The 58,304-nt window shown below is 47.6% G+C and overlaps 3 protein-coding genes across 4 annotated transcripts; 2 read left to right on the top strand and 1 right to left on the bottom strand.

Moving 5' to 3' along the window:
- Window positions 1–1,214: 1,214 nt before the first annotated feature.
- nop58 (NOP58 ribonucleoprotein homolog (yeast)) lies at window positions 1,215–13,751 on the bottom strand. The gene is made up of 15 exons (XM_080539208.1): window positions 13,620–13,751; window positions 12,939–13,015; window positions 12,704–12,756; window positions 11,803–11,927; window positions 10,838–10,974; window positions 7,685–7,749; window positions 7,117–7,251; window positions 6,230–6,375; window positions 5,594–5,720; window positions 5,004–5,167; window positions 4,111–4,245; window positions 3,434–3,495; window positions 3,142–3,302; window positions 2,693–2,814; window positions 1,215–1,761 (listed from the first exon to the last, which is right to left on the bottom strand). Exons 1-15 carry the CDS (start codon window positions 13,662–13,664, stop codon window positions 1,708–1,710), a joined length of 1,608 nt encoding a protein of 535 aa, XP_080395334.1. The 5' UTR covers window positions 13,665–13,751; the 3' UTR covers window positions 1,215–1,707.
- Window positions 13,752–14,695: 944 nt separating this feature from the next.
- nufip1 (nuclear FMR1 interacting protein 1) lies at window positions 14,696–21,781 on the top strand. Its single transcript, XM_080539766.1, has 10 exons — window positions 14,696–14,883; window positions 14,918–15,002; window positions 17,135–17,236; window positions 17,357–17,419; window positions 17,900–17,976; window positions 18,289–18,381; window positions 19,141–19,334; window positions 20,011–20,142; window positions 20,871–21,163; window positions 21,366–21,781. The coding sequence occupies exons 1-10, from the start codon at window positions 14,705–14,707 to the stop codon at window positions 21,714–21,716; spliced, it is 1,569 nt and encodes a 522-aa protein (XP_080395892.1). The 5' UTR covers window positions 14,696–14,704; the 3' UTR covers window positions 21,717–21,781.
- Window positions 21,782–26,614: 4,833 nt separating this feature from the next.
- Window positions 26,615–49,775, top strand: LOC308165111 (TSC22 domain family protein 1-like; the record flags this gene model as incomplete). Of its 2 annotated transcripts, none has more annotated exons than XM_080539218.1 (3): window positions 26,615–26,675; window positions 47,717–47,768; window positions 49,401–49,775. In XM_080539218.1, the coding sequence occupies 2 exons, from the start codon at window positions 47,766–47,768 to the stop codon at window positions 49,674–49,676; spliced, it is 279 nt and encodes a 92-aa protein (XP_080395344.1). In that variant the 3' UTR covers window positions 49,677–49,775. The 2 variants fall into 2 exon arrangements, with proteins under 2 accessions (XP_080395344.1, XP_080395343.1); XM_080539217.1 differs by lacking the exon at window positions 26,615–26,675 and adding an exon at window positions 46,993–47,114.
- Between the last annotated feature and the right edge of the window lie 8,529 nt (window positions 49,776–58,304).

Here is a 58,304-nt window from a genome sequence, read left to right as displayed (position 1 = left end):
GAGAGAGAGAGAGAGAGAGAGAGAGAGAGAGAGAGAGAGAGAGAGAGAGGGGGGGGGGGGGGGGGAGAGAGAGAGGGGGGGGGAGGGAGAGAGAGAGGCAGAGAGAGAGGGAGAGAGAGAGAGGCAGAGAGAGAGAGAGAGGGGGGGGGGGAGAGAGGGAGAGAGAGAGAGAGGGCGAGAGAGAGAGAGGCAGAGAGAGAGAGAGGGGGGGGGGGGGGGGGAGAGAGGGAGAGAGAGAGAGAGGGCGAGAGAGAGAGGCAGAGAGAGAGAGAGGGGGGGGGTACGACTTCGGCATCTGCCAACACGGTGTTATATTGAGTTGTGCGTATGCGGAGAGGGTTGTAATTGTTCTGGGGATATTAATTTGGTTAATTAATTAATTATCATAATTATTAATATATATATATTATGTATTACATGACCAATTTCAGTTAAACAAATAGAACAGACCGAAATAGCCCACATCACACCCATTGATCACTCACGAGACGGTGAAATACACTGTCATTTTTGACAGTAGCTCGTTTTCTTGACCAGGTGTGTTGAAGGCTATTGGATTACATTTCCCTACTAAATGTCCGCAATTTGATTGATGAGCTCATTTCAGTCTAACATCCCGGAGGAAGCCAGACTCATCCAAGAATGAATTTGAGCTGAAACAGCTTTCTGCCCCCATAACGACACCACCCGGACTCGGAGTAAGCAATAACACCACCATATCTGTCACTTCCTCAACCATAGTCAACCCCAATAAAAAAGAAAAAGAAAACGTAGCCTATTCTATATGAAAGCCATAGAACATCAGTCTCATAGGCCTAACGAAACACCTGAGTGTGTCCATTCGCTCTACTCTCCACGTGCGTAGGGGGACCTCTAGCGGTACAAACTGGTATAGCAGAATGTGACGTAAAGTCGATCGCTGATTCAAAGTAAGGTCCTCATTCTGGAACCACCCAAGAGGTTAAAACTAGTATGACAATGCCATTATCAGCCTACTAGAAGTCCTGGATTGTACTGTAAGGATGGGATCAGTGTATGACCCTGTGCCCTACTCCAATCACGATATCAACTGAAGCATTTGAATGAAATGCTTTACTCCAACTTCAGTTCAGACACGTACAATCTTAATAGGCTTGTATGTGCCTAAACTAGGGTGATGTAGACATCATGTGAGATGTATGAAAGGATCGTATAAAAAGGCAACAAGACAGATGTAGAAACAAACATATTTAATCCCCCAGGGCAGAGTTCACAGATCAGGACACCGACAGACTAGGTCAAAGGTCACATCATAGCAAACAGGAAAAACAAACAAACTCAGGCAACCTGTACGTCAGCTCCTCAAAAGGATGTCACTGATACGCACATACGAATCATATATCGTATACAATGAGTTGCCGTTACATGGTTAATTAAAACCCACCAAAAACAACAACTGTCCTTGATATCTAGGTTACATTATACTACTACAAGGTTGTCAGTCTTTCATTTCATTTCCAAACATCCATACAGTAAGTTAACACAATCACACAAAAGGCATCCATTTGCAATTGTCCATCTTTCGAGAATGAAACATGTCCCTTGAGGTTTGTTGTCCAGAAACTGGCACTCTTGATAGTCTGGCCCTGGAGAATACAATGTGCAGGAACCATAGAAACTAAAACTAATAATATACAGCTCTCCCCGCCCCCCCCCCACCCCAACAGCTTATTCATCCTCCTCTTCCTTGACCTTCTTCTTCTTCTTTTTCTTCTTGGGTGGCTGTAGAAACAGAGAGACGAGTCAGGGTGTTGCAGAGATAATGCAGAGACAAACAGAAAGAAGCTGAGAGTCAGGATCATGTTGAAGCATATTAAAAAAACACCATCTAGGGCTGGGTGATATGGCCTATAAATAAAATCAGATTTTTTTTCACACCACACCACTGATTTAATTTATTTTAATCTCCTCCTCCCCTTCTCCCCGCTGTCTTGTGTAACTCGCAGTGCCACACACTTCCACCGCTCAGGCTGCGAGCCCTCTGCTTGAGATGCTGGAATAAATTAGCCGTGCTGCCGCTGCCGCTGCTACTTAAGTTGCCACAGACTGGAGACAAACTTCACAGCGGACAGCGGTTTGTTGGAGGTCGGACGCTGCAAAACCGGACCACTTCCAGACGATTTGAGGAGCCAGAGCCTTTTTTTAGGAACAACTCCCTTTAACTAGCGCATCCTGCCATCTTGATGTATATTTACCTGAGGCGTTACTATGACCTACAGGAGGCTCAGGGAAAAAGTTCCGCTTCCGTACCGTAATCACCCAAGTAAAAGCGAAAAATCGGTTTTCATAAAAAAAAAATCTAAACCCTACATTCGAATTAATGTGTGTGTGTAGGTCTCAGATATTGTGGTAGGGTTATACATCAGGCTCTCAGCGTGGTGCATGATTTCTCTTCACAGACCCACTTCATATTGCTAAATACATATCTTTGTGGTGTGAGCTGCTGTAACGCCCTCAGGGGGGAGCATCAAAAACACACCAATCTAAACCCTACATTCAGATTAATGGATCAAATCTATTTATCGCCCAGTTCTAGAAGATGTTTTGGAAGCAACGCATCCGCGCCGACTTTAACACGTTATATTTCACACGTCTCCAGCTAGAGAAATAGGGCATGTCCCCGACGTGGCCGCCTCCCCTCGGTGCTTCCTACCTCCTCTGTGGGTGAGATGGCCTCCTCCTCTTCCTCGTCCTTCGGCTCCTCTGCCGCTTTCTTGTCCTTCTTTTTCTTCTTCTTCTTGGGAGTTTCTTCTGCTTCTGCTTCAGGTTCTGGTTCTGGATGACAGGAACACACAGCGTTCAGTGACTGGACATCATGTAACAGAGTATGAGTACACAGTACGAGTGTGTGAGTGTGTGTTTGTATCTCCCGACAGGATCCACAGTGAGGAAGTGAGCCTTCACTGCAGGTTTATGAGAGTGGTGCTCTACCCCCCGTGTTGGTCACACAGGACACTGCAGTCCTACATGAGCGTAAAAGGGGTTCAGGAAAAACTGTTGTTGTGTCTAAACAGTCTGAAGAGGCGCGTCTAAACAGCACAGTAAACAAAATCATATATTTTTTTCGAAAACACTAAAAAATATGTAGATTTAGTAGCTCACCTTCCACCACCACTCCCTTTTCTTTTTTGGCCTTTTTGACCTTGATCACTGGGGTCACCGGCACCTCTTCCTCCTCCTCCTTTTCTACCTCCTCAAACTTCCTCTTCTTGGACGTGGAGGGCAGGGTGGAGTCCCCGGACGGGTCGTACACTTTAATGTCGCTATGGAGACGGCGGCACGAGAGAATGTTAGTCACCAAACAAAACCACCGCTTTAATCAACAAGAAGTTTGAGCCGCGTCCTAGATATGTGTGGACGACCTTCCTGAGGTAAAACCTCCAACGCCACTCACCTCTTGTGTTGGTATTTGTCGGCCTTGGCCATCTGTTTGCCTGTTCCACTGATCCTCCTGATCTGAAAGGACAACAGGGGGAGGTCAGTAAAAACACTCCAATAAAAAAATCAAAAAAACTTTTTCGAAATGTTTTGTTTAAAATATTTTTTTTATTTTAGCCTATTATTCAACTTCCCAAGAGAGGGAAGGGAGGAGGAGAGAAGGGAGAGAGGGAAGGGAAGATGGAGAAGGGAGAGAGGGAGAAGGAAGAGAGGTGGAGAGTGGAGAGAAGAGGGGAAGGGAGAGGGGAGAGAGAGAGGGGAAGGGAGAGAGGCAAGAGAGGAGGGAAGGGAGAGGAGGGGAAGGGAGAGAGGAGAGCGAGAAGGGGAAAGGGAGACCTTTTACTTAGATACATACAAGACGCATCCAGTCAATGAAAATGTTAATAGTTGTCTAGTTGTATTTGTTGTATGTAAAATGTGTGTGTGTGTAGGTCTCAGATATTGTGGTAGGGTTATACATCAGGCTCTCAGCGTGGTGCATGATTTCTCTTCACAGACCCACTTTATATTGTTAAATACATATTTTTTGTGGTCTGAGGTGCTGTAACGTCCTCAGGGGAGCGTCTATAAACCACCTGACTACAAAATCAAAAACTAAGCAACGTTTTCGTTCCGAGCGACAGCTGCACTTACTCCCTTGTCCTCTATGTGGCGCAGGCGAGCCTCCAGCTTGGCGCGGTTCTCTGCTCCCATCTCGGAGTTGGTGTCCTCCCCCAGGGCGTCGTAGCGGATGGCCAGCGCCGCCTTGGCCGCAAGCATCCTGGAGATCTGGAGGGTGGCAGACACAACAGCGGACAAGCGTTACCATAACAACACTGGCACACATCCACAGACCTCCAACCACTGTTCCAGCCACGATGAAGACGAGGTTGAGACGACGTCGGTAGAATGAGAAGCACAAGTGTGGGTGTTGGTGTGTGTGTCTGTGTGCGTTGGCGTGTGTGTGTGTGTTGTGGCGGTCTGTTGGCTGTGGCTCTGCCTTGTTTTGCAGGAGAAGCAGATCCATGCTCCTGGCTAGCTGGCCTAACTACAGACACCTGGTGGTGTCGGGTCTTTACTGGTTACTGACACACACCTCGTTCTCGTTTTGGAAGTCTTATTTTCGCCTGACTTAATACATTTTATGTTGTTTCTGTTGATTATGTTGATTCTGACGTGTGGTCTCCGCGTCTTGCGGATCGAGCTTTCACTGCAAGTTCATGAGGGGGTTTGTGTTTGTTTGTGTGTGTGTGTATCTCCCGACAGGATCCACAGTTAGGAAGTGAGCCTTCACTGCAGGTTTATGAGAGTGGTGCTCTACCCCCCGTGTTGGTCACACAGGACACTGCAGTCCTACATGAGCGTAAAAGGGGCTCAGGAAACACCTCAATAAACGGCACACTACACCATCTATATACCATATACTACACCATCTATATAGCATATACTACACCATCTATATCATCTCTCTACACAACTAGTAAATGACTGGTCCTCCAACCACGGACCAATCACAGAGGGCGTTACTGCTACGCCCGGGTCCTCACCTTGCCCTTGTTCTTGGCGGAGGTCTGGCCCACCAGGGAGGCGTGGTAGATAAGACCGTATTTGGGCGTGTCTCTGCGTGTCTTCAGGGCTCTGAACAGGGCCTTCTCAGCCCCCAGGATCTGCACGGTGGAGGCGGGGTGCTTGGCCAGGTTCAACAGGGACCCTGCAAATGAGAACATACCAGAAGGGTTAGGGGTTAGCGTTTAGGCTCAGCTTGGTGGAAATAACAGTCCTTATATGGGCAGGAGGAAAGACTGCCCTTTTATGGGCAGGAGGAAAGACTTTCAGTTAAACACTACTGTTTCGCTAAACTGTCATGATATGTTGGCCCCGACTGCCTTCACCAGAAGACCCGTCACCTCAGCAGTAGGTATCCTGTTCTTTAACACTTAGATAGTTTGTTTATCTACCAGGACAAGCTCAGATGAGGTAGTGACTGAAAAGCATCAGGTTTCAGTAGAATGACTTCATGTCGTCATCATCACCGCTTGTCGATAGCTAGCGAACGAGCTAGTAGCTCGAACGACCAGCAAGTGCTCGCCGCCGTCTGATCGGTCGATAGTGACGCGCCGTCGTCGCGGCTACTGACCTGCGTGCGAGATGAGGCGGGCTCCCACCAGCTCTCCCACCAGCACCGTCAGGTTGGGAGCGATGGCCGTCATACGGTTCTTCAGGTAGTCGTACAGCTGGGAGCGGTACTCTGTGATATCGATCACCTGGAGGGGGGCGGGGCCAAACAGCAGAGGGACAGGTGGGTCAGTGAGGGAAGGAAGTCGGGATTCATTGAAGGAATTGTTCAACCTAACGTCTAACTAACTAGGTGATGATTCCTGAAGTTGAAAAACCGTGTTTGGCTACAACGGCTTTCAGGAAACCACAGGGGAGATTAAGGGCCGGTTTCACAGACAAAGGGCCGGTTTCACAGACAAGGTTTAAGATTAGACCAGGATAATTTAAAAAAAACACTTGCAACGGAAAATCTCCATTGACGGTGCTTTTTAGTCTAGGATTAATCTTAAATGAATCTTAGACTAAATTAAGTCTTAATCGGCGTCCATGAAACCGGCCCTGAACGTGGCAGTTCAGATGAGGTAGTGACTGAAAAGCATCAGGTTTCAGGAGAATGACAAACGTCGTCATCATCACCACTGCCACCGCTAGCTCCCCAGGGCCTAGCCTAGCCTAGCCTATGCCTCAGAGCCAGGTGATGGAACAGGGAGCTCACCTGGTCACACAGGTGCATGATGTTGGTGATGTCCTCCTCCGACACCTCGGTTCCCATGGAGATCTCAGCGGCCAGTTTGACCTCGGCCTCGACCTCCTCCGGTAAGAGGTCAGACAGGTCTGTAGTGGCGACGTTGGTGCGGAAACCTGGGGAGGGGGAAAGGTGACAGAAGACCGTCACACATCAACCAGACAACCTAACAGGAGAGAGATAGTCGGCGCTGTGGAACCAAAGCCTACAGGTGCGTCTCGACTGCTTAAGTGAAGTCTTCAATCTCTGCCTTAACTCACCAACTGCCAAAGAATTCCCGAACACTCACCAACCTAGAGAGCCAACTGTTTTATGTGGCATCTACCTAGCAACAACACTCTGATTGGCTTCAGAATTTATGCATTTTTGGTGAATAAAGTCACAATTGGCACTAAATTAGCTAAGACAACAATTGAAGACAAAAGAATGAGAGAATGACAGGTAGGTGTGTGTGTTTGTATCTCCCGACAGGATCCACAGTTAGGAAGTGAGCCTTCACTGCAGGTTTATGAGAGTGGTGCTCTACCCCCCGTGTTGGTCACACAGGACACTGCAGTCCTACATGAGCGTAAAAGGGGTTCAGGAAAAACTGTTGTGTGTCTAAACAGTCTGAAGAGGCGCGTGTCTAAACAGCGCAGTCACATTTACCCCATTGAGATCCCAACTAACCCAGTTACCCATTCGAAATATGGCCACCGCCCCTACTTCGCCAGCGTCTCCCAGACCTGTGAGATATCAACTAACCCCCTTGCCCATTCCAAAGATGGCCGCTGCCACCCCCTACTTCACCAGCGTCTCCCAGGCCTGAGAGATACCAACTAACCCCCTTTTGCCCATTCCAAAGATGGCCGCCGTACCTATCTTGCGGACAGACTTGCAGTAGGCCATGTTGTCTGTGATGATTTTTCCCAGCTCGGGGAAGTGCCAGCCGTACCACTCTCTGTTACGCATGACGTAGTTGTTCAGCTCCTTGTCCAGGTCGTCCAGCAGGGCTGCAGAGACAGGAGGACGGACAGACAGACACTTTAGTTTCATGCAGGGTTCCTACACGGATGAGCTGGTGACTTAACCATCCAGTAGTTCCAGGACAGTGGCGTATGTGAACGCATCCTCATAAGAATCAATCTAACACGACTTTCAAAAATGTCCATGGGCCTGTTTCACAGACTAGGCTTGAGCCAAATCCTAGACTAAAATGCATCTTCCATGGAGGTTTTTGATTTTTTACTATTTTGTCGCCAGGACAAGCTCAGATGAGGTAGTGACTGAAAAGCATCAGGTTTCAGTAGAATGACTTCATGTCGTCATCATCACCGCTTGTCGATAGCTAGCGAACGAGCTAGTAGTCTATTAGCTAGTAGACTATCTTGTCTAAAGGTAGAGTTAATGTTGGGTGTTGACAGTGAGATCTGAGGCGTTGCTTACAGATGGCCTGAACGATCATGGTGTCCACCTTGTCTGGGCTGAACTTCAGCTTGTAGCGGGACAGACTGACGAGAGAGAGACAAAGGTACATGTTTAGGGTGACGACACAAACACAGACAGTAACCAACACATGGAGAAATAGTATGTGATGCCCTTCCTCTGTGTGTGTGTGTGATGCCCTACCTCTGTGTGTGAGTGTGTGATACGACACAGACAGTAACTAGAGACTAGTTGCTAGGAGCTGTCTCAGGGGTAGTGACGAATGCTGAGAGGAATCTACAGGAGGTTTCAGACAGCAAGAGATACTCGTTGGCAGCACTATTGGGTCATACCGGTGAATTTTGAGAAATAGCGTACCTGTGTGTGCGTTAGGGATGGACGGTTTCCAATTATTGAAACCGAAAAACCGTCAAAGACTAAAACCGCGGTTTTCCGGTTAACCGAAAAACGACCGAAAAACAAAAAAAAAGAAAGAAAAGAGAGCGACAATTTCAAATAATTGAGCCCTACTGCTACAATACACTCATGTCGAACTAGGGCTGCAACGACTAGTCGACTAGTCACGACTAATCGACTACGAAAATTCGTCGACGTGAAATGTTGCTGTCGACTAATCGCATTTAAAAAATGTATTAAAAAAACGTTTTTTTTTTTTTTTTACGGGAGCCATGCAAGAATCAGCTGGGTAAGTTTTAGCTAACGTTGTTAGCCAACTGGCTAACGTTATATTGTTAGCGTCGTAATGTTTATGTTAGCTTTACTGTTACATGTTGGAAAACAACGTCTCATGGACAGGGCTGTACATGCTATGAGCGTTTGTGCTATTAATTTATTTGCCCTGTGGCACGCATGTGACAGACAGAGGCGCTTGTATGTAACGTTACGTAGCAGGGGTTTTCCATGTTGAAGCCAGGAGAACGCGAGATGAAATGAAGTGAGGGGTGGTCGCTATTAAAATACCAGGTAGTCATGGTGGATGATCATGAATGATGCTTGATAAGTGAATGCTATTTCAATTATGTTGAGTCCACCAGCGAGCTATCTGTAAGATAAACAGCGCCAAGCGTAGCCTACTAACGTGAGCTGTCTGTAGTCTAGCCAGCAATGCTAGCTAGCCAGTCAACTAGCTCTGTGAGCAGCTGTAGCTTGGCGTAACGTTTGGTTAGATAGCTAGTTAAGCCGGATTTATGCTTCTGCGTCGCCATTTACGCGCAGCGAAAAGCCACACGACTAATCGCGACTAATCGAAAAAATAATCGACAGATTAGTCGACTACCAAAATAATCGTTAGTTGCAGCCCTATGTCGAACACCATTAAAACACCGTAAGCACAGTCGCAACACATTTAGGCTACTTAGTTTCACAAATATAAGTGGAAAGGCAGACTTTTGTAAGCTACACCATACATGAAAACACATGAACACTTAACACACCAGCTCCGCTGATCCAGGGTGCACGCCTGCACGGAAGATCATCTCTTGGAACAGCGTCTTCATTGAATGAACTGCTTTCTCAATATCTTGGTTCTTAGACAAAGTTTCAGCTGCTGCTCAATGTATTTAAATATTTGAATACTGCTCAATAATCACTGAAATATTAGACTTAGAATTATGCAGTGAACATACTTAAAGCTTTTCATAAAAACCACATGCCGCGAGACTGACTCGTCCTGAACTGTCGTAAGTCAATCAACAAAGAATGCCCCATCAAAATAAAAGTGCCCATGGTAGAGCTGTCAAAATAGAGCTTTCAAAATAAATGTACTAATACAGATAGAGATAAATACAGAACTACCTTTGCGTCACTAAGTGACCGCGTATCTTCTGAGACATGCGTTCTGTCATCACTTTCAGTAGCGCCTTCACACACAGTGGTGCTGTGCACAAACACTCTTGATCCGTATAGCTCTTGTTTTATTATATTGTGGTTTAGTAAATACTGCACTTGGAGTTACATTCAATGCATGATTTGTGCTATAGAACATAAATAAAGTTTGATTGATTGATATCAAATCAAATCACATTTTATTTCTATAGCGCATTTCTCACAAAAGTGACCCAATGCGCTTTACAGAGAGCAGCGAAAATGATCTTATTAAATGTAAGCGAGTAATTGTAAAAAACCTTTCCTATCTACCAATAACTGAAGGCAACTATCTTTCCCATAGAGTGATTCGTTACCCTTAAATATAATCCCAATTAGATATTAATCCTCAGTTATTCCTCACAACTGACCAAACCTCTCACTCATTGCGCGGCAGATTCAGACTGTATCATTGTTATTTTCACACACGACAAACATGTGACATGTTCCAGTTGTATTCTTTGAACAACATAAGGGGAAAAAAAAAAAAAAAAAAAAAGTACGGTTTCAGACGGTTTTGATAAAAAACCGTTTCTATTTTTATAAACCCCGGTTTTCGGTTTAACCGAAAAACCGTCCATCCCTAGTGTGCGTGATGCCCTACCGGTGTGTGATACCCTACTTCTTTTTTTTCCTTCTACAAACAAAAAAGGTAAAGATCAATGAATTGGAGCAGACTATACACAGAAAAGGAAGTAAATCTGAGCTTGCAACTGGGATGTCTGAGCAGGGTTCTCCCAAGGTGGCACTGGATTACATCAAAACCCAACTGAGGAGCATTATAGCATTTTCACTTTGAGCAATGATGTTGACAATAAAAGCCAGTTATTCCATCACCACAATAGTTTAATTTGCCTTAAATGTTTACATGGTGGTGGTGGCGCCACCATGTTCACAGCAAAGCACAACTCCACTTAAATTTGGGGAGAATGCTGATACTGTTCGTATGCAAATAATTCTTTTTTAGGAATATATAGTGGGCTTACAATAAATAGGAAAATTAAAAGGACCAATCTAGGTCAATAGAAATGTAAACTACAAGTACATAATGAGGGGATGGGACAAGTTGTTCCAAGTCTTTCGGCACAGAGTCATCCATTGGTTTGGACAGCCCTGTTTCCTAGAGCTGGGTCTATCTTAGCCTCCACTGGATTATACTCAGTCACTCAGACAGACAGGCATAGTGGCGGGAGGCTGGGTGATGCCCTACTTCTGTGTGTGTGTTGCCTTACTTCTGTGTGTGTGTGATGACCTAACTGAGCGAGTGTGTGTGTGTGTGTGTGTGTGTACCTGTGAGCCAGACCCAGGGACATGGCGGCGATCTCCCGGGGGGGCAGGCCAGTGATCAGGTTCTCCATCTGGTTCCTGATGCCCCTCATGAGCTCAAACACGGCGGGGCTGTGAACGCAGCTCAGGTTCATCTTGTCCTGCAGCACAGAGAGGCAGAGGACAGGTCAGGGGAGAGGATAGGGGAGAGGAGACGACAGGGGACCGGTCAGGGAGGCAGGGGAGAACGGGTCAGGGGACAGGTGAGGTGAGATTTTTCTTGCTGTGTGCGACTACATTCCCCCACCAATATATGCCACTTAGCTTTCATTATATTATTATACTATTATATCTCAATGTACAAGTAGAAGAGTAAAATTGGCTTTGGTTCCTCAACATTGGCATGGCAGCGTCAAGATACAAAATCACTATATCAACTATAAGTAAAGTAAATAATCAGTGTTTCCTCTACATGCATTGATTCGTGGCGGGCCGCAGAAGCATATTTCATCTTAACTACCTTTGTAACCAATAAAACAGACTAACAATATTCTGTGCATGAACTGGTGCCATGACTAACATCCTGCCAGGTTCGAATGTTGTTCCATCACGGATTGAGATTGTACAGCATGTATAAGACTCACCCACCAGTGATGATCTCACTCTGCCCTTCATCGACAACTCACACAGCCACTAACCAGACCACGCAAGTGCTTTTTTGAAGGGGTGGACCTACACTGTTCATTCATCTTAAACTGACCATCCCGCCAATGATGTGAAAAATCCTGCAGGAAACACTGATAATAATACAGTATTTATCCAAAGTGGCTTACATTGCAGTGAGTGCATAATACATTTCCCAGTATATATACGGTCCCAGTGGGAAACTAACCCACAACCTAAGCGCTGTCAGCACCATGCTCTACCAACTGAGCCAGAGGACCATAGTCCATACCCACTACGTTATTCCTTACTGACAGACCACTGACCTTGATGACTCCTCCCAGTTTGGCATCGCTGATGGCCAGCTGCTCCTGCGCCTCCTTGGCCACCACCTTCTTCAAGACCTTTTTCAGGCTCTTCCCGATCTTCCCCTCAGTCAGAGCTGTGGCCGCTGCACAGAGGGGAGAAAGGTACGTTTAGAGGACGATGTGGAAGACAACGGTTGGGCCGGCTGTGACTCAGGAGGGAGAGCCGGAGCGTTGGTTCTTTATAAGGCGCTATACAAGTGCAGTCTATTTACCATTTACAAAGCTGCACCACAGAACAGGTGGAATGATGCATCACAATATACAAGAATCAAGAGTACTTATCCTATCCTTAATTCAAATTTTCAATTTCACACAGTCTCACTGACTATACAGTTAGTTGTGTTCTGTGTTGATCATGCTGTACATAGCCCACAGCCTGTATTTTTGTATACTTCACTATATACGACATATTTATCATATGTGTATCATAGCCTGTAAAATTGCACATTGTACATAATCTCAATTTATATATGCCACTGCACATATACATCCAGTCACCATTGTATGACATTACACATCACACTACCACTTTACTGTATAGATTGCTGTAAATACTGCTACTTATCACTGCAATATAATTGCTTTTTATTGCACTTCTGGTTAGACGCACAATAATTGCGTAGCATTGATTTGTACCATGTATAAAATGAATCTAATCAAATCTATTGTGTCCTTACAAAAACAACATGTTTGATTTCAGGGACTATTTTATTTATTATTTGTTGTGGTCTCGGTGGTAGTGACGAATACTGCTGAATAACCTCATGCTTTATTCAGACACAAGAGATGCAACATAGACCACTGCGGTCTGAGTGGGTGCACTACCTGGGCCTTTGTGAAAACAAGATTGGTACCTTACCTGCCAAAGCCTCTGTTGTGTCCTGGAATTTCTCAAAGTGCTTCAATTTCACACTGTTTAAAAAAGAAAAGAAAAAAAAGAAGACACCTAGTTAGTCGATTTCAGCAGAAAAATGCTTGATGATAAATGTCTTAAATGTATTAGAGTTCAGGTGATGTGTAATGGCCACTTCACCACACGCACATTCAACTGGTTGGCCTGTCACCATGTGGGTAACTCGGGAGATATTACTCACACTTTGTTGGCTTTCTCCGGAGTCTCGAACTCTTCCCATAAACTGTCGATCTGGGTGAGTTTCGACTCATCAAGTACCTGGAAAAGAAATGTAGGTCGTTACAAATACATCGGAGACCATAAGATTAATGGTATCTGTGTTTCCCCCCTATTGCGCATTCCTAGGCGGGCTGCGGCCACCAGGCCACCGTACACGCGGTTCTCCAAAACGTGTCACTAACACTTTAACTAGGATTTCCGCATCAAATTAATCACCGGGCTCTTTAATATCCTCTAAACACCTAATTATATCAACACGGAAGGTGCTCAAACCACCCAGATAACGTTGTGCATAGCCACATAACGTAAAGCACTAGTGAAATGAATTGCCACATGCCACATGGTAGGTCGACCACGCCGGGCCTCGGATGACAAGAGATTATAACTCTAACATGACAACGCAGCATTACAATCGAATCGCAAACAGAAGCAAAGTACACTTAATACGCCCCCCAAAAATAAGAAAACACTGACAATGGTATATTAAAAAAATAAAATCTGAATTTAAATCCAGGGATTAGCCAATCCAGCATGGCGGCTAGAAGCTACACCGCTACCTATGTGAGACCGCTAGTTTTCACTCCGTCTAAATCGCTAAACTAAAACATTGTGTTTTCTGCGTATAAAACGCAAAAATACTCACCTTAAATATGGCATAACCAGCCGCGGTCTCAAATAAGACGAGCATGTTGATGCCGTTTCTTTCTAGATGCGCTTAGACAGAAATGCAGCCAGGCAGCCCTGGATCACCACGCTGCTCGAGCTTCTCACCGAGTGAAGGAACCACGCAGCATGCGGCGAGCTGCATCCGGCGGAAGAGAGGCTTTTTTTCTGCTTCCTAGAGTCGCAGCAGGGGGGTATCCCATCAACGTGTCGAAAGAAAACTTTTCAACTTTCAGGCTTATTCAGAGAAATCTCGCGAGACTTCTAAAAAAAATCCAGGCTTATTTTGAGGAATCTCGCGAGAGTTAAGGCTGGATTTTTCCTTTAGCAATATTGATGAAACACCCCCTCTGGAATGTTATAGAATGTCTGAACCGATTGACCTCAAATTGCGTAGAGCCAAATATTGCAAATTCATTGAATGTAACGCAAGTTTTATTATACAACAATGTAACAAACCTTGTCTGTCTGGTTTGTTGTCACTCCAAATAATAACATTGTTTTAGGATTGTTTCGAACCGAACCTCATACGCAGGGTTGTTGCCAGATAGGATTGACAATATCCAGCCTAACCACAGTCTAAAACAGTTCAATCCACCAAAAACCAGCCCAAAATCTATATTGTTAGAAAACCGCTAATTACTATTGGGCAGGTGCCCATCTCCTGCTGTATGTCTGTTGCCAATGATGAACTACACATGTAGCTTCTAGGGTGTGTGTTTTAACTTCACGCATTTTGTAACTTTCAAGCACTGACTTTGATACCGCCTATTTATCCAGCCCAATCCGCCCAAATGTTTTTTCCGGCCCAGTGTGATCCAAAGTCGCCCATTCGGTGGTAAGTCGCCCCATCTGGCAACTCTGCTCATACGAGCTGAGAGCGGAAATGACGATTGGGTTGAGGAAGTCCACCATGCTTATGGAGTCTCCACACATGTGACCTGCAGGGCAAAAACAACCACGTTACATGCGAAGTGTAACCAAAACGATACTCCAAAAAAAACGTCTTAGTGAATTAATCTCACCGACACACCTCTACAGGGTGGACACATCACACACGGCACCATGAGTCATTCTGGGAGTCTCCCTCCTCCGGACTTCAGCTGTCCGCCTCCTCAAGGTGCGATGATCAGACCAGCCCTCCATCAGCAGCCCCCTGCGAGCGGCTTCCAGGCCAACATGTGGAACTGGTACGAACCCTCGCCTGACCCGTGGGGCTATAATGCCCACGGCCACGGGAACTGGCACGGCGGACCACCACCACCACCAGGTCATCAGGGCCATGGACCCCCACCAGGTCATCAAGGCCATGGACCCCCACCAGGTCATCAAGGCCATGGACCCCCACCACACCGACCCTATGGTGAGTAGCTGAGTATCAGGAAAGACGTGCTTCTTCTTGAGCTCAAGTTAAGTGGCCTCTTCAGGTATGCAGTGCACTAAGCACAATAAACCACCACCATAATAATAATACATTAAATGTTGATAGTTGTCCATTAAATGTTGTCCATTCTCATGGACTCTACATGTGGATTAAATGTGCACTAAACACAATAAACCATAATAATAATAATAAGGAGAAGGAGAAGAAGAAGAAGAAGAATATTAATAATAATACATTCAATGTGGATATCTCATTCTCATGCACTCTTCATGTCAAAACAATATGGAAAAAAAAATACAGGAGGACATACAAAGCCTGCCTGGACATGTGGGTTTTTAGCAAGGTCTTAAAAGAATCAACACTGTTAACACTGTAAGCAGCTCTGACATGGTGGGAGGGAGGGCATCCCATAGGCGAGGGGCAATAGATGGGACAGCTCTGTCACCCATAGTGCAATGCCAACTCTCATATCCAGGGCTCTACGCTAACCTTTTTCACTAGGAGCACATGTGCTCCTAAATGAAAAATGTTAGGGGCACACAAAGAAATTTAGGAGCACAGTGAAAAATGTAATTATAACACATTTTTATTAGTGATTTTGCCATTTTTGCACCAAAATCACACATTGGCCCATGCCTACAGCCCTACTAGACGCAGAGTTGATGGCATTGTATTATGGTAACTAGCTGTGTCAAGTTCTCCTGGTTAGCAGCATGTTCATTCATTCATCCATGTCATGCCTGTCAGCTAGCAGCTAGCAGCCCAGCCAGGCTTTAGGGCTAGGTCTGTCAGCTAGCAGCCCAGCCAGGCCATGCAGAGGTCTGTCTCCATGCTGCCCACCTCCCTGCTGCTGGGTCAGGCTACATCAGTCACACACGGTGGCCAGACAACTCCACATCTAGGGGTATTAAACTACCCCACATCCAGATGACCAGTCCCCAGCCCCATGCTGCCCGGGGTGGTGACATGTGGAGGTGGCCAGCCCAGCACGGTGCCTCTGCGGCGGCTAGCTGTTAGCACACCACCATCCCCGGGGGTCCCACCTCTCTGCCACACTCAAGTACAACATGTTGCATTTTCATGCCATTAGGCAACTTGCTTCCTAGGGTTTCCTAGGATTAGAGATGCATTTGGACTTCTGGAGTACCTCCACTACTTTCAATGGGTTCTGAAGGTTTGAGAGCTTTCTACTTTCTACCCTGTGTAGTTAACCCTGGTTGTAACCTTGGGTTCAAATCTGGAGTGTGTGGGACCAAATCTGTAGATGTGGTGAGCTAATGAAGCTAATGAAGCTTGAGATGAGAAAAGGGCGCTTGTCTCTTTAAGGCCCAGGAGGCAGTTAGCGATTAGCGATGTTAGCTTAGCGCCAGTTTAACAGAAGTAACTTCACTTTTAACATGACTTCCCGTGGTCGTAGCGGGCTGGCTGACGGCTTAAAATGTGGCCACACGGTTCGCGCAGATTTATTTTTAGAATTAAAAAAAAAAAAAAAAACGGTACTCGCACGTGTGCTCGTGAATTTATTTCTCTAGTCGCACAGATGTATTTTTAGTCGCAAATGCGAGTGAAATGGTCGCACTGTAGAGCCCTGATATCAGCTCTGTCCATTTAGTGGACGTTTGTACATATGTGAGCTCTAAGAGTCAGTTGACTAAACCTCTGCTTGGTTAACGTAACACCAAAGTTCACATCTCTCCTCTGTTGGTTTACTGCAGCTTCACCACTAACTAACCCGTCAACCTGCTAGTCTCTAACCGTACCCTGACCTTTCACCTTTGCAGGGCAGAACTTTCATCGTGGACATAGAGGAGGAGGAGGAGGAAGAGGGGGATGGGGAGGGGGAGGAAGAGGGGGAGGGGGAGGAAGACAAGATCATGGTCCTCCGGGTAATCATGGACAAAAGGTATTTGACCAAAAACACGCTTTACAATCTGACGTCTTTGATGTGTTTATTTGCGTGTATAACCGAGCTGAAATGACAACTTTATGTCTGTTTCACATGATCCAATAAAGACGTTGGAAGGAAACTCTGTTAGTGTGGATGCAGCCCAGTGTCACTAGCTTGGCTGTCTGGTTCCAACGTGGATTTGTTTTGATCTTTTTTCCTGCAGAAGCAGAAAAAAGAACCTGAGTTCTCACACTTCTGCGACACGTGCGACAGAGGCTTTAAAAACCAAGACAAGTATGACGAGCACGTCGCCCAACATGTCAAGGTAACCGACCCTAACTCTACTCCCAGGCGTCCCAGACGTTCGATGTGTGATGCTGCGTGGTGTAACATGATGAGCTGAACATCTGTAGGAGTGAAAATGTCTCTCCCTCTTTCTTCCTAGTGCTCAGTGGAGGACTGCACCTTCACTGCTCATGAGAAGCTGGTGAATATCCACTGGAAAAATGTAAGTCCGTCCTCAGTCCGTAGCTGTTAAAGACATGTAGCTGGGAATGTCTCGACTGGTTGTCATGGTGACGCCAGGGCGGTTTAAAGTTCTTGTTTGAGGAGTTCTTAGTTGAAAGAACGTGTTTGTTTTTCTTGATTGTGTTTTATAATTTTGTCATTCTGTCTCCGTATGATGTATGGTTGTAAACCGTGTGGATGTGTATGATGTATGGTTGTAAACTGTAAGGATGTGTATGATGTATGCTTGTAAACTGTAAGGATGTGTATGATACATGGTTGTAAACTGTAAGGATGTGTATGATCTATGGTTGTAAACTGTAAGGATGTGTATGATCTATGGTTGTAAACTGTAAGGATGTGTATGATGTATGGTTGTAAACCGTGTTGATGCAGGGCTCCTTTGTAAAAGAGACCGCGGTCTCAATGGGACTCCCTGCTAAAATAAAGGTTAAAGGTTAACCTCACCCTACCCCAACAGAACCACGCTCCAGGAGCCAAGAGGATCAAGCTGGACACCGCAGACGAGATCTCAAAATGGAGGGAGGAGCGGCGCAAGTACGTTAATTAATTAATTAATTTATAACACGCTACAACATAACATAGCGTAGCTATAGAAAGATTTTCCTTCCACGGTTTCCTAAATACATTTTCTGCATAACCCCCCCCAAAAAACATTTAGTCTTTTTTTTTTATCTCTTCCTTGTTCTTCCCCATCATTTTTGGCCTGATATAAGTTTACTGCCTGTCGGCATAATTTAGAAGTGTCTGCATTTACCAACAAAACCCACTAGGTGGAGCTATCACGACTGTGTGCAATATGTTGTGCATGGTGCTGTTCATGGTTATTAATACGCTGTTGTGTTGCAGGAACTACCCAACACTAGTGAACCTGGAGAAGAAGAGGAAGGTGATGGAGGCCAGGGAAGAGAGAGGAGAGGTCTTGGAGACGGCTCAGTTTGGGTGCGTGTGCGTGTGTCTGTGTGTGGCTGTGTGTGTGTGTGGCTTCACACCGTGTTCCTCTCTTACATGTTTTCCTAACACAGTGTTTGTCTATGATGGGTGCGTTCGTAAATTCACTCAGAATAAATCTGCTCTGATTTCAACGTCATAGAGCGCTCTAAAAATCAGTTCAGTTAAAAGTCTTTACAAACGTCGCCATTTTCATCTTTAAAAAAATTCATTCAAATGAACGTTAATCCATCCCATGTATAAACACGACTATTACCTGTTTCGTTACACGTAGATGAGTACCAATCAAGCTGCAACCATCGCATTTTTGCAACGACTTTCTCAGGCGTTTTTAGATCGGATTGTTCAGATGCTCGGATAAACCGTCTTTTCCAGTCAGAGCGCCCCCCGGGGCACAGTGCTCTGAGCACTCCGGCGCTCTCAGAGCGTATTTATGAACACACCCTAAGGTCGTTCCCCCCCCCCCAAAAAAAAAAAGTATAATCCAAAAACAAAGCATTAATTTATGCGCGGGACATGTTCTCATATGTTGCGCTCCGCTAACAGGACGACTTATTTATTTTCCTTTAAAGGGACGTATTTATTTTCAGCTTGATTGGTACTCATCTACGTGTAGCAAAAAACAGGTAATAATCGTGTTTATACATGGGATGAACTAACGTTCATTTGAATGAATTTTCATTTTTTTCTTTTAAAAAGAAAGGGACTTTTTATTTTATTTTCCGTTGTTCCTGTGTGCTGCGTTGCCAGGCGGATGAGAGGCCGGGGCCGGGGCCAACGAGGGCAGCGAGGGCAGCGTGGAGGGAGGTTCCAGAGGGGCAGATGGTCCCAGCCAGGCCAGCACGATCATCCGTGGCCTCCACACCCAGACGAGCGGTCCACCCCCCCCACCAAGCCCCCCAGGGAGGGAGACCCACTGGGGGCCCTGGCCAACAGTGACCCAGGTCAGCCCCCCCCCCCATCATTTTCTTATTTTATAACACCACACAAAAAAACATACAATAACAAAGAGCAGAAACACAGACACACACACACAGATACAACTCTTGCATCAATATTGGATCGAATACAAAGACAAACCAAACTTTCCTCCACTTTGTATTAAATATTCTCAGGCAAAGCCTATATTTGATGTTCATGTTGTTCATGTTCATGATGTCCATGTGTGGTTCCCAAAGCTGAACAAACTTTCCGCTTGCCTTTAGCAATGTAGGTCGTACGTCTTGAATCACACATTTACATTGACATTTTTGGAATTCAGGAGACGCCTTATTTACATTTGTCTAAGTGAGTGACTCATCTATCCGTCAGTCAACATTAGAAGAAGTCATCTATGCTAGGACCAGGGGCCTAAGGAATAGACACACAACAGTATTACAGTCTCTGATTCCGATGATGAACAGAAGTAGATGGCGGTTCTGTATAACCTGGGGGGTATTCCATTAACATCACTAAAGGAAAATCTAGGCTTATTTTTGATAAATCTTGTGGGATTTATCAAAATAAGCCTGGTTTGTCCTTTAGAGTTGTTGATGAAATACCTCCCTAGCATGACTCTTATGATGACGTCTTATGTGGAGGAGCTGGGGTCCTAACGCTCCGTTGTCTTGGTCCTGTCAGACTCTGAGCAGGAGGAGCTGGCGGGGGACAGGCAGGGCGGGGTGACGGTGGCGCCCAAACAGATGACCTCCGGCCTGGGAGCCCTGGTGGCCAACTACGGCTCCATGTCTGACAGCGACAGTGAACCAGAGGGTAAGACACACACACACACTCTCTTTCTCTCACTCACGCACACTCTCTCTCTCTCTCTCTCTCTCTCTCTCTCTCTCTCTCTCTCTCTCTCTCACACACACACACAGCCACTCTCTCACTCTCACTCTCACACACACACACCACACACACACACACACACACACACACACACAAGCAAGCCACCTGGACCGTGTTTTGATAGAAGGTGAAAGGAGAGGAGAGTCAGTGTCAATGAGGGGCGTTTTTGATTTACTTCCCCAATAACATTTTCACCCCTTCATTGTTACACTGGGCAGGCTGGAGCAAAACACATCTAGTGTTCTTTCTCTCCAACAAATCACACAGCTAGTGTGGGTGTTAAATGTCAGCTGTCTGTTTTCACAATATGGTGGCATGTTTGTGTGTGTGTGTGGATGAAACAAACAGAATACGTCACAAATGCCACTGTCTTTTTCCTGACTTTGACTGTGACGGTATAGAACGGTGGTGTTGTTATTCAACGCTGAAAATGGGCCTGGTTTCACAGACGAGGCTTAAGATCTGGTCCTGGACTAAATCACACTTTCAATGTAAAATCTCCAGTGAAGATGCTTTTTTTAGTCTAGGATTAGGCAAAAGCCTTGTCTGTGAAACCGGGCCTGTGTCTTTAAAGATATTATGACATGGCATAATTCAGTTTGGTGGCCATATTACTTCTCTCACATTGTCTTTGTCCCGGTGTCCCTTAGCCTTGCCCATCCAGAGGACCAGTCGGCTTCTGGAGGAGAACCAGGCCCTCCTGAAGGCCCTGCCAGCGAAGCCCCAGAACAGTGCACCTTATGGGGGCAAGAGACCCTACCCTGAGACCCTGGAGGAGAGCCACAGGGAACCCTACCCCGGCACTGACCATCACTGGCCTGACAGGGGAGGAAGAGGGGGCAGAGGAGGAAGAGGGGGGAGAGGAGGAAGAGGGGGACGAGGAAGGGGTGGCAGAGGAGGGCAGCAAACCCCTCAACAGCGACGTGCCACCCTGCTTGAGATGGTAAGCCACCACGGCTTTTTTTTGGTGTGTGTGAGGTTTTCACTCTCGTTGAGGTGAACTGTAAAGATCGCAACGTTTTTTTTTCTTGTTATTGAATGGAAGTTGAAATCAGCAGAAAACTTATTTGAAAAATTCCCCAATGTCCAAAGTTTTAAGCCTTGTCTAATGTTACTGAAATATCGTTTTCTATAAACCCCTGCAGCTACTGGCCCCGGAAATGCGCCATGAGAGGAACGTCCTCCTGCAGTGTGTGAGATACATCGTCAGGAACGACTTCTTTGGACTCAAGAGTAAAGCTCAGGGCCGTGAAGAAACCAAGAACGGAACACCGACCACCACCGCATACGACCACAGGACACAGGAAGTGACAACAACAACAACAACAACAACAACAACAACAACAGAGGATCAGTCGTTTGGCGAGAACGAGGGTTCCACAGAGCCAACTGACAACCAGACGGGGTCGACGGAAGAAGGCAGCGACACATGGCCAGAGGTCACTCAGGCGTCTTCGGAGGCGGCGGTGGCCATTTTGAGCGGCCAAGATGTATGACCTGAGGGAGAGGAGGAACCCAACTGCCCACCGTGACATCACGGGGACGGTGGTCGACCAGAACACGCCACAGGTGGACCTCCCGTCCCAGCAGCGGGGGATGGGGGTGGGGGGGGTGACGCCTGGCCTTATGCCATTTTGCTGACGCTTTTATCCGAAGCGACAGTGGAGAGAGAAACTGGTAATGCAGGTGATGATGTCAGCAGTGTTGTCCCTTACAATGACACCACAGCGCAGAGTGAAGGTCGTGACCTTGTTGCAACCGCTCAAGTACAAGTCCCGCCCACTGGGACCATCTATGGAGACCCTGGCTGCAAACATGCAAGTCTCCTGGGGGTGACATCCTGAACTGTCAAGAAAATGGCCAACATTGATTAGAGATTTACTGTGATTCACTTACTTTACATATACTAGATAACGCTTCCAGGTAGATATCAACTGTAGTCTGAACTACTATGAAATATGTAAATGTGTTTCTGTCATTTGTTGATATGACTGGGTTGATGACGTAGCCCTACCACAAGTATCAAGTCTGCCAACAGTTTTTAGTTTTAAATTGTCTTGGCAGAACAATTTTCTTTGCTGTTTTTTTTATGTTTTCATATAAACATGTACATGGTCTAGGTGGTTTTGTATGTACAATATTTTTTGTCAATATGGAAATAAATCAACCTATTGTAAACATAATATGATATTATCATTGAACACGTTTGTGAACATTCTTTGTCCCGATAAAAGCTAAACCACCTGGTAGAGAATACCTCAGATAGTGCGTGGGCAGGCATGAATTTCCTCAACTCAACATTACACAACACTACTACTGTTATTATTATTACATAACTTAATAGTCTATTGGAAAATGACTCGGTCTCAATGACTTCATATCTGTGGCACAGAATAGACATCTAAACTATTTACAAGCAACTGTTTACGAGCCTAAATGGAAGCCTTTGACGTGCGCAGTGGACGTTTACAGAAAGTGTCCTAGTTTATATATGACTGTTTACTCTCTATCTGGTGTTGTGCAACCTTTGGAGTCATGCTTCGGTGTGCAACTTTCCCATAAGTCTGTCCTCCCTCCCTCCCCCCGCAGGTGGACCTGACGTGTTTACAATAGGCGCTGCTGCTGACATGTTGAAAGACCTTCGAGGCGGGCTTGAATTCAAACATACCCTTCATGGTTGGATTGTCAAACTACATACTGATGTCCTTGCCTCTTATCGTTCCGCGCTGTAAGTGTCCCCCGAGGGCAGGGAGGCAGAGAGAACAGTCCACCAAGGTGAAAGTCAAAGCAGGGAGAGGATTTATCTCCGATGCATATTTCAAAGCAAAGTGAGCCAACCAACAAGTCTCCTCTGTGGCAGGCCCCGAAGGGCAAACTGTTGTTTATAACCTCACTTTTTATTTGTCAATAGTCGTTTGCAACGCTTGATAACCGTGCGCTGCGAGATTACCCCCATTTAACCTTCTATTACCATCCGAATGACTATAATCAGTGCTAAATGTCTATGATTCAACATCAAAAGGTTGAGGGGGACGAGTTTGGGACAGTTGCCTAACCTGGCACTGGATCAGGTCTGCCGTTTTTTCGTATGATAACAGGTTTACTTTTCAGGGAGCAAACATTGTTTTCCCTTGTACAGTTTTATGGCTCATAAACTCAATGCACTGGAAGTACGTGCGACAGAAACTCAGGGAAGGTTAAGCTGATCCTGGATCTGTCCTAAGGGGCGTTTCGATTGGCTGCGTTCGTAAATTTGCTCTGAGAGCGCCGGGGTGCCACACTGGGTCCGACGTCATAAAGAAACCAAGTAATTTGATTGGACAAGAGGCGTTCCATGAGTGCTGATCCAGAGTTCCAGAACGGATTTACGAACGCAGCCGTAGTTTAAGGGGCGTGACAATGGCCGCGTTCGTAAATTCGTTCCAGAACTCTGGATTAACACGCAGGGAATGCCTCTTGTCCAATCAAATTACGTGATCCGTTTATGACGTCGGACCCAGTGTGCGCCCCGGCGCTCTCAGAGCGAGTTTACAATCGCAGCCATCGTCTGCAGGCCCCGCCTCCTCCCTGCTGACAGACAGCCAGACACCGGAGGTGCGGGGATGATACAGCAATCGTTGTCCAGACGGAGCAATGCACAAAATGATGGACTAAAACTACTTTTTGGGAACGATCAAGACGGATACAATGCACTAGGATACTGCTATCGATCTATTGATCCAGTGATGGGTGACCGAGGTTATTTTTCATCAAGGAAAACGGACTAAATAAGTTGTAGAAGATGAGACTGAACGGCTGGCTGCGATGGGGGATCTCGCCTTGCGACGCATACTAGCTTTATTATTGACGGGCATAAAGTCATAATTCTGCAGCTGTAAATGTCTACCATATTTCCTTACGTTATTGGAGACGTTACAAAGAGACGTTTGATAGTGATCTTAAGTTAATCCAAAAAAAGGGGGGCGTCTGCTTTATTGGCACAAAATAACATTTATTTATTTATTTTATTCGCTGTATTGTATTGGTGACAGTCTCGCTTGCTTGCTTAACTTTCCATCAGCTGATAAGCAATCAGTGTCCGGCGACAATAACATTGAACTCGCTGACTTGGAAGTAAGCTCGATACGATATCCATGGCCTAGTTGGTTTTTGTTAGTAGCATAAATGAGCTTGTCACCTTATGGCTGGATACTAAAATATCGCGGTACTGGCGTAGCTGGATAGCTACCTACCAGGCCACCGTAGCGTCTACGGGACTTTCTCCTCCCCCGTTACTAACGGAGTAACCAGCTATTCCTCCTGTGATCGCTGTGCCAAATGGACTACACAGGAGGAGGCGATCCTCCCGCGAGTAGGAAGATGTCGCAGGCGAGCAGACGGACAAGTAACTCCGGTAGCGGTAGCGGCCATGTCCCCCCCGTGCCCACCGATGTGGACTATCAGCCCCCTCCGAGTCCGCTGATGCAGGGATCGGGCCAGGCAGGGGGCTCTTCCCCGGGGCCCCCCCACCACCACCCCCACCCCCAGAGCCTGAACCTGCCCTCCCCGTCCCAGGCGACCGGTGTGTCTTCTCAGATGAAAAAGAAGAGCGGCTTCCAGATCACCTCGGTCACCCCGGCGCAGGTCAACGTGAGCACCAACAACAGCAGTCTGGCGGACGACACGGAGAGCTACGACGACATGGACGAGTCGCACACGGAGGACCTGCTGTCCTGCTCGGACATGATCGACGTGTCCGCCTCCCGGGCCACCACTGACGCCGGCGGCGCGCCCGAGAGGAGCTCCTCCGACGAGACTCTGAACAGCCTCCACGGGGTGGAGACCCCCACCGGGGTCGCGTCTCCTAACGAGCCCCTGCTGCACCCCCACGCGCTCCAACAGCCTCAGCAGCAGCAGCCGCCACCGCCGGGCGCTATGGTGAACGGCGCCGCCTATCACCACCATCAACAAGGCCACCCTCCTCCTTCCCATGGCAACCACCACCATCAACACGGACACCAACCGGACAACATGGAGGTCCCCGGGGGGGCTTCCTCTGTTGGCGGCTCGAGCTCCACTGCTGTTGGCACCGGGCTACCCAGCCAGGGTCATATGTTGACCCAGATTGGGTCAGGGACGGTGGAGAACCCTGCGATGGTGCCCCTGCCTTCAGCCACCACCACCACCTTCACCACCGCTACCCATGTCCCTCTAGGGGCAGTGGTGGAGCAATACCTGCTCCCTAGCAATGTGAGTACGAACATTATCCACGCTGTCGTCGTAGGGGGGGGCGGGGGGGTCGTGTCTTCCTACCCGGGCCCCGTGAGCTACTGCAGCCAGTTGCCGGGGGTGGGGGGGGACATGATGACCGGGGGGCCGACCACGAGCGGCGGGTACGTCCTGATGGCCTCCGCGCCCCTCGTGGTCCCCGTGCCCTCCACCACCGCCACCATCCAGACCCAGCATCCCGGGTCTCGCTTCCGGGTGGTCAAACTGGACTCCAACACGGAGCCCTTCAAGAAGGGGCGGTGGACGTGCGCCGAGTTCTACGAGAAGGAGGTGGCGGCGGCGGTCGTCACCCCCGCTGTTGCCGTGGCCCCCTCGGACCCGGCCCCCGCGGAGATGGCAGCTCCGCAGCCCTACCTGCAGAGCCAAGAGTACACCAGCCCCCCCCTGCAGATGGCCCCCCAGGAGCCTGAGGCTCACCTCGGCGGTGTGGCCCACCCTGGTCCTCTCCCTACGGCCCCCCAGGCGGCGGTGATGCCACAGGGGGGAGGGGGCGCTATGGGGCAAGTCCCCCCTGCCGCCGTGCCCCCCCAGCAGATGCTCTACGCCATGGACACCCACCCAGCCCAGCCCCAGCCGGGGTACCCCCCCCCCACACTGCTGGCCCCCCAGCCACCAGACTTCATCCAGCCGACGGCTCCTTTCCAGAGCCAGGTCCACCAGCACCAGCCCCCCCTCGTTCCCGCTGGGGGCGGGGTGTCCTTACCCGGGCTACCCCCGCTGCCCGTCAATCAGCCCCAGGGCCAGGCTCCACCCTCCCAGGCGGCCCCCACCTTTGCTCCAGCCCAGTACCATTACCCCCACCAACCCCAGCCCCCCTACGCGACCACCCTGCGCACAGACCTCCAGCCCTTCCAGCCCCTGGTCGGCAACCCCCTCCACCCCCACGGCGGACCCCTCCACCACGGCAGCATGGCTAGCCTGACCACCGCCCAGCTGGAGGACGCCAGCCAGCGGCTGCTGTTCCAGCACCAGTCCATGCTGGGGGCGGCCATGCCCAGGCAGGGGGCCGGCGGAGGAGGAGTAGGAGGAGGAGTGGGGGGGGCCGGCGCGGCCGGGATGGGGATGGCGTCGTCGACCACCACCGGCGCCGCCCTGGTGGCAGCGGCCGTGGGCCTGAGGACCCACGCTCACACTGCCCACACCGCTGCTCACGCTCACAAGGTGGCGGTGGACGGAGACGAGGACAGGTGAGGGGGGAGGAGGGGGAGGAGGAGGTGGTGGGGGAGAGGAGGAGAAGGAGGGGTGGGGGGATGATGAGGAGGAGGAGGAGGAGAAGAAGGAGGAGGAGAAGGAGGAGAGAGGTGTGGGGGAAGGAGGAGGAGGAGGAGGAGGAGGGGGGTGGGGGTCAGGCCTCTGATGGGTTAGCAGCATAGGGCTGTTAATTCTGCAATTCCAAAACAGACTGTTCTCTCCACTGTATGATGGTGTTTCCTGAACATGCAAGGCAGAGACAGATGGTTTGTCACAGAAGAACGCCTGGCAGTGTTTTCATTTGAACCATATGAGGGGAAAAAGGCCGAAATCCCTAGAATTCAACAACTGAAATCCAAGAATTAGTCAGCAGACCCGTTGTTGATATTGAAGAACTCATTGCCCCCTGTTCTGTAATGCTGAGTCACCGAGGGGGGAGGGAGGGGAAGGGAGGGGAGGGGAGAGGGGAAATAAGACCATCATGCACTGCTTTGCCCACCTCAACACATCAATCACCCTCAGAGCGAGGTCCCTGCGATCGATTCCCTCTCCCTCTCCCTCGCCTATCTATCGGATCTCTCCATCCTCACCTTTCAATCAGCCTCTCTCCTTCTCTCTCTCCCTCTCTCTCTTTATTGCCCCGTAGTGACGCTTCATGGTTTATTCATACGTTGTTGAGAGAGTACGCTGGCGTGCAAGCTATCTATCCCCCCCCCTCCAGCGCTGGCTCCATTCACTCATACTTTCCTAGTGAAGTGGCCGTCCGCCATTGTCTAAATATAGATAGATCCCGTTTTGTGGTAACCTATATTTACAGTACAATGTCCCCCTAGCAAGGCTCCTAGCCCTCCTCCAGAGTACACGTTGTTCTAAACTTTGTGTGTGTGTGAGATCCGGGTGGGGTGGGGGTGGTTGGATGGGTTTGGGGGGGGGTGTGGCGTTTACAGAAGTCAGGGTGTTCTGACTTCTTAGCGTGCTCCGTTCGGACGGGTGACGTCAGCAGAAGGCCTGGTCGGTCGGGGCTGTTTGTTGTTTCAGCTGTGGAGGGGGGCTGCTACGATACAGCGCGCGTGCTGGTCGGCGCCGTGGTCCGTGGGGGGGGGTGAGGGTGTGAGTTCTGGGCCCGGGCCAGAGGCTAGGCCCGCTGTTAGGAGCAGCAGGCCTGTTGGCTGACGGAGCAGTATTTTAGGGGGTGCTTTTTTGCTTTTTGTCAGCCTTCCACGGCACGACACCCCCCCCCCCCACACACACACACACACACACACACACACACACACTGTGACAGTTGATCCTCCTCCCCACCGCCCCCCACACCCCCCCCCCCACTCGTGTCAGATATGAGAGATTCCAACTGTCACTCTTCCTTTCTCTCACTCTATCCATTCTCTTATCCCCGCTCAGCTGTGTGTGACCTGTGTGGAATGTGTTCTGGTAATGGTTCCTCTGCCCGATGGGCTGGAAAAGTACAGAAAAGTACATGTTATTGTGTGTGTACAGTACGTGTGTACATGTACAGTATGTGTGTGTACATGTACAGTGTGTGTGTGTGTACATGTACAGTATGTGTGTGTGTGTGTGCTGATTGTACATACTGTATGTTCTTTCAGTGTTCGCCCAAGCATGTTTGTACTCTGCATCTATCTCAATCTCTCTCCCCCCTCTCTCTCTCTCTCTCCCCCCTCTGCCTCTCTTTCTCTCTCCCCCTTCTTGGTCTCTCCCCCCCCCTTTCTCTCTTTCCCTCTCTCTCCCTCTCTCTCTGTGAAAGTGAAAGGAGATTGATTGACAGGGGGGGGGGGGGGGGGGGGGGGGTGGTGTGGTGTTGCGTAAGATGTAAACAACAGATCCAGTCTGTATGTTTATTACCAGTGACGCTGTGCTTAGGAAAGACTAAAAGACTATACGTGTGTGTGTGTGTGTGTCTCTAGGCTCCTAACAGTCATCTCTATAACCATATAACATATATCTATAACCATATAATATATCTCTATAACCATATAACATATCTCTATAACCATATAACATACATCTATAACCATATAACATATATCTATAACCATATAATATATCTCTATAACCATATAACATATCTCTATAACCATATAACATATCTCTATATAACCATGTAATATCTATAACCATATAACATACCTCTATAACCATATAACATATCTCTATAACCATATAACATACCTCTATAACCATATAACATATCTCTATAACCATATAACATACCTCTATAACCATATAACATACCTCTATCACCATATAACATATATCTATAACCATATAACATACCTCTATAACCATATAACATACCTCTATAACCATATAACATATCTCTATAACCATATAACATATCTCTATAACCATATAACATACCTCTATAACCATATAACATATCTCTATAACCATATAACATATCTCTATATAACCATGTAATATCTATAACTTATATCTATAACCATGTAATATAACCATATATAGGTTTTGGTGAGTAGTTATTTGTACAGGAGGAGACAGTACAGGTGAAGATGTCTCATCTCCAGTAGATGTCATGTTTGGGCCCTGTCCCTCCAACCCTTTATACTAACAACTTTATTTCCCAAAATAAAGGCAAAAATCAAACAACGAAGCACAAGAGCCTGACTTCTGGCACAGAAAATGACTCTGCACATCATGAACCTCCTGTAGTAGTCAGAGTTAGGTCTCTACACTGAAGCGTTGTATTCATGAACCTTTATTGGCTCAGTGTAGAGACAGACAGACAGGTACAGTACAGACAGACAGGTGCAGTAGAGACAGACAGGTACAGTAAAGACAGACAGGTGCAGTAGAGACAGACAGGTACAGTACAGACAGACAGGTGCAGTAGAGACAGACAGGTACAGTACAGACAGACAGGTACAGTAGAGACAGACAGGTACAGTAAAGACAGACAGGTGCAGTAGAGACAGACAGGTACAGTACAGACAGACAGGTACAGTAGAGACAGACAGACAGGTACAGTACAGACAGACAGGTACAGTAGAGACAGACAGACAGGTACAGTACAGACAGACAGGTACAGTACAGACAGACAGGTACAGTACAGACAGACAGGTACAGTAGAGACAGACAGGTACAGTAGAGACAGACAGACAGGTACAGTAGAGACAGACAGACAGGTACAGTAAAGACAGACAGACAGGTACAGTAGAGACAGACAGGTACAGTAGAGACAGACAGGTACAGTACAGACAGACAGACAGGTACAGTAGAGACAGACAGACAGGTACAGTAGAGACAGACAGACAGGTGCAGTAGAGACAGACAGGTACAGTATAGATATTTATATTGTTGGTGTTTACCAGACGCCGTCATCCAAAGCGATACATTTGTCTAAGTAAGTGAATCATCTATCTATCAGGCATAGCAAGAAAAAGTAATCTATGCTCTGACCAGGGGCCATTGATATAGATATACTGTATATCAATACATTGTATAGATGGCATAGCGATGTCTCTGTATTTCCTCTGCGCTAGAAGGTCAGGGGTCAGATGATTTAAGATGCAGGCAGCATAAAGACTCTGTGGCTAGTGTTGCAAAGGCCTCTGGGACGTGTAGTACAGGACACCGTGGCCTGGATCAGTGTGTTGTGTTTAATACATACTATATGTTTTTAGGGCATTCTACTTTATTAGGATAGAGAAAGTATAGATTGACAGGATGGATGGGTGAGAGAGAGAGAGAGGAGGGATGACATGCAGGATGTGTCGGCAGCCAGAATCGACCCGGGGGGGAGACCCGACCCTGGTGCTACGCCACGAAGCGCCCCCCGTGTTGTGTGTTGTTTGGTCTGACTGGAGGATCCTGTCCCATCAGTTGAGGGATGAGGAGCTGTTCTGAGGTGGAGTTCTGAGGTGGTGTGGTTGACATGTGTGTTCTGGTTTATTGACAAATCGTTAGCTTACTTGTCATCTGAGCTGTCATCCGTCACTTTGTTTATACTGCTTATACTTATTGTTATTGGCTGCGGTGTCAGGAACAGAAGCCTATAGGAATGTTACTCTCTTACACTCCTCCTGTAACTTGAGCTGCTCTGATAAGGAGTGTGCTGCTGGGTGACTTCCTGTGGTTATATAATCTGATTCTGAATCTGAAACACCTGTACAGGGCTGCTCATGATGATGATGATGATGATGATGTTGTAAGGCTAATGATGCTCCAGGGTCCAGTTGTTCAAAACTTTTAATCTTGGTCAGAATGATCCGGAATCTTTTTTGCTGTCCAGGATCAGATCAAGCTGGCTGATTTCCCTCTCTATGACTCAAAGCCAGCCAGATACAGTGGGGGAAATAAGTATTGACTTTCCTGTTTCATCCCACTTTATTACACAAAACATTATTTTACATACAGACTTTAATGTTGAGATTTCTTGTCTGAATTGTTTGAGTTAATACCGAAGTCTGGTGCCAATTTCACTTGAATAGGCTCATTGGAAATACATTTACTGGACAAAATGTTGATGTGTTCAATACTTATTTCCCCCACTGTAGATCTGGTCCTGGAAAGCAAAAAAGAATCAGGATCATTCTGATCCAGATTAAACGTTTTTGAACAACTGGTGCTCAGGTGTAGGGGTTGGGACATGGTAAAGGCCTTGTGGACAAAGGCATGTCATGTGATAGGGACACTTTTTATTGCACTCTGATTATGATAACCACAGCTCTGAGAACGAGGACGATAGCCTCGGCGAATGACGGCATTTCAAAACGTCACCTCTCAAATGGTCTGTGACTCGGGACACTGTAAAGCAAGAGAGGCTTAAGACGCTCTTAAGACGCTCTTTAGCGACACCTACTGGCCAAAGAAACTTCTACTTCAAGGACTCTTGTCTAGGCATAATAATCATAATCATAATCATAATAATAATAATACATGCCATTCAGGTGACGCTTCTATGCAAAGCGACTCATGTCAGTCAGTTCATACATTCTTCAATATATATAGTACTCTACCAATGAGGCCCTCAGGCCTGCTTGTCTGAATCATGAATGCTCCGTCTGTGATGGCTGGTTGGATAACCCACCTGTCACACCATGCGCCTCAGGCTCGCTATTCCAGTTTCTCTCTCGGGATGCAGGAGCACACACACACACACACACACACACACAGGTTTTCCGCTCGTGAGAAGAGAACCGAAGATGTACTACTCTTGATGGGAATAAGCACCCTGAAAAGATGTTGCTGGATTGCCGCAGGGAGAAATAGAACAGCCGGTCCCAGTCAGTCAGGGACATGAAGTTATATAGGGAAGTTATATAGGGAAGGGGGGGGGGAAGTCTGCCAAGTTTTCTTTTCCGGAAATGAGTACCTATGCTTCTATGCAGACATGTTCAAGAGGGAAAGGTGGGTGGAGGGGAGGGAGAAAAACAGAAAATATTGATGGTTTTTCAATACAGGACCTGAAACCTACATTTGAGTGAAACATGTAAAAAAAAAAAAAAAAAAATTGTATTGAGCAGAGCAAAACTAAAATACTTGACAACTCTACTACAGAGTGTGTTTTTAGTGTAGCTTGATTTTAACATGGTTCTGAGAAAACATGTCGTTTTTTGTTAACAGTCTGAAAATGCCTCGCATATCATGGAAACGCTAGGCACAGCATTCACAACTCCCACTGGACTAGTTCTCATTGCAGGTATTAGACATATTAAGGTTTATTAGTTTTTTGCCCTAATTTGACCATTGTATGCACATGAAAGCCTGGGGGGTATTCCATCAATGTCGCTAACGGAAAATCTAGGCTTATTTCGCTAAATCTCGCGAGGCCTAGATTTTCCTTTAGTGACATTGATGGAATACCCCCCTGGTTTGCGCAGGGCAGCAGAGAGCTGATTGGCTGCTGTGACATTGATGGAATACCCCCCTGGTTTGCGCAGGGCAGCAGAGTGCTGATTGGCTGCTGTGACTGAGTCATCTAGCCCAGTGGTGTTTAATAACCAGGCTGGTGGTGTCGGAGCTGCTGGGAGCTCTGTGCTGCTCCTGGTTACAAGACTGACTCCAGGTCAGAAGAACTATCGCTTTTATTACCTGAGATAATGGAAAAACTCAGCATGCAGAAAGTGTTTGGGAAACCACTGGTTTTATTGAGAACATTTTGTTTTCCATGGCATGTAGTTGCCTAATCCGTCCAGCAGATGGCAGCATCGGCTCATCTGGGCCACAGTTTTTATGTAACCCATAAAAAGCTGCTTTGCGTGTCACCGGTCGTAAAAACGTGTTTCCTCATGGTGTCTCTCTCTCGCCTTCGCTTCCCTCTCATTTGCACACAGTTGGAAAACAGCTCCTGTGTGCCAATGATGTCACCTTATTATTAGTTTGTGTGTGTGTGTGTGTGTGTGTGTGTGTGTGCGCGTGTCTATATATAGGCCCCCATGTCTCCTAAGTGTGTTGACTGAGTGTGTTGTTGATGCTTGGTCAATGGGGCCATTGTTCATGTTGAGGTGTTTTATGGTATTGCTTGTGTCAGCTCCTTATTGCCCCCTTCTCCCCCTCTCCCCCTCTCCTCCTCCCTCCTCCTCCTCTCCCCATCCTCTCCTCCCTCGCCCCCCCCGTCCTCTCCCCATCCTAGGGACATGTCACTGTAGCGTACATAGAGTCCTTTCCCCCGATGTGTGGGCTAGATGAAAGGATCAAGGCCGTCATCTGAACACGCCTCTATAAGCTCCAATCGCTGATCGCCGTCCTAACGTCCTACCACGTTGACATGGAAACCACTGCTCCTCTGTTTCGATTGGCTGTCGTAAAAAAACACAGTGTTCTTAAACTAAGTCGTGTTTGGATGTCAAAACCAAAACACACACCATCTCTAGTATCAACACACAGCGCGTTGTATGAAGAGAGTGTGTCCTCAAACCCCCCCCCCCCCACTGTGATCTGGCCAGGGCTCCCACAGACTGATGTCACCACAGGGTGGGGGTGGGGGGTTGCTATGGCGAGGTGTACAGGGTGGGGGGGGCTGTGGGGGGGGTTGGCAGGCGTCACGTTTGCTAGCCTTGTGCCCTCCACACGAGGAGTCTTGAGGAAGGATGCGCAAGCTGGAGAAGGGGTGTGTGTGTGTGTGTGAGCACAGGGGTGTGGAGAGGAAGTAATGTTTTAAAGAAAAGGATCTGCCTGTGTCTCAGGGGCTCGACTGTGGAGGAGGAGGATGAGGAAGAGGAGGAAGAGGAAGAGCGGCAGAGAGGTCTGGTTTTAACCGGTCATGCCCAACCCCTCTCTGATTCTCTCTCTCTCTCTCTCTCTCTCACACACACTCTCATTCTCTCTCTTTGTCTCTCTATCACACTTCTCAAAGTGCAGAGGAATCTTAGGGATCCATATACAGACACACACACACCCACAGTATAATACATATGATGGACACACACACACACACACACACACAGACAGCATAATACATATGATGCACACACACACACACACACACACACACACACACAGAGTATAACCCACTCCCCTCGCGTGAGAATGGCTCAGTGTCATTTGAACACGCCTTCAGACATCGATGTTGCGGCAGTCACAGACACACACACACACACACACACACACACACACACACACACACTGACACTGACAAAGAGATGACATCGCCACTCTCCTGCAGTGCATGCTGGTCCAGCCAGCAGAGGGCAGCAGCCGTGTTTAAACACTCCGCCCTCCTCCCTCCTGCTCACCAACTGCCAAACATTCCAGAACTCTCACCACCTCCAGTGTTCCAAGTGTTCTATGTGGTATTCTACCTAGCAACAACACTCTGATTGGCTACAAAATGAAGCATCTTTTTAATGCGTTTTCGGTTAATATAAAGTCACCCTTGGCAGGGGGGTCTTTTGACTGATGTTGGTAAAATTAAACACTTTTGCAACGACGGACGGAGCAGAGAAGCGTACGTTAATAATCAATAATGTTCGACTCTGTTCTAGTCCACTGAGCGTTTCAACCTTACTGTATTATTGAACGCACCCCGCCCCACTGTACATGGTTGGATACTGCATAGCCTATATTTATGAATGGGACTATGGTCGACGTGTGATGGATTTTCATATTTTGCAGGAATACACACGCACGCACACACACACACACACACACACAGACAGGTACACAAACGTGCTCACACACACACACACACACACACACTGGTACACAAACGTTCCCCCTCTATCTCTCTCTCTCACACACACACACACACACACACAGGTACACAAATGTTCCCCCTCTGTCTCTCACACACACACACACACACACACACACACACACTGGTACACAGTCATTCCCTCTCTTACACGTACCCTCACAACAGGCCTCTGCTTCACTGCTGGAGAGGAAACATGATGAGAGAGACACATACACAGAGAGAGAGAGGGAGAGGGAGAGAGAGAGAGAGAGAGAGGGAGGGAGGGAGAGAGAGAGACAGAGAGAGAGGGAGGGAGAGAGAGGGAGGGAGAGAGAGACAGAGAAAACGAGAGACACAGAGGGAGAGAGAGAGACACACACAGAGAGAGAGAGAGAGAGCCTCAGCATGACTTATGCTGACATAACAGATGGAGAGAGAGAGGGATGGAGGGAGGGATGGAGAGCAGAAAAACAGACCTCTGAGTGGCAATACATCTGCCAGCCAAATCAGAGGAGTCCCCTCTTATACAACCCTAAATCCTACAGTACCCCCCAGTCCCCCCCCCCAACAAGAAAAGACACGACAACACTCCTATGGTCACCATGGCAACCCATTCAGCCCTGTGTGAGTGTGTGTGTGCTGTTACGTAACTCAACTAATATGTCAGTGTGATGGATGAGTGCTTTGTGATGAGGTGGTGTGTGTGTGTGTGTGTGTGTGGGGGGGGGGGGAGTACAGGGGTTTCTTGGTTAAACACATTCTATTCAGTCCCGTCTCTGTTTGTGTATTTGCATTTGGTTGCTCTGGCCAAGGAGACCAACACGGCCCCCTAGGGACACTGGTGGGGAGGGGGGGCCAGAGGGAGAAAGGCTGACCGCTGTAGACACTGGTGGTGGAGGTCCTGTAGACCAGAGGAGGCTGGCAGAGGTAGACCAGGGGAGGCTGGTAGAGGTAGATCAGGGGAGGCTGGTAGAGGTAGATCAGGGGAGGCTGGCAGAGGTAGACCAGGGGAGGCTGGCGGAGGTAGATCAGGGGAGGCTGGTAGAGGTAGATCAGGGGAGGCTGGTAGAGGTAGACCAGGGGAGGCTGGCAGAGGTAGACCAGGGGAGGCTGGTAGAGGTAGATCAGGGGAGGCTGGCAGAGGTAGATCAGGGGAGGCTGGTAGAGGTAGACCAGGGGAGGCTGGCAGAGGTAGACATGGATCGGAGGACAGGCTCATGGAATGATACTGTTCCTCAGTCTGTTCCATGCAGTTGTCCCCCCTACCCCTCCTATCCCATGAGGGCCCAGTTGTTGTGTTATGGGGGGGGGGATTTGCTGGGTGGACCACACACTGTACCCAGAAAGAGGGGCCGCTAATTGACCCCCTGCCCCCCCCACCCCCACACTCAAACGGCACAATGAAGTGAGGCGGAAGGGTTATTCACACTCGGCTGGCTGTCTTTGTGAGGGAGGGAGGGAGGGAGGGAGGGATGGGGAGGAGGGGAAGGGGTGAGGGAGAGAGAAACAGTTGCCCTTCTCTCTCCTGTCCCTTCTAGAACTCTCTCCCTCTCCACGAGAAAACGCTACGATTCTCTCTCTCTCTCCTCCCTGTCCTCCCCCTCTTAAATCACTGTCTCTCAACTGTATTTCATTTCTCCTCCCTCTCTCTCTCTCTCTCTCTCTCTCTCTCTGCCCTTTTCAGTTTTTCCCCTCTTCCTAGAAGAGGCTAGGGGGGGAGGGGGGGGCGGGGGTAGTGTAGCTTACACAACTAAAGTCTGCACGCAAGCTTGTTATGGTGTTCTTATAGAGAAGCGGGGAGTATTGCACTTAGGGTTTGGGTTTTTTTAGGACGGGAAGTGAGAGGTCGCCCGCTGTTAGCCGTTTTTCTCGCTCCCGCGCTCCTCTCCGTGCTAGCGTGCGAACACTAATTCTGAGCGAGCGACCCCGGTCGTCCCGTTTGTTTCGTTCTGTCCATCGATCTGTTTTCTTTCTCTCCTCCGGCGCGTCGTCGTCTGAGCCTCTCTCCCGGCGCGTCAGTGGCGAGGCGGCCATCTTGTGTAAACTGTGCCATTGGGGGTGCGGCAAGGAGGAGGAGGAGGGAGTAGGAGGCCATTTTGTTTTTTGGTTGTTCTCTTCTCTAACGGTTTCCTCGTCACAACCAGGGGGTTGGTTTTCTCGGGAAATGGCGGAGGATGGGAGGGGTTCACCGAAGCCTGAATGTCCCTGGAGTCGTCACCTCCGTGGAGTGGCGTGATGGTGGGGGTGGGGGTGGGGGTGGTGGCGTGTTTTCAGACAAAAGCGTCATATCTTACTGGGGATAGGCCGCCTCTTCTTCTTCTGTCTAAAAGGCTAAATATGGAGGTTCTCCCAGACGGTGTCATAATACATTATATGTGTCATTCAGCTGACGCTTTTACCCAAAGCCACTTACATTGCAGTGAGTGCGTATATTCTTTCAGTACATATGGTCCCAGCAGGAATCGGACCCACAACCTAAGTGTTGTTAGCGCCACGCTCCACCAACTGAGCCACAGAGGACCACACCATCGGCTCACTGTGCACAACGCTAGCGTGTGTGAGAGCGCTAGCGTGTGTGAGAGCGTTAGCGTGTGTGTGTGTGTGTGTGTGTGTGAGAGACCCCCACGGCGATGTTCTAATGAGTCGTTTAGGGATTAGCGGTCGTTACATAACAGAGAACATCCACAAGCCAGAAACGAGGAGTCGATATCAAATCGGGATTTGGCACGACAGTGTGTGTGTGTGTGTGTGTGTGTGTGTGTGTGTGTGTGAGAGAGAGAGACTTGCATCTAGGCATAAACAGGAATTCTGGAGCAGCTCCCAGTTTCCGTGTTTTCATTACGTCAATTCGTTCTGCATTCCGAGCCTTGTTGTGTTTAGACGCAGTCCAAGAAACAGATCGGAACAGATTAATTAACCGTCCTACGGTGCATCTATGCATTACCATTGAGATCGGGTCATATCTAGGTCATCTATACATGCACACGCACACACACAGGCACACGCACGCACGCACACACGCAGTGCAGCCAAGGAAGTAAGTTTATGTATAATGAATGAACGCTGCTATTGGCTGAATAGAGGGTATGGCATCCTCTGTGATTGGCTGGAGCATACATTCGCCCCTAGATGTTGACCTCAGGTCATTTTAGCGTTACCCCCCCCCCCCTCCTCCCCCCTGCTGGTAAAGGGTTACGATCGGGAGGGGGGGTCGGCGGGGGGGGTTGGGATGTGGTCCTAGATCTGTGCATTGTGGGAGTCTTCTACCTGCCGTGTGATTGGTAGGCGCATGGGCGAGACTCTAATCTGCTTAAACGTCTACCTCTGATGTCACAGGCAGTCGCCCCACCCGTCGTCAACCGAACTGTATTTGTCATCTGCCACGGACACACACAGCCCATTGGTCTGGACGAAAATATTCTCCTAAGCACACACACACACACACACTCGCACGGCTACAGAGTGTAGAGAGGACAGAGTAGCGCCTAGCCTCCACTCAGCAGCTTTAGTCTCTCTCACACACACACACACACACACACACACAGCCTTTCACTGTCACTGTCAGGTCATCACCTCTATTCCAAACGTCTGTTGTCCTCCGTGTCAGTTAAACGCTGTCAGCATAAAAACAGTCACAAAACCAGGTGAGCGCACAGCGGCTGCCGGTATCCGTGGTGATCCGGAGGTGAGTTGGGAAGGAAGGGGGTGTTGTTGTTGTCCTCCTCGAGGTCCGTTGGTTTGTTTGTTGGCATGTTTGTTTGTTTGTTTGTTTGAATGTTTGTGCAGCTAAAGTGAGAGTCACAACAACAACAACAACAACAGCAGATGAGGGAGCTGGGAAGGGGCTGGGCGACTCAACGCTTCCCTGTGTCGGCCATTTTCTATCCTCCGACTCGCGCCTGACCCGCCATCTTTGACCAAGCTTGGCGGGAGGGGAGGGGAGGGGGGCGAAGGGAGGAGAGGGGAGGAGAGAAAAAGGGGGAGGGCAAGCCAGGGAGTCCCTCTCTTTTCCTTTGTTCTAAAGCATTACTTCTTGGTACTGCTCTTTTCAGGGTGTGTGTGTGTGTATGTGTATGTTTATGTGTGTGTGTGTGTGTGTGTGTGTGTGTGTGTGTGTGTGTGTGTGTGTCTGTGTGTGTCTGTGTGTGTCTGTGTGTGTGCTTGTGCGTGTGCGTGCGCCTGCCTGCTGGCTTGTTCGTGTGACACGGATGCGCTGATGCGGAGTGTGTGTGTGTGTGTGTGTGCGCATGTCTGTGAGGGTGCGAGTGTGTGACTGTAGCATGGTCGCACGTGAGCTTAGCTGATCATGTGTGTGTGTGTGTGTGTGTGTGTACATCTGTGCGCACACACGTGTGTGTGTGTTTATCCAAGAGAGCTGATGAGAAGTGACAGGATGTCCACAAGCTCATGAAGGTGTGTGTGTGTGTGTGTGTGTGTGGACAGCTCTGTTCTAGTATACAACACCTCTGGTCCAAGAATGATATCTCTCCTCTCCTCTCCCCCTCCCCTCCCCTCTCCTCTCCTCTCCTCTCCTCTCCTCTCCTCTCCTCTCCTCTCCTCTCCTCTCCTCCTCCCCTCCTCTTCTCTCCTCTCCTCTCCTCCTCCCCTCCCCTCCTCTCTTCTCCTCTCCTCTCCTCCTCCCCTCCTCTCCTCTCCTCTCCTCCTCCCCTCCTCTCCTCTGCTCTCCCAAACAGAAGAGAGGATGAAACTCACTCAGCAACAGCAGGGAGAGATGGATGACGTGGGGGGGGGGCAGGCCTTAGGAGGGGGGGCGGGCCTTAGCAGTTCAGCCTCCCGCGCGCTGGCAGGGGTGTGTGGTCGAAAGCGGCTCATCCCATTGGACGAATCCCCCCTAATCTCTCCTGACAGTTTACATAACGGTCACGTGACCCGTTAAGAGAGTGACATCATGGTTTAAACCCCCCCCACCCTCTCTCTCCTGTTCTCCTGGCCAATCGCCTGCCAGTCTATATATGATGCAAGGAGGGGGCTCGATGGGTGGGTGGGGGCGGGGGGCGCGCACTCAGGCAGGCGCGTGCCCGTTTACACACACACACAAACATACACACACACACACACACACACAGACATCCTCATCCCCATCCCAGGTCCCTTTTGTGCCTCAGCGCTCGCCAGTAGAGCACGCTCGCCCGTAGAGAGGATCAGGGGGGCCAGGGTCGAAGGGCGTGGGTCAGTCAGACCGAGTGGTGCTCTCTCTCTCTCTCTCTCTGTGTGCGCGTGTGTGTGTGTATATTTTTTTAGGAGGGGTGGGGGGGTTAGGGTAGGTGGGGTGCGTGCGTGCGTCGTATGTGCGTTTCGGCGGAGAGGCGTCAATGAGAGAGTGGTGGCCGCCGGCTGCTCGCGGGGCGGTGTTCCCGCCTGACAGGGACGACATGGCCCTGAAGCTGCTCTTCTGGGAGCTGGAGAAGCATCTGAAGAGGTAACCGCGGCGATGGCCGTGGCCATCCTTATTATGGGGTTGGGGTTGGGGCGTAGCAGTGGGCGCTTAGATCCACGGGGCGGCGGCGGCGGTGGAGGGGTTAAAGGGCGGTGAGGTGAGGTGACTGAAGGAGCTGTAGGAGAGCTTTTCTGCTGACTGTGAGTCCTACTAAGTCCTCCTCAGGCTGGCTGGCTCCATCTGGGTGACGTTAAATCACACTGGACTGTTGTAGATTTGTTGTAGATGATGTTTCAGATGTCAAATGTTCCCCTCAGGGATCAATAAAGTATCTGTCTATCTATCTTATCTGTCTATCTATCTATCTGTCTGTATCTACTTCTATCTAATCTATCTTATCTGTCCATCTTATTTACCTATCTATCCATCTTATCGGTCTATCTATCTACCTATCTATCTGTCTGTATCTACCTCTATCTATCTATCTTATCTGTCTATCTATCTATCTGTCTGTATCTACCTCTATCTAATCTATCTTATCTGTCCATCTTATTTACCTATCTATCTGTATCTGTCTATCTATCTATCTATCTATCCCTCTATCTATCTATCTATCCATCTATCTATCCATCTATCCATCTATCTATCTATCCATCTATCTATCTATCTATCAATCTGTCTATCTATCCATCCATCTCTTTGTGCTGTAGCCTGGTGGGAGATCAGGGTGTTGTTTACGATGCTGTGTGGTGCCGTTGTGCCCCACCCCTTCAAACTTCTGATGCTCCTCTGTGGCTCGGTTGGTACAGCATGGTGCTGACAACGCTTAGGTTGTGGGTTCGAGTCCCACTGGGACCATATATACAAAAAAATGTATGCACTCTAAAAGCGTCAGCTAAATGGCATATTTTATTTAGTTTTTAGTTTTTTTTTTACTTCTGTCTGTTTTGGGGGTCAGCATAATACCTCCTGCTGTAGCCTACGTTAGTTTATTGGACTTCAAATGTGTTCGTATACTAGAAAAGGGTTGAAGTGTCGTGACTCGTGAAGTCAGTGGTTTCTAGGTCAGGTTTTTTATCCCACCACACCTCTAATTTAGAATTTAGAAAGCGTACTTGGGGATTCAGTATCTCAGCAGGGAATATATGTGCATGAAATTGCTCTACTTGCCAACAACAAACCCTCTGCCCAACCAGAGGCAGTCCTGCCAAGGTGCATCACCTGAGCCTGGGTATGTGATGTTGTAGGAATGCCTGTAAGCCTCGGGGAATAGCAGTTTGTGCACGCACATGTATGCAAGGTTCTTCTCTCAATTGGAGTCAGTCTTAGAGTTCATCACTGTGATGTAAACATGGGGGTTGGCGACTAGTCTGTAACCACGTGACGATATACTGGACATGAGCAGAGACAAAGGGCCGTGTCTCGCTATGGGAGTCAGGGGAGGCTGGTGGAGGCAGAAATCGGAGGATGGGCTCATTGGTGTAATGCATGGAAGGACAGAATGCTATCAAACGTGTGTGTGTGTGTGTGTGTGTGTGTGTGTGTGTGTGTGTAGGGTACCATCCATCATTCCGTTCCATGCATTACAGTGACCCCGTCCTCCATTGTTCTACCTCCACCAGCCTCCACCGATACCCACCCATCCCCACTTTACATTGTAGGAAAAACATCACGTTATCGTCTATCTCAATCCACCGAAGCCTGAACACTGACCAGTTCCCAGGTTACCATGGCGATATCCCAAGGCTATCAAGTCCTCCTAGCAGCCAGCTTGACCACTGTTGTGTAACCACAACAAGCAGCCGATTATACCCCCGCCATGACCTCCTCCTTCTCCTCCTCTTCCTCCTCAGGCCATCTCTCTACCACTGTACCAGCGCTACAGTCCCAGTACAAACCTGCGGCCTCTGAATGGCTCAGTCCTGACCCTAACCCAGCCCTGAGGACAGATATAACAACACTAAGATACTTAGAGCATGAGAGAGTTGACTGAGAGGAGCTCATGTCCCAGGTTAAAGGTCAAAGAACGTAGCAAGGTTGGAGGGGGTGAGGGGGGGGGGGGGGGGTCTTAAAGACATGAATAGAGGTAAGGCCGTGGCCGGTTCTGGTCTAAAAACATATTTAAATGGACCCCAAAATGTTCCTTCAAAGGGTTCCCCTATGGCAACAAAAGGAGAACCCATTTAGAACCTTCCTTTTCTGAGTGTGTAGTCATTGGAACTGACTGAAGTCCAACCTCGACGACGTCCCATTGTTCTGTGTGTTCATTGTTGTGGTGCTGATGCAGTGCCCTTCCCTTATCAGCCCCCAACCAGACCACTAGCCCACTCCTCCTCATTTTCCGAGAGAGACTGAGAACAAAGGTCTTAAACTAGGACAAGCACTGATGAAAAACAACATGCTAAAATGCTGAAGAATTAAAGAAAAAAGTCAAATTGACCACCTTTGTCAGACCGATGTACAGTGCCCAGCGGGACAGCATTGTTATCTTTGTTCGACTCCCAAATGTTTGGATTTGAAATCAAACGGCTACTATGAGGTCACAGTAGAGATTAAAGACATTCAAAACTAAACACTTTTTGTTAAAAATAGTCCATCTATTTCAGGGCACAAACAGTAATGGGACAATTGGCTTGACAGGGGGTTTCTGGTAAGTGAGCTGCTTTGGGTATGTTTACCTGCCGTTCTAACTGGCTAACTTAGTTGATGATGTAACTGCTGACCGCAGCAGCAGATGAATCCTGAGGTGTACAGAAACATCTTGTTACATTTACATTTTGGGCCATTCAGCAGACGCCTTATTCCAAAGCGACTTACAATCAATGCATTTGACTAAGTAAGTGAATCATCAATCCACCAGTCGTTGCAGGAAAAGTAATCTAGCTCAGGCCAGCGACCATTGGCAGTCGTCGTGCTAGAAGAACTTTAAAAAAATATATAATATAGACACTGGAGAAACAGTACAAGGGGGTAGTAGATGTCTCAGGAGAAACAGTATTGGGGGGGGGAGGGGCAGGTGTCTCTGGAGACAGTGCAGGGGGGTAGTAGATGTCTCAGGAGAGACAGTATTGGGGGGAGCAGGTGTCTCTGGAGACAGTGCAGGGGGGTAGTAGAGGTCTCAGGAGAAACAGCATTGGGGGAGGGGCAGGTGTCTCTGGAGACAGTGCAGGGGGGTAGTGGATGATAGAGTAGATCTTGTCTGCTTGAGTGCAAGCAAATGCCTCCAAATGTAACCTCATAGTAATTGTTTGATTTCAGATACGTACGCAGGGCATAGTACAGCATATGGCATCAATGAACTTGGGATCTAGAGAATTTGTGAGTTCGATCCCCGGCCGAGTCATACCAAAGACTATAGAAATGGTACCCGATGCCTCCCTGCTTGGCACTCAGCATTAAGGGTTGGATTGGGGGAAAGGCCCTGCGACATACCAGCGTCATGTCCAGGGGGGTGTACTTGTACATCAAGCCGCCTCACGCTACGGAAACAGGAGATAGGCTCCTTCCTTCCAAACCACCCTCAAGACCGCCAGGACCAAGCTCCGGACCTGGGGTGATGGGGCCTTTTCAACCGCAGCCCCGTCCCTCTGGGACGCCCTCCCCAACCACATCAGACAGGCCAACACCCTGCCAACATTTAAACAGACCCCACCAAAACCCACCTCTTCTTCACCAGTTAACCCTCTCCCCCTCCCCTTCCCATGTGTCCCCAGCACTACCTCAATTAGGCCCCTATACTTTCTTCTATTTACCTTTTGTTTCTTTTTATTATTACTACTCGATCTTTTCAGTTTGTAAAGCGTCTTTGAGTGTCTAGAGAAGTGCTATATAAGTCTAATGTATTATTATTATTATTATTATTATTATTATTAGGCTCCAGAACCATCTCAGGGTTCTCAAGGCTACTTGAGGTCATGTCCTAGTCACGCACACCACAGTGACACGTTGCCCAATAGGCCTTCGTGCCCAAACAAGTTTTTTGCTAAAACCTCAAACAGTCAAATCAATTAGTTCTCTATTCAGCATCTCTATTGACCCAATTGGAAATGTGTGTGTCGCTCCATCAAGTCAATACGCACATTGTAAAGGTATGTAAAGCATGCTAACACCCTCAACTTCCCCGCCTTGTGGTTAGCCTCGCAGCTACCTTTGTCACCATGGCGCCAGCCAAGCGCATCATTGTCAACACAGCGCTATAGAACACCCCCGGGGCAGTGACCACACCTAAAGAATGCCAATGGAAAGTGATTTAAATGTTTTTACATTTTAACCATTCAAGCAGATGCTTTTAACCAAAGCGGTTTACAGTTAGAGATTACAGGGACAGTCTCCCTGGAGTAATTTAGGGCTATGTATGGGGGGGGCGGGGGGGCGCACGCACACTAGTGGTGGTGTTCCCAGGTGGGATTTGAACTCATGACCTGATCACCAGTCCAACTCACTGATCACCCTTTGGTGGCACCAACGCTACCCACTACTACTAAACCTGTCCATAGGAAGCTCAGAGGAGGATGGCGAATGGGTTTTGATGGGTCATTGAATGCTGATGAGGGACAGTGGAGGTGTGAGGCTTGTTAGAGCATAAGAATGGATCACTGACATTTCCTGATCACTGATGATTCCAGGTCTCGCCCCTTTCTACCTGTAAGCGGTTTCTGTCTGTCTCTCTCTATCACTGCCAATATACAAACAATCTGTCAATGACGTAAGCAAGGAGGAGGGCTGTCGCTCAGGAGGTAGACCCCGCGTCTAATGATCACAAGGTCGGCAGTTCGATCCCCGGCTGGCCACGTGTCGAAGTGTCCTTGGGCAAGACACTGAACCCCAAATTGCTCCCAATGAGCGGGCTTGCGCCTTGCATGGTAGCTTGCCGCCATTGGTGTGTGAATGGGTGAATGTAAATCGCTTTGGAATACGGTGTTATATACGTGCAGTCCAGGACAGCTACCATACCCTGGTTACTCTGGTAACCAATGTTTTGAATGTGTCACTGAATATTATAATAGATCAATGGATTACCAAATAATCACTTGGCCAAATGACACAGGGCTTGGACTCAGGTGACTAACTGGATATATAGGTGGAGGAAGGGAGGATGAGAGTTTCATGTCTCTGAATATCATTTCTTCTTTCTTTGATGCGAGTCCTCTTCCACTCTGAGTATTTGCAACCCTCTCGCTTTTTGGCTCGAATAGCACTCAACTCACTCATCACATTATCATGTACAACTCTAGTCTTTGCCAAACGACTGTTTCCCTTTCAGTTATTCACTCACTATCAGTAGGCAACTGTTTATACTGGCATCCTCCCGTGATTGGCTCACTGAGAACAGAATGTTCCCAGATCACTCAGCCAATCCGAGACTAATAATGGATCAACGGTTCTCGGGCGCTGATGAGACAAAAGGATCTTATAGTCGGAGCTGACTGTGACTTTATAATATTTAGATCATTTAACTTATCTGTTGCCCGTTTGCCTTTTAATTACTATATGTATATATTGTTCTTATATATTTCTTATTGTGGGCTATATTATTCTTATATAGGCTAAGTAACTCATAAATAAGTCAAACACGACGAAACAGCAGAGAGATGCGCTCATACAAAGGGCAACTGTTTAGATTATGAGATGTTTACTAGTTTAATCCTTTCAATTAATCACGTGGTTTATTTTCTTATACAAGTAGTATTTATGATGGTTTCGAAGCCATATCGTTTGATATTAGTATTAGAAGCTGATAGTAGATTCTGTAAAACAGTATTTCGGTAGTACGGTGTTGTAGCGTAATGTCATTGAAACTACCGAGGTAGTTTATTGGTGTTTGATGGTTTTAGGCAACATTAGCTACTGCTGTAATTGTGTTGTAGTCTTTCTATGTGAACCAGTTTGGTGTCGAAACATGGTACCACAGTAACCGACAGGTGGAGGCATTGTTGCACATAGCGGACTGGTTCTAGAGACCCGACCAACATTCCCACACCTGCCACAGACTTTCAGCGCATCTCAAATACAGTCAAAACAACATTCTTTCCCCTTCACCTTCACGCCTCTACACGTCTGGACACCATTGCGGTTCCTCTGTGTTATACCTCGGCGTAAGATTACAGTATTATAGTATCAGGCTAATATCTCATATGCAAGATTAGGCTGAAGTTGTGGCAGTTGTCAAATGCTTTAAATGTGTGATTTTAAAAAAAAAATACAATGTCCTGCTCGTTTTTTTTCTCCCTTTCGGGCTTCTATCTTCTATGTTGGCGATGTGGTGTTTGAGTCGCTGGGTTGGACTACGTCGTGAAGCACAAGTTGTGCCCCAGGTGGAGGCGTTCCCGTTTCCGCATAGATTATTATAATGATTTAGCTCTCCGCCAATCGCGTTACCGTTTCCGCATAGGTTATTATAATGCTTTAGCTCTCCGCCAATCACAGCCACCGCAGCGCCGGTTTCATGCATATATTATTACAATGATGTAGCTCTCCGCCAATCACAGACACCATAGTGCCAGTTTCATGCATACATTATGCAGTCGGGACGTGGGCTGCGGTCTTCCACCTAACGGAGGTTATTGCACCGAGCCGGTCTGTGTGCTGCGGCTGGATCAAGCCATCGGACCCGGTTGCGAGCCTTTGCGTCGCCCGGAGAACCGAGAACCGCATTTGAAATGATGTGAATTTATTGTTTTTTACTTTTATATCGTTGGATATTTTATACATCTGGAAAAAAAGTCCTGCCTTTTGTTTTGGTGTTGATGGACGGAATACAATGAATTCCCAGTGTTACACGGTGGCGATGGACCTAGGCGTTTACCAATTGGGGAATCTGTCAATATCATTTCTGTCTTCTGTGCTTGGGAAAGAGAACCCCCCTTTCACGGTTGACAATAGGTAAATGCTTTTCCTTAGATTATGTGTACAATTTGGAAGTGTTCGCCTGCGACGTTTATAGGCTACGTCGCAGGGACTGTATGCATGATAGAATGAATGAGAACATGAGGGTTCAATGGGGGAAATGGTCACTCAATGGTTTCAATGCATTATTATCATTGTTATTATAAGTCTTATCATTATTATTATTATCATCATCGTGTCCTTAATGTTGCCTTGTGATGCCCGACCGAGGCTGCATGCCAACGCCACCCGATGTGTTATAATCTACTGAGACAGCAATCTGAACGACGCAGTGATGAACTTTTCGATACAAATTTCAGTACTGTACTTCGAAAAAGCCTTTGCGGGTATTCAATGTCCATCATTTGTTAATGTATATATTATAAAGCGTCCTCTGGGAAAGCGGTCATGGCAGAAATCTAACAACAACGGATTGTACAAAGGATCAAGGTGCATCTCCCCCGAAGCTCCGTTTGTTTCCCAAACACGACAAAGCAGCAGAGATGCGCTCGCACAAAGACCAACTGTTTAGATTATGAGATGTTTTTTTTAGTTGTTTAATGCTTTCAATTGATCATGTGTGTGTTTTTTAATTGCAGCTCATCTGGTGCCAGTGTTGTGGCGATTGACAACAAAATCGAACAAGCAATGGTAAGTGTACTGTCTTTGTAGTCATTATATATGATTATATTATATATATTACAACATGGCATAAATAGCTTAGGTTGCTTCAAGGGTTGTTTGTTAGTAAACAATTGACCGCTGTGCATTGGTATTTGCGACCTGTCTTAGTTGCCCAAGTTATGTAACTAGACGCGCTCCTAACAAAGGGAAGACTGGCTACGTTGTATTTTATCGCTCGTCTGCTTATAATAACATACTGTGAACTATTCTTACATTGTATATAGCCTACATAGATGGCTTTGGGTTACTTTGCATGACCCCCGAAACGAGTTCATTGAAAAGGGGAGACCGGACGCGCTCCAGATATAACCGATGGGGCTACTTGCCCCATCCACTGCCGAATGAATGAACCGAACATGTAAAAGCCCATGGACAAATGTGCATTATTTATTTATTTATTTCGGCTAGTCAGCCTAAATGATTTTTTTGTTGACTTCATCTTCAGTCATCGCTTTCACTTTGGCAGATCGCACAAAATCAGGTGTTACAAAAACAAAAGAACCGAGTGTGATTGAAGTCACGACACTCAAAACGTTTAATCATCGTCCGTGAGGTGATGGAGAACCGCTCCTATAATGCAACATCCACACTTTTTTTTTTGTGGCAGCGGCCAAGGGAGACTTTGAGACTAATTTTGACTGTGTTTATATTTGACACGGAGAGGCGGTTGAGATTCACACGTTGTTGCCAGGCAAGCGGCCGGGCTGCGACGCCTTGTTATAAATAACCCGAGCCCGTCGGTGTGGCTCCTCCCCCTCTCGATGCAGAACATTTTGTTCCTTCGCGTCCAGCTCAGAAGGGGTGGGTCCCGCGGAGAAGAGGGATGCACGGATTACACTCAGACCGCACGGGCAGTGCTTTCCTTGCTTCCACACAATAGGATAGGACTGCTGACTGACTGCAGCGCTATGGGGATGACGCCACACAATAGCTTCCTAATTTCATCAGAATGTCACCAGACGTGCACAGAAGACATTTGTCAGCTGCTAGGTGTTTTTCTGATGGTCAGAAGAATTTTGATCATCCACACATTCATTCATTCGTTCAGTACATTTCTATTGCCTTGTGTACTGCACTTTGTCTAGGGTGATTTATCTGTGCATATATCAGTGCTGTGTTGTGTTGTGTTATACAAGGCTGACCCATGCCTCTCACTGATGTGTTTGCTATGTGAGGAACTGTCTTATGGATGATTGAATGAAGGTGTGACACGTCTAACCTCTCTCTCCTCCCTCTCCCTCCCCCTCTCTCTGTTCATCCTCTCTCTCTCTCTCTGTCCGTTCTCTCTCTCTCTCTCTCCTTCCTCTCCATCTTCCTGTCCTCTCCCTATCCTCCCTCTCTCCCTGTCCTCTCCGTCCCTCTCTCTCCCTGTCCTCTCCGTCCCTCTCTCTCTCTGTCCTCTCCTCCCCCTCTCTCTCCGTCCTCTTCGTCTCTCTCCCTCCCTATCCTCCCCCTCTCTCTCCGTCCTCTTCGTCTCTCTCTCCCTATCCTCCCTCTCCTCTCTCTTGCTCTCTCCCTGTCCTCCCCCCTCCCCCCCCTCTCTTCCTGCCCCCCCCCCCCCCCACCCTCTGCGCTCTCTCTCTCCTGTCCCTCCCCCAGGATCTGGTGAAGAGCCACCTGATGTACGCCGTGCGCGAGGAGGTGGAGGTGCTGAAGGAGCAGATCAAGGACCTGATGGAGAGGAACTCTCAGCTGGAGCAGGAGAACAACCTGCTGAAGACCCTGGCCAGTCCGGAGCAGATGGCCCAGTTCCAGGCCCAGGTGCAGACGGGGTCCCCCTCGGGCAGCACCCAGCCCCCCGGCCTGGGCACCGCGCCGCAGCAGCAGCAGCAGGCCCTCCCCTCCTCTGCACAGAGCTCCGAGACCTCCGCATAGCACCACCCCCACCCCCCCCCCCCCCCTATAGGCACTAGCTACCGCCCTGGAGCAGAGAGACCCCCACCCCCCAACCCACCCACCCACCCAAACCCCCTGAGCCACACCCTGGGGCTGGGAGCTGGGGGATAGGGGATGGGTCAGCCAGGGGAGAGGAGGAGGAGGAGAAGAAGAGGAGGACAAGAGGGAGCCTTTACCATACTGTGAACTACTACACCCCCCAAGCGAAGCAACAATAAACGAATAATGCCACAATCAAGGAGAGCACGCTATGACAAAAAAACAAATCTATAGACGTTTTTTCTTCTCTTTTTTTTTTTTTGCACATTTATTTAACAGAGTGTAAGACTCTGACGGATCAGCGTTCTCTACGGCTTCTACCTGCTTCAGACAATCGTCATGGCGACGAAGAAAAAGAGGGATAGGTGAACGGGGCCGACGGCCACTGGTCGCCAAGGGCGACGGGAGCGCGCACCCCACTTCTCCCGCGACCGGGGGGTGGTGCGCCGAGCTCACTGGCACTGCATGCTGGGAGATTTTTTGTTCAGAGTGTCATGTCGAATTTCCGCAGCGACTCTTGGAATTATGCCGTTATTGCCCCCCTCCTCCCCCCACATCCCACCCAACCCCCCCCCCTCATATGTTTCAGATTTTTTGTTTTTGTTTTTTGCTGCGAGTTTGAAACAAAGAACAAGCACTTTTGTCAGTGACAGTTGTGAAGAGCTACCAGTAACTGAAGGGACCACCGCAGAAATAGGTAATAAGAGAACACCAGGCGTTGACGGGCCTCACAGCCGTTAGTCTAGGGTTCAAAACCCTCGAGCATTGATGCATGGTGTATCTGGGGCTTCATATGTATCAGTTGGAGGTGGACCGGGTAGGGTCGGAGTGGTTTTTATGTTTTATTTTGTCAGTCGTAATTGTGTAATGTTTGTGTTCTGTAAAATAGCAACATTCAGTGTGAATGTTATGACTGTTTCTTAGGTTTGTACAGATTCAACTAAGCTAAGCAAAAAGGCCTAGTTTTAACCATAGATATATATATATAAAAAAAACATTTGTAGTATTATTATTATTATTATTATCATCCCTGCATATGTATATATATCTATGGTTTCAATAGGTTTGGACTATCTGTGATGTCACACCTCGGGGACTGAACAGAAGCGGAATCTTCCGCAGCCACTAAGAACTGTTTCTCCCTTTGTGACACGGCCTTGTACTGTATCCTTATTTCCCTCTGCAGTCCTTCCACGTGTTCCAATGATCCGCGCTATCGTACCGTTCTGGGAAACTGTGTTTTTTTATATATATAAATATATATATATATATATATAATAGCCAAGCGCTCTGGATGTTCATAGACAGAATAATGCGAAATAATGAAATGATGGACTTGGTTTCGGCCATTGCGTGTTTAGAAGAAGTATCATGTTCCCGGAGAAGTCAATGTTTTGTGCATGTTCCTCAACCCACAACAAATGTGACGTTACAATTGCACTAAACAGTTGCACCTCAACTTAAATAAAATGGAATACAAAAAAAATACCTTGCAGCCTCTTGTGTGTATTTCAATTGGTTACTTTGTCGATGTGTTTGTGGTTGTTGGGATCAAATGGGGGGCGGGGGGGGGGGCAGCAGAGATGGCTCCATTATTTTCAGGATAGCATATTTACATGTATATTGTGGGAATGAATCATGATGCTGTGCAACAACAGCATTATGATGAAAAGGGGTCACCGCAATTCTTATATTATTTAGGTATTTTGATTATGTTTGTACTATGCCCCTTGGATTGTAGGTTTTATTATGTAGTTTATATTATTGCTATTGTGTGTTTTATTGATTACTATTGTTCTATTATTATGTTTATGCAGTGTGGAAATGTTAAAGGACTTTGAGCTGCAACGTTTGCTGGAAAAGTGCTATACAAATAAAGGTTAGAATAATAATAGTAATAATAATAATAATAGTTATTATTATTACCAGACTGATGATGTAAGTAAGCCGTGTTGCCCTGAGCTGAATTCATTCACTCCGTTGGACGCGCACCATCATGACGTATGGGAAAGGGCGTATTTATTTACTATACCGCGATCTCTGATTGGCTCTACCGTGACCGGCCCCTGTTCCATGCCCGCCCTCTGGCCAACCTCGCTTGTGTTTCCGGTGCCATTCGGCTGCTCCGTGTCTATTATGTATGTATCCTTGGATGTGAGGGTTTTATTGATTTTCTATAACGAATGAACGTGTTGGAAGCGCAATGACATTCGATAACTAACTAGGCTGTTTTAGGCGACGTTATAGGTGTATTTCATATGGAAACAAACCGATTTAAACCGTAAATAATGATGAAAGAAATAACAATGCATCGATTAAACTTCCTTGTCCATCTTCATTTCGAAAGCAAAACGATTTTGATTGATTGAAAACTTTATTAGAAGATTTGCAGAAGTAGGTACATGAAAGTACATATTACATACAAGGTCAACTAACAGGATAAAAACCCAAGAAAGCCACTGGCTTATTTCAATTGGGGTCCTCAATTGGGGTCCTTGACGAAAGCAGACTGAAGGTAATGCCAGACGTCATTTGACTGGTTTACGATATTCTATTTCTAGTTGGTTCATTATCCAGAGATTTGTGTTCATGTCAGTAAATCGACTCCTGCAGCCTAAACATTATTCAGTTGTTTTGAATACACAGCAGCGATGAGTCGTGATAACAACATCATCAGTAACCAGGAGACCTGATGCTTGGTTGATTCCTGGGAAGCAGAGAGAGCTCCCATCCCCCACTCTCCCTCTTCTATCTTTCCCTATCCCCCCATCTCTCCCTCTCCTCATATCTCCCCTATCTCCCTCCCTATCCCCCCATCTCTCCCTCTCCTCATATCTCCCCTATCTCCCTCCCTATCCCCCCATCTCTCCCTCTCCTCATATCTCTCCTTCTCCTATTTCTCCCCATCCCTCCCTCTCCTCATATCTCTCCTTCTTCTCCTATTTCTCCCCATCCCTCCCTCTCCTCATATCTCTCCTTCTTCTCCTATGTCTCCCTATCCCCCCATCTCTCCTCCTGCCTCTCCAGCTGATCTGTCTGAGCTGTGTCTGACAGACTGGAACAACAAGTCCAGACGTCTCTGTTGTTTAAACTAGCAGAGATCCTGGTGGTTAGGGTCCAGATGGCACTTTCACAAATCCCAGGTCTTTGACAAGGTGCTCCTCCTTAATCACACTGCTGATGGAACAGGCTGTACTTACTGTATGTAAGAGTAGATTATCAGTGGGCTGCACAGCAACATTGTCCAATTCACTTATAATAGGATTTCAAAATGTAAACAGTGGGACTAGTAGATCTCTCACCATCTTGGGGGCGGCTGTGGCGCAGAAGGTAGAGCCACCGTCTAATCAGCAAGGTAGAGCACCGTCTTATCAGCAAGGTTGGCAGATCGGCGGTTCGAGCCCTGGCTGGCAACATGTCAAAGTGTCCAAGACGCTGAACCCCAAATTGCTCCCAGTGAGCGGGCTGGCGCCTTGCATGGTAGCTTGCCGCCAGTGGTGTGTGAATCTGTGTGTGAATCTGTGTGTGAATGGGTGAATGAGAGGCCGTTGTAAAGCGCTTTGGAGCAGAAAAAAAAGTGCAGCCCATTTACCATAGATCTCACATCATCTTCTCTCACCAGCTTCTGCCAGCACCTTATTGTGCATTTTTTTTTTTTTTTATGTGTTATTCTAAGAATCTACCTTAAAGTATCTTGAATGATGGAATATATATATATATATATATATATATATATCTTGAATATGAATGTGTCATTATACTGTGCTGATGCTATTCTCAGGTGAGAAGGAGGGCATTTTGTTTACGTGTCAAAAGATCTTACCTACTAGACTATCTAAGGTCCCAAATTAGCCTATTGTACAATTGTCACTTTATGTTACACCTGAATTTCCCCTCAGGGATCAATAAAGTATTGATTGATTGATTGATTGAAAACTTTATTAGAAGATTTGCAGAAGTAGGTACATGAAAGTACATATTACATACAAGGTCAACTAACAGGATAAAAACCCAAGAAAGCCACTGGCTTATTTCAATTGGGGTCCTTGATTCTCAATTCATCGTTACATGTAAGACAGACAAAAAAAAACTAGTACTATCTACAAGATAATACAGACAAATAACTATTACTATCTACAAGTATCTATCTATCTATCTATCTATCTATCTATCTATCTATCTATCTATCTATCTATCTATCTATCTATCTATCTATCTGTCTATCTGTCTATCTGTCTATCTGTCTGTCTGAAGATACCTAAAAAGATGAAGACGAAAATTGTTTTCATCGTCACAGATTCCAGCTTGTCCCCCCCCCCTCAACCCTAACCCTCCTATCTGTCTGTCTCTCCACAGGACACCCCTCTATGCTGTGCTGTGGCCTTAATGCTGAGAAAGCAGGTTGGCTGGTGGCTAATCCAGAATGTTCCTAACGCTGGACATCCTCTTGTCCCCCTCTGCTTGGCCAAGCCTAAACCCTGGGATTAGCTAGTCCCACACACCACCTCACTGCCACAGCTCTGCATGCACACACACACACACACACACACACACACACACATGCACACACATGCACATGCATATGCACACACACATGCATGCACACACACAGCACTCGGGCTGTGGGGGGATGAGGGGGGATGGCATCCCCCCTGAAATAAAAACAGTCAAAATCATCCCCCTTCTAAAACTGCCATCCCCCCTTTCCATCCCTTTTCATTTTATCAATGACCGTGGTATTACTGCTATTTCAACATTTAGTTTGGCGCATATTGAGTAAAATACTGTGGGCGAGGGAGGGGGCACGCACACATGCAATGACATTTTGACCAAGTCATTGACACTGAAGTCACTGACGCTGTGGGGATGCTAAAATTGTCCCCATATGATAGAATCCACCATCCCCCCTGATTTTCTTTTACAACTTGAGTACTGCACACACACATGCATGAATATGCGTGCGCACACACACACACACACACACACACACACACACACACACACACACACACACACACACACACACACACACACACACTTGCACTCACACATTGATTACACCATGCTTTGACCTTCTGTGTAGGCCTAACCACAGGCATGTTGTACTGTAGAGCGCTGGGTGGATGTGGGTTTGAGGAGGACGCGGGGTCAGGGAGCGCTGCTTCCTGTTTATCTTCAGCCTCTCTTCCATCTGACAGGTCTGGAGGTGTGGAGGCCAAACAGGATGTCTGGAGCGGTACGTGGGCCTGCGCACACACACACACACACACAGACACACACACACACACACACACACACACACACAAACAAACACACACACACACGCATCATCGATTTATAGGCCTATGCTGTTACAATGTGTGTAATCTTGTATCTTACATGTACCCTAAAGTCACATGACAATGAAGGCATTTTCTTAATTTCATTACACAATAAAAGTGTTTATGAGATTTTTTTGTGGGGTATGTTTGTACCCAAATGTTTATTCAAAAGTATACTGTGTGTGTGTGTGTGTGTGTGTGTGTGTGTGTGTGTTTGGATGTCTGTGTTGTGACAGCAGATTTACTGAGGGGTAATTCCCGAGGGGAAATTCAGCAGTTGCAGTAGCTCAGACCACCAAACAACAACAACAACAACAACAACAACAACAACAACAACATAACGTGACAATTGAATAATAGGCTAAAATAAAATAGATAAAAAATAAAAAATCTGGTTATTGTCCGTCAAAGCCTTGTGATTAAATCACTGAGTTCAATCATTCACTTACTGTCAAAGACGCAAGAGGGAGAGAGAGAAGCTGTCATGAGATGACACAAGACAGCGATGGCCCCTACAGGCTACTCCACGACCGCTGTCCAGCTTCACACACACACAACCACACACACACACAAGCAGAGACTTAATCAGCAGCAGCGATAGCCTCAGCTAACTGAAAATTATGGTCTGTCTGATTGAATTGGGCATGGGGGGCATGTTGGGTCATGGAGGCTGCTGGGAAGAGACTTAACTGGACCGTAAAACGAGCTCCCTGCACGGTGGGATGTCTGCCACGGTCTCAGCGGAGGGCAGCCAGTAATACACTCAGAGGTCCTCTACCGTGCCGTACAGTGAAACTAGAACTGGACAGATATTTTAGAAGTCCTATACTCGGCCACGACGCACGGATTATAGGAGTCGTCGTAAAAGCGTCTCGGTACAGTTTAGAGTGTAATGCACCCACGCGTGTAATGTAAATATATATATACACACAGACACACACACACATGCAGCTCCTGTCTGGTTTGCATGGGGATTTAACCCCCCCCCCCACCAGCAGGATTGTTTCCTAATTAAAGACGAGTCCCCAAGGAGGGATTGGGGGTGAGGGAGGTGAGAGGGGTGAGGGGGGGGGGGGCAGCTGAGGCTCCGGGGGTTGTGTGGTTGTTGACAGGTGTCTCTGTTCTCCTGTCCTGTGTCCTCCTCTGTCCTCCTGTCCTTCTGTCCTCCTCCTGTCCCTCTGTCCTCCTCCTGTCCCTCTGTCCCCCTCCTGTCCCCCTGCCCCCCCCCCCAGCATGTGTATGACAGCCTCTCTGAGTTTAACAAACAAAACACAGTGAGGCCCTGCCACACACCCCTCTGGATGAAACTAGGATTAACAAGGATTATGACCCTCCGCATTCCCCCTCCTCTCCTCCCCTCCTCCTCTCTCATCACCCTTTCTCCGTCACCCCCCTTTTCCTAGCCGGCTGCACCCACATGCTGGACACCTCCCACCAATTTACTGAAACGAGGACGCTCTGGTTAGATTCTTCACCTTCAAAGACAGAACTGTCCCTAAACCCCTTTAAATGACTAAGTAGTACTGTGACTAAGTAGGTTTGTTAATCAAGATCAAGTGAAACTAAGCCCAACTGTTGTACCTGTGTAATTATCGTGTCACAATGAGACAGGCTTGTCTCGTGCCTTAAGTGGGCGAGCTACTTAATTGTTTTTGTGAAGTCATTGTGGAAAAAACCCATCAAACAAGACAAACCCACTTTGAAGGGTTCCCCCACCCAAACGACCCAACCAACCACACACAGACACAAACACCATCGGTTTCTCAGGCCTTTATCTACGGAGTTCAGACGGTTTGGAAGTCCTTAGATGACTCAGGAAGTGGTACTTAAAGCGTTGTTGTTATCTTCCTCTTAGATCTTTGCGGGTTGCCACGGCAGCCAGACAGCCATTAGACCACTGGCACACTAACACACAGCCCAGGCTAGACAACACAGGAAAAGGGACATTAACTCACGCTCTTGTGGGAGTTTCCTTGTAACGGGAGTGATCACTGTATGTCACGGTCTCATGTCAGGCTGATTAGCAGCTGGAGCTACTATATTTAACCACACACGGTTGTGTACATTTTGTTCAGAGAGCAGTGAAACATGAGGCTAGCTGGTGCTGTTTATGGTGCGGGTCATTCTGCAAGGCACAGAGGAACCAGTGGCCAGGCACGGCAGAGGCCATGCACGCTGTGTCCACTAAATGCTAACATTTTCTTGGTAGCAGGCCCGGCGCCAGTACCAGTGCCTTGGGCGGGCAGGAGTGGGGGGGGGGGGGGGGGGGGGGGGCGGAGGGGGGGTTAGGCATAGCAATGTTGGCAGTGGCTATGGGTAGTGCTAAGTAGACAGACATAGCCTGCGTTCATAAACTTGCCGGAGCGCACACTGGGTTGTCCGGCGCTCTCAGAGCTACATTTACGAACGCGGCCATTACTATATGGACCTTCAGTAAATACAAATATGAGATTAAACATTCAAACACGTCCCCAGAATGGGTGGGCAAGACCCTGCCCATAGCCACGGGCTTGCTTGGTAGGAGGTTTTTTCCCATATTTTTTTCATTACGTGTAAATTATTATGTGTAGATGATTAGGTGTAGATGATTAGGTGTAGATGATTATGTGTAGATGATTATGTGTAGATGATTAGGTGTAGATGATTATGTGTAGATGATTAGGTGTAGATGATTAGGTGTAGATGATTATGTGTAGATGATTAGGTGTAGATGATTAGGTGTAGATGATTAGGTGTAGATGATTAGGTGTAGATGATTAGGTGTAGATGATTATGTGTAGATGATTATGTGTAGATGATTAGGTGTAGATGATTATGTGTAGATGATTAGGTGTAGATGATTATGTGTAGATGATTATGTGTAGATGATTAAGTGTAGATGATTAGGTGTAGATGATTAGGTGTAGATGATTATGTGTAGATGATTAGGTGTAGATGATTATGTGTAGATGATTATGTGTAGATGATTAGGTGTAGATGATTAGGTGTAGATGATTAGGTGTAGATGATTAGGTGTAGATGATTAGGTGTAGATGATTATGTGTAGATGATTATGTGTAGATGATTAGGTGTAGATGATTATGTGTAGATGATTAGGTGTAGATGATTATGTGTAGATGATTAGGTGTAGATGATTAGGTGTAGATGATTAGGTGGATCATAATCCTACACAGCAAGGGGAGGTTGGTGGAGGTAGAAATCTGAGGACGGGCCACATTGTAATGTATATGTGTTTGATACCATTCCT

This window comes from Nansenia antarctica, assembly GCF_963989245.1.
Source record: "Nansenia antarctica genome assembly, chromosome: 9".
NCBI lineage: Eukaryota > Metazoa > Chordata > Actinopteri > Argentiniformes > Microstomatidae > Nansenia > Nansenia antarctica.
This window is presented reverse-complemented; position numbering and strand designations above follow the sequence as displayed.

What these genes read in the sequence shown, in the direction of transcription:
- nufip1 (XM_080539766.1), top strand. Translation starts at nt 14,705, where the DNA reads ATGAGTCATTCTGGGAGTCTCCCTCCTCCGGACTTCAGCTGTCCGCCT. An exon ending in CCCACCACACCGACCCTATG is followed by an intron (nt 15,003 to 17,134) that starts GTGAGTAGCTGA and finishes TTTTTCCTGCAG; the next exon opens with AAGCAGAAAAAAGAACCTGA. An exon ending in CAGCGACAGTGAACCAGAGG is followed by an intron (nt 20,143 to 20,870) that starts GTAAGACACACA and finishes GGTGTCCCTTAG; the next exon opens with CCTTGCCCATCCAGAGGACC.
- nop58 (XM_080539208.1), bottom strand. Translation starts at nt 13,664, where the DNA reads ATGCTCGTCTTATTTGAGACCGCGGCTGGTTATGCCATATTTAAG. An exon ending in TCATGCACCTGTGTGACCAG is followed by an intron (nt 5,721 to 6,229) that starts GTGAGCTCCCTG and finishes GCCCCCCTCCAG; the next exon opens with GTGATCGATATCACAGAGTA. An exon ending in GCCACATAGAGGACAAGGGA is followed by an intron (nt 3,496 to 4,110) that starts GTAAGTGCAGCT and finishes TTGTCCTTTCAG; the next exon opens with ATCAGGAGGATCAGTGGAAC.